This window comes from Chanos chanos, chromosome 5 (assembly GCF_902362185.1).
Source record: "Chanos chanos chromosome 5, fChaCha1.1, whole genome shotgun sequence".
Taxonomy (NCBI): Eukaryota; Metazoa; Chordata; class Actinopteri; order Gonorynchiformes; family Chanidae; genus Chanos; species Chanos chanos.
In genome coordinates this window covers 39,932,240-40,002,468 of record NC_044499.1, presented here as the reverse complement: position 1 = coordinate 40,002,468, position 70,229 = coordinate 39,932,240, and the positions used below count along the sequence as shown (strand labels likewise).

General features: G+C 40.0%; 7 protein-coding genes across 8 annotated transcripts; 3 read left to right on the top strand and 4 right to left on the bottom strand.

The window, feature by feature from the left end:
• The first annotated feature begins 25,716 nt into the window (after positions 1-25,716).
• Positions 25,717-29,052, top strand: emc9 (ER membrane protein complex subunit 9). Of its 2 annotated transcripts, none has more exons than XM_030773934.1 (6): positions 25,717-25,867; positions 26,620-26,816; positions 27,013-27,089; positions 27,321-27,390; positions 27,545-27,639; positions 28,074-29,052. In XM_030773934.1, exons 2-6 carry the CDS (start codon positions 26,622-26,624, stop codon positions 28,252-28,254), a joined length of 618 nt encoding a protein of 205 aa, XP_030629794.1. In that variant the 5' UTR covers positions 25,717-25,867; positions 26,620-26,621; the 3' UTR covers positions 28,255-29,052. The 2 variants fall into 2 exon arrangements, with proteins under 2 accessions (XP_030629794.1, XP_030629795.1); XM_030773935.1 differs by having other exon boundaries at positions 26,588-26,816.
• A 176-nt stretch (positions 29,053-29,228) lies between these two features.
• On the bottom strand, positions 29,229-34,212 carry irf9 (interferon regulatory factor 9). The gene is made up of 10 exons (XM_030773933.1): positions 34,155-34,212; positions 33,660-33,716; positions 33,147-33,269; positions 32,716-32,896; positions 31,944-32,092; positions 31,707-31,800; positions 31,497-31,559; positions 30,746-31,150; positions 30,261-30,376; positions 29,229-30,074 (listed from the first exon to the last, which is right to left on the bottom strand). The coding sequence occupies exons 2-10, from the start codon at positions 33,714-33,716 to the stop codon at positions 29,943-29,945; spliced, it is 1,320 nt and encodes a 439-aa protein (XP_030629793.1). The 5' UTR covers positions 34,155-34,212; the 3' UTR covers positions 29,229-29,942.
• Positions 34,213-35,053: 841 nt separating this feature from the next.
• On the bottom strand, positions 35,054-41,505 carry LOC115812077 (E3 ubiquitin-protein ligase RNF31-like). Its single transcript, XM_030774564.1, has 18 exons — positions 41,299-41,505; positions 41,046-41,205; positions 40,769-40,911; positions 40,459-40,610; positions 39,961-40,182; positions 39,486-39,773; positions 39,008-39,193; positions 38,479-38,685; positions 38,227-38,400; positions 38,011-38,109; positions 37,750-37,839; positions 37,412-37,526; positions 37,138-37,250; positions 36,809-36,925; positions 36,510-36,558; positions 35,933-36,029; positions 35,624-35,789; positions 35,054-35,106 (listed from the first exon to the last, which is right to left on the bottom strand). The coding sequence occupies exons 1-18, from the start codon at positions 41,501-41,503 to the stop codon at positions 35,059-35,061; spliced, it is 2,631 nt and encodes an 876-aa protein (XP_030630424.1). The 5' UTR covers positions 41,504-41,505; the 3' UTR covers positions 35,054-35,058.
• A 67-nt stretch (positions 41,506-41,572) lies between these two features.
• Positions 41,573-43,246, bottom strand: LOC115812514 (E3 ubiquitin-protein ligase RNF31-like; the record flags this gene model as incomplete). The annotated part of the gene is made up of 5 exons (XM_030774992.1): positions 42,999-43,246; positions 42,598-42,744; positions 41,947-42,102; positions 41,777-41,845; positions 41,573-41,650 (listed from the first exon to the last, which is right to left on the bottom strand). Coding segments are annotated over exons 1-5 (648 nt in total), but the record flags the coding sequence as incomplete, so codon positions are not given.
• Positions 43,247-44,621: 1,375 nt separating this feature from the next.
• Positions 44,622-48,161, top strand: psme2 (proteasome activator subunit 2). The gene is made up of 11 exons (XM_030773984.1): positions 44,622-44,769; positions 45,404-45,436; positions 45,953-46,015; positions 46,256-46,342; positions 46,556-46,604; positions 46,793-46,890; positions 47,085-47,153; positions 47,291-47,358; positions 47,463-47,517; positions 47,681-47,767; positions 47,881-48,161. Exons 1-11 carry the CDS (start codon positions 44,722-44,724, stop codon positions 47,959-47,961), a joined length of 738 nt encoding a protein of 245 aa, XP_030629844.1. The 5' UTR covers positions 44,622-44,721; the 3' UTR covers positions 47,962-48,161.
• Positions 48,162-48,366: 205 nt separating this feature from the next.
• Positions 48,367-49,784, bottom strand: lsm5 (LSM5 homolog, U6 small nuclear RNA and mRNA degradation associated). Its single transcript, XM_030775707.1, has 5 exons — positions 49,739-49,784; positions 49,116-49,211; positions 48,912-48,939; positions 48,752-48,824; positions 48,367-48,609 (listed from the first exon to the last, which is right to left on the bottom strand). The coding sequence occupies exons 1-5, from the start codon at positions 49,782-49,784 to the stop codon at positions 48,577-48,579; spliced, it is 276 nt and encodes a 91-aa protein (XP_030631567.1). The 3' UTR covers positions 48,367-48,576.
• A 480-nt stretch (positions 49,785-50,264) lies between these two features.
• avl9 (AVL9 homolog (S. cerevisiase)) lies at positions 50,265-65,806 on the top strand. Its single transcript, XM_030774175.1, has 16 exons — positions 50,265-50,416; positions 54,144-54,264; positions 55,565-55,650; positions 55,988-56,059; positions 56,953-57,042; positions 57,158-57,224; positions 58,423-58,463; positions 58,722-58,760; positions 58,854-58,923; positions 59,205-59,722; positions 60,117-60,251; positions 60,371-60,590; positions 60,741-60,858; positions 61,085-61,138; positions 64,615-64,703; positions 65,100-65,806. The coding sequence occupies exons 1-16, from the start codon at positions 50,333-50,335 to the stop codon at positions 65,225-65,227; spliced, it is 1,932 nt and encodes a 643-aa protein (XP_030630035.1). The 5' UTR covers positions 50,265-50,332; the 3' UTR covers positions 65,228-65,806.
• The last annotated feature ends 4,423 nt before the right edge of the window (positions 65,807-70,229 follow it).

Sequence of the window (70,229 nt, the reverse complement as noted above, 5' to 3'; positions counted from 1 at the left end):
ATATGCTTTTTTGTAAATATACAGGTATTCAATATGCTCAGTGTTACAAAAATACAACCGTACATTCAAATACTGTGCGTTTCAATTCAATGATCTCGGCTTACATATTATATACCGATAGAATATACTGTGATTTAGTTTTATAATCTGTTTAAGTGCAGATCTTTGTTGATATGTTTTAGCATAAGTTGACTGATGAATGGATGAGTGTACGATATGTTCATGTCTCCAGTTCTCTGTCTGTCTCTGTAGGTAACCAGTCGTGAGCCTGATGTGACATACAGCACTGTGGCTGGCCAGAGGGTAAGTGGACAAAAAGTAAAGTCTGAAACTTTATTGAATAATGTCCATTTAGACTAAGCTTTCCTTATGTTATACTAGTAATATGTTACAAATAAACATAAGTTACTGAACAATACATTAGCGTTAGCTGACAATATTTTTCAGCATTTTTTTAGCATTGTGTCATTTTTTTTTTTTGTTTTCGGGCTGGGGGTTGAGGGATTGCAAGAATATGTTTCAAAAGTACACATTATGGCTTTCTTAACAGGCTGCAAGCTCTGAGACTGATGTGATATACAGCACAGTCTTGACCAAAAGCAGAACCTTAAGAAAAGTAAGGCAACTTTGGGGATACAAAGATTGTGTAATTATAGTCTCATATCTCCTGTGGAGTTTACATATGTGTTCTCTTGCAGTCTCTTAGATACGCTGTGGACGGCGTCATTTACAGCACAGTGGCCGAAAAGAAAACAGGTAATGCCATATGAATTACACTGCATTCTTTTTACAATATCTGTCCTGATCAGAACTGATCCTAATCAGTGGCCACTGGGGGTCTAGATATTGTTTAAAAATGCACGCCGAGGTTTGTGTGGGTTTTCTATACTCGTAACAGGGCTACTGCCAGTTTTGCTGCTACTGCTTCTACTAATGCTGTTACAATGACTGCCACTACTCATGTTAATAATAATGACAAGAAAGCAAAAATACAACTATGCAATCCATACTGTCTAGACAGATAGCTAAACAGATAGACAGACAGACAGACAGACAGACAGATAGATAGATAGATAGATAGATAGATAGATAGATAGATAGATAGATAGATAGATAGATAGATAGATAGATAGATAGAATTGTGCGTCATCCTTAGTAAGGTTTGCATTTTCTCCCTAATCCTCTCATCTCTTGCTCTCTCTCCTTCTCCCTCTTTCACACACAAACACTCACACATCACAGAAGTTTCATGAGGAAGCTGGGGGAATCTCAACAATCTCAACACTCACTGCTTCACATAGCCCAATGTTTTGTTTACATGGTTCTGGGTTTCTTGCCTGGCAACACAGGCTCTGTGTGCGTGATACTAAGATCCTGACCTTTTTTCAGTGTTTTATCTTCAGAAGAGCAGGACAATACATGAGGAGACACTTAAGGACTTTGTTCACATGTCTCTTCTTTAATGCTCAGGGTCCTGAAGGTTGGTCTTCTGAGAAGACACAGAGAAGACAAGCAAGACATCAACAGAAATATGAATCATGATAATGTCAATTGTGTTGTTACTAATTCAACATGTCATATTTTAACTTAAGTAAATGAACTGTTAATCAACCATGGCAGAGGACTGAATATTTAGCTTTACAGCTAAATATATTTTTGTAACAAATGCATTACTGGTGATCAAATAAATCCAAGTATAGATGCATGTATATGCAGTATATTCACTTTTTTTAAAACTGTGAAGGGCCTCCTGTTTAGAGTTAGATTTAAAGTTTGGCATGAACCACTGAGTGATCAAAAATGCTTTTCTATTATTTGGTAAAAGAGATTTAAATGGAGGGTTTTCCAGTTCTGGCTTGTCATACTCATTTGTCATCGCAGGTGGGCTAGCTGACAAACAACGATTGTCTATGTTTGGACAAACTGGAATAATCCACTGGGATAGGAGTTTTCAAGCACCATTTGACATGTAGGTTACTGTCAAGTTAAAGGCATTTGGCGATTAGAGTGATGAATCAATATGAATAATGTTTGGTTGTTCATCTCTGTTAATGCCTAGCCCATGGGAAATGGCTGCATGTGTAGTGCATTTTTATACCGTTAGTCTCGCACCAGATGGTGTGGGGTGAGTACATGCACTGTTACATCTCTAATCAGTGTTGTGCATGAAGGCATATACACAACCAGTGGGAAGTGGCAATGACTGTGGGGGCTGGGGATGGGTAGGAGAAGGTTCTAGTGAAAAAGATAAGCTCAGTGCAGCTAATTTAAAACAAACAAACAAGCAAAAAAAAAAAAAAAAAAAAACAGAACAAATGAACTGGGACCGTGAACTTGTTCAAAATTCAAAGTTGTGAACTTGTGAACGTGAACTTGTTCATTTTAATCTGTGTGAACTGAACTTTGAGCTAGCTCTTGTGAAGTGTGAACTCGCACAACGCTGTCTCTAATGACACTAACTGACAGTGTAAAATGTGTTCCAGTTACAGTTACGAGTTGTTCACCCTCTCCATTTCCTATTCATTGTTTTCTTTTTCTTTTTTTGACTCAGCATTGGCACCGTTAAATTAACTGAGTCACAAAGACCGCTGATCTTTTCACTTAAGGCGAGTTTCATATGTAATTTGACTAAAATATTACTCCCTTTCAGACTTGAACAATCTCCTTCATTTGAGGAAAGAGTCGTCAACGCAGATTGACAGTGTTCTCTGTGAGTGACTTCTCTGTCATGTAGAAATAGGAAATTGGTGAGGAGAAAGAAATGGGGAACAGAACAGTCATATCTTTTCTGGTTTCACAAGATTACAAAATATATGTACTATAGAGTTCAGTTAGTTTTGACAGGTGTTGCATGTATAGACTAAAGTAACAATTCAGCATTACAAAAGAACTCTGAAGCAACTATTCAGTATTAGGGAAAAACTCTTAAAGGAAAAAAAATCTGTTTTTTGATACATTAGAATGAAGGAGGGGTGAAGAAGCCACTCAGTCTTTTGCTTTCAGTGAAAATGTTTGAAACTGATTCAGTGAAACAAAGTATGCTCCTGTCAGCGACTGACATTCATCAGCTTGAAAAGGAAAGGCCTAATAATTGCCCTCTGTGCACTGTAACACTTCAATGATCAAATAACAAGACTGGTCACTGAATGACTGGTGTGGAGCTTTCCACATCATGCTGCAGTTTACTAAAACACTGGTATAGCTCATATGCACTATTGTTCCAACAGTACAGGATTGTGTGTTAAGAAGAGTAACTCAACCTGAGGAGCAGCAGTGTGGGGTACCACTCAGGGATCTCTAACCGGATACCTGCATAGTGTTGCCAACGGTCCCGGACCGGACCGGACCGGACGTCAAAATCTAATCCTGGGTGCACTGCTTGGAATCACCACTAGGTGTACATTTCTATGAACGATAACATCAATGAAATTCTAAGTCAAATCCGTAGACTTCAAATACAGACTGTTCTAAAACTTGCAACTGATACGTAAAGTCGTAAAGTAGTTTCCAGTATAAATTAAATTAAAACACTAACATGCTGCTTGTGCTTACATGCACTTTTCGTATGGTTTTTCTTGTCCAATTCAACATGAGAACAAATGGTAATGTGGATGGGCCTGCCAAAACAACAAGTAGAAAAGTGATAAAAAAAAGAAAAAGGAAGAAAAAGTAGAAACAGAGAATCCAGATCCTTTAATTCTAAATCATTTGAAACGTGTTCACTGCTTTAAGTGTCAATCCAACAATAGCAAGACAGATACAGTACAGATACAGATCTGCACGGACAATGAGAGCACTATGGCAATTTGTTTATGTGTGTGTGTGTGTGTGTGTGAATTATGTAATATGTCATATGTGTTGTGTGTTTATGTACTTCTACACTACACAAGAGCCGGTGCCCTGCCCTCTGCCCCATAACTGAATGACAGATAGTTGGCAACCCTGTACCTGCAGCTCATAACAAGCAGGGAATGGTAGACAGTGAAGACCATACCTCTACCGTCTACCATCTGTACACCTTGAAGGGGTTGTTTGTCAGCTTCTACTTATTTTTTTAGCAGTTGAGGGTTTGACATCAAAGAACAATGTCAAGTCTCCACACCACGATGTGCAAAACCTGTTTACCTGAGAGGAACATTTACAGATACACACAGAAATATAACAGATATTACACTGGAATTACATTAGATTGCATTTATGATGAAAATGCATGAGGAATTATGATAGAATAATTATTTTGACATTAAAGACTGAGTGGATGGCTTTTTCTGTATGTTGTCCAGAAAAAAAACATTACATGTTGTGTTCATCGGTCCTGTGCACAGATATTTAAAGTTATACATTACAGAATGTAAAATGCATTAAAAAAAAAGGATAAGAATAACTGAGAGACAAATTTATGTGTCACATTAAAATTGTGCTAATTAAATTAGCACAATTTACTAACTGAATTTCAGTCAGGTCTAAATGTATCACAAGTAGTGGTATGATTACTAGTGATATCTAATGCAGGTCTTTTTTTTAGTATGTGTAATTAAAATGTATGAAATATTTACTGAAAAACATAAGAATAATTTTATACTGCAATGCAAAAGCAATTGCAAAACTGAAACAGTAGCACAGCATTTTCAAAGTTCTGTTTAGTTTTATTCTTTTATTCTGATGGTGAGGAGAGCACAACACATTTAATAACCACATGTAATTATCACAGGATATCTGAGACTGTACTGCTGTCACATGTATCTCAACCAATAGAATTATAAGAGATCCATAATGGTGATAACCCTTTGGTGGAAAGTATCTGAATGAGCAATATGATTACAGCTGTGTATCTCTCTGCAGCATCTCTGTATGTATGCATGGAAAGAATCATTTGGTGTGTACAAACATGCTACTTCTGACCTCACAGAACATCAGAATATTATAACATCTCTCTCTCTCTCTCTCTCTCTCTCTCTCTACTATCGTGTGTTTTTCCGAAATTGTTCATTTGGTGACTTTTATTTTGAAAGAAAACGATGTTCCTGCGACCATCTTGAAATTTCGGCATTGCTGCTGAGTTCACACATGGCTGAGGCAGTAAATTTATGCTCTATGATCGCAATAAGGGAGAAATAGAATAGCACACCAAGAACCGTTTGTTTTATGGTCTTTTACTCTCAAAATGAATTGAACGCCGCACTGCTGCCGTAGTATTTATTTTGATAATTTCATTTATTTCTCTGTTGTAGACCAAGTGAAGACAAGAGGTTCAGTAGTGCGTTCCTGCAGTATTTCATAATATATTCATCAGACATAAACCGCCGAAATGTCTAAAGTGGACCGGTTAAACGCTCGGGTGTCAAAATTGTTGACTGTGGCGATGCACGAAGTCCTGGAGGTGGTTCGAGAGACGGTCTTGGAGTACCAAGAGAAAACGGCCCGCACACAGAGAGAAAATGAGAGGCTTCGGAGGAGATTACAAGAGTTACAGGAGAAGGTTGACAAAGATTATTCAGGTAATTTTGGAATATGCTCTCATGTATAGTTATATCTTTGTTACGGATATACTACACAAAGGCATGTATCTACATATAAATATATTTTTATCTATACGTACATGTTGCATACAGGGAAAATTTTCTTACCAGAATATCAAATCAAAACTTTCCTTCAAATCATAAGAATTTAAGAGTCTGTTGAATGACATAGGCTATAGTTGAAATTTTGTAATGAACTTACTTTCTTTTGTGTGAATAGTCAAAAGCCAGATTTGTTTACAGGAGTTATTTGTTGTTGCTGCTTATCTCTGTTTCACATGTTGAAACAAACCCCTTCCTCCTGATTTCTCTCACTCTGTGACCCCTGTTTCCTTTCCTACAGTTACCCAGCTCTCAGTCCTCTCTCCCCCAGCCTCCTCTGAGCAGTCGTGCAGTCAGAGATTAGACCAAGTGTCTTTAGAAGCTGAGGACAAACCAGAGCTCAAGGAGGAACTGGATCAGGGTTCCCAAATGAAGGAAAACGCCGCGCTAGATTCAGCAATGGAGTACGACATCAGTGTGGAACTGATGTTACCGCAACATGCCCAAGCTGCATCCAAATATGGTTCAAAGACCACAACCCTATCACAAATGTGTGACATAGACCAAGAGGCTCCTGAAAAAACTACACCCCTCATTCAAAACAGTTTGCCTTCTGAAATCAAAACAGAACCAGAGAACTTGAAATGTTCTCCCCCACAACAACAGTCTGTCGCCCAGGACCGGTTCTATGAATGTGCCGAGTCAGACTATAGCATGCTACAGAATGAGATTCCTCCTGATATGCCAGTCGGAGATACTGACAGTCACGAAATGGTGAAGTATATCCACGCAGACACACTCAATGCCTTTGTTGAGACATTTCCTTACGAGGGAGAACAAGGTGTGGCCGTAACTGACCAGAGACCAGTGCAGAGAATCAGTCTTCAGGGCAGGGAGGAGAGCCTTAGATGCCTTGTGTGTGGTAAAACGTTCAGTCGGATTGGAAATCTCCGCATCCATCAGCGGTGCCATACTGGAGAGAAGCCCTACACGTGCCTCCACTGCGGCCGGCGCTTCAGCCATGCCGGAAACCTGCAGAAACACAAACGAGTGCACACGGGAGAGAGACCCTACCGCTGCCCACAGTGTGGCAAGAGCTTCAGTCAGTCCAGCCACCTGAAAAAACATCAGAGAATACACATCATCAGACATCTGAGTAACAGCTAAAGGGGTGTGGTCGACTAACCCCCGTATGAACTTGTATCTTCTGACAGTTAAATTTGTCACTTTGCTTTTCAGGTTTATCAACTGTTGTTTTTTTTTTTTCCATAACGTTTAGGTATAAAAGAAACTTTGCTGATCAGTGTTTAGTACTGATTGAAAGATGACTGTTTTTGCCTGGTTTTGTGTTGTATATTATTGTATATGTTGCCTAATCACTTATTAGGCTAAATGCTACCACATCATTAAAGTACATCATTAAAATCCATTACTGCCTCGCTAAATAGAGTGTTGTCACAGTACTTAAGTGACCATGATGCTGGTAAACCTGATGGTGATCCACTGAACATACTGTAATGGTTGAAACAGTGGGGTGCCAGTCAGGTCTAATCCTGAGAATATGTAGTTTTGGTTAGCCATTGTTTTAGTTTTGGTCAGTCAGCCATAGAAAGGAAGACTTTCACATGATCCCTTAACATTACCTAAGACGTTAATCAAGTCCTGCCTCAATTAAAAAAGCTGGGTCGTTCCGTGTCAATTCGGACAGAATCCAGGAAAGTGGTTGCAGCACCGTCTCAGACTTTTTTCCAAGTTTGTCTATATAATGTTTGGGTCCCAAAACCAAGGCCTGTAAAATGTTTTAGTTTAATTCCAATGTTTTTATATTTTTTTTTTTGGCCCTTGATATTTTTACATTTTTGCACTCTCAAAAACACCTTATCGGATAGGCCATGTTTTGGCATTATTATCTTGAAGGGTATTATTCCTAGCCTCACCAAACTTTGTAGGATGGAAGACAAACATGTTCTCAGTATGACTGAACCATTACAAGTCCGTACTGCATGCCAATTGATTTTCCATAAGGCTCTAGATTTGGAAAAAAAGTGCAAAATTCCTAAAGGAGAGTGATATTTAGGGTATTATAAACCCATTTTTTGCACCCATATGGTATCAATTATTATTTTTTCTTCAAATGCAATTATTGATTATTTTGCCAATATTTGAGGTCTCTACCACTAATGTACATGGAGTTATTAAGAATAAAACAAGGCGTGGTAGCATTTTTCGATCATTTTCAAGGACCAAAATGGTATGTGAGAACATGAAAATGTATATAGAGATAGCTTAATGTATGGTCATGTAATGTAATGTACAAAGTACCAGTGTCCTTCCATGATGCTTTCATAGATAAATACACATAGTTAAGGCATTGTTTTACCTCTAGGAAAAAAGATATTCATTATGAAGAAGCAGGGTCTTCCCTCATTATCTCTGCTTATGTGTGTCCTAGCCTCTGAAATATTGATTTGAGTAAAGAAATACATGCTTTCTGTAGGCTTATTTTACCATAGGTCATTAATGCAAGCTATATTCTTTACTATCAAGGCCTCATTACAGAAAAAGGCATGGCTGCTCACTGCTCCAGCTATATGTGGGCTCACTCGGATGGGTTAGATACAGAGTCCGAATTTCCCCTCAGGGATTAATACAGTATCTCAAACAAAAAAAAAGAAAAAAAAACCCTGATAGATGCTACGTTCAATGGAGTGGTTAAATTATATATCCCATATTTAAAATACAATACGATACTCAATACAAAATTCAAAGAACTGTTGAAAATGATGTGCAATGTAGCAAACTATGTACTAAAAATGACGTGATGAAAACTATTATCATTTAACCATATAACTTGAATAACAGGACTGAATTGGGTACATGCTCTGTTTTCATGATAAGTGGAATGCCTATGTTCCATTATTCACTGATTGGTGGCTAGGAAGTGCTCAATGGCCACTGCAATATCTTCACATGAGAGGACCATTTCGGATACCACTTATTCCTCCTTATACTAGAGGTTTTATAAAAATATTTCACTTATTTTCAATATCCAGGACCTTACCAGAGACACAGTTCCCATCTCAAATGCCCTCTATTCCAATGAACACACTGAAAACATGTTTATCCTTTATTTCCTACAATTCTTATGAGACAGAATTCAATTTCCATGGAGATACTGAGGCAAAAAAAATGTAACTCTGAAATGGACGTTTTTCTGCCATACGTAGGTTCTGCCATCTGTGTCCATCACGCCTTGTTTTATTCAGAATATCCTCATATCCATCGGTGATAGAGACCTCAAATATTGTCACAAAATCAATAAGATTTTATTTACAAAAAATTAATAAATAAAAAATGATTGATATCATTTTTGTGCAAAAATATGGGTTTGTAGTACCCTCAATATCACTCTTGTTTAGGAATTTTGCCATTTTTCCCAAATCTAAGGCCTTATAAAATAAAATGGCCCACAGTACAGACTTTTAATGGTTTTGGCATACAGAAAACATGCTTTGTCTTCCATCGTAAAAAGTTTGGTGAGGCTAGGAACAATACTTAACAAGATATTAATGCCCAAACATGGCTTCCCAGATAAGGCGTTTTAGAGGCTATAAAAATGATATAATGTCAAGGGAAAAAATATGAAAACATAGGATTTGAACGGGAATATTTGACAGGCCTTGGTTTTGGGACCCATTCATGATCTAGACAAGGTTTGAACAAAAACTGAGACAGTGCTGCAACAACCTGTCGTGCCAATGGTAAAGAGAAATTCTGGTTAGCCTAACTGTTCACTGTGGATATTAGACTTAACACTAATATTACTTAGCTGTAACCATAACCTTATTTCAGAACCTGAACCCAGTGAAATTAAAGCGCTCTGAACACTGAACCTAGAAATTATTCAAAATAATTCTTCAGCCTTAACATGTATTAAGTAAGTAAGGGATAATGTACAGCGCTGCACAGTATCCCGCTTATTACACGGCTACTTGATTTAAAAATAATTTTATTGCTTCTGCTAAAAAAATACTTCAATAGCAACGATCTGTTATACATAGCAGTGGTCTGCTATACAGAAATAACAGACCGTACAATGCCGTAATTGACCAATCAGAATCGAGTATTCAACGAAGCCATGTAATAATTGGTAATATAGTATGATTAGTTTCATTTTTCTTTTATTCTGCATAGTTTGTGCCCGATTGGAGCAATGCAGATGGGGTCTGTGGCATGGCGTGAATTCCATTCTTACAGGGATACTAACCTCCCAAGGTGATCTAATCTACCTAGAATTGATCGTTGTCAACTTTTAACCAAATGGCAACGGGGTTGCTGCCATCACGTTGAGGCTGGTGTTCGTTATCTGCACGTGATTTTTGCGTGTGCATTGGTCCTGAACGCGGAGAGGCTTCGGCCATAAAAAGGGTCAAAGGAAAAGAGGGGGAGGAAGAGAGGGTCAAACAGGGAGAGAGAGGGAAACAGGGAGACACGGGGAGAGTCTGTGCAATAATGTTAAATCTCAGAATCACAGAAACATTTATAAGCTCACGCATTGTAAGGTAAAAAAAACAAACAAACTAAAAAAACCCTCTCCTCCAGCTGCCACCCGTCAAACTTTATCTGATCTGACACGGAATGACCAAGCTATTGTATATGCAACACACAGCATAAAATGATTGCAGTATTCAGTCATAAAGCTCAAACAATTCATAAAGATTAATTTACACTATTTTTAACTGAAGATAAATAAAGTTCTCTCCAAAAAACATAATGATCTAGTTCAAATAATGTGAAAACAGTGACATAAACTCACACTTGAATGTGAGTTTTAAATTCTTTTTGATGCAGTGACGGGTTTTGACGGCTTCTGATGTAGGCTATTTGGCGGATTCCACACAGACGCTCAGCGTCAGTCAGACATAGGCAGACGTGCAGAGCTCCACGGTTGAGCAATGGGAGTGACACAGAGCGGTAACTGAAAGGCAGAGATGCGTGAAGCAGCGAGATCGCCACTGTGTGAAGTCTGTCGGCTGTACTTTTTCTATGCGATACATTAAAATGAGCAGCGCTTAAGTATTGTTCACACCCTTGATAAGGTGAAAAGAAATGACTGTATAACAGATTTAGAACGAATCTATGGTTATCTTCTGAAACATGGAAAATATGCTACATTATTGAGGATTCTGAGGAATCAACCAAAAGATTATTTATTTAGTACATAAAAAACATAAACACAGTTACAATGTAATATTGATATATAACTTGAGCTCATACTCATGCTTTGAAATCTACAGACTTTTCCTCTCCTGAGTGTTCTGTGAGATTTGAGATGTATATGAAATGATTGTTTTGACAATTTCATTCATCCAATACTGTGTCATATATCATGGGGTCCAAATATAGCTGGAGTCTTTTGTAATTTTGATATCTATCTTCCCAAGAAGGAAGAAAGGACTGTCTGGTGTCTGTCTTTATATCCATTATTCCCAGTTCACAACATTATGTGAGAAGTAGACTTGAAGACAGACAACTGGCTGTATCAGATATGGAAAAGCTCAGGACAAACTTTCTGTCACACAAATGAGTGAAAACATTTCTGATATACAACTTAAAATTTACAACCAAAATGGTCTAAAGTCTAAAGTCTAAACAGTTCAAATATTTCTATTTTGTCCTTTGCTCAATTTTGTGATGTTTATAGACTTTTCTACTTCTTACTTCCAAACAGTGAGGCAACAAGGAATAATATAGTATATGTGCTGGATTGGTTGGTGTACGTCAAAAATGAATAATTATGGTTAGATTTGTTAAATTTCCATATACTTCTGTGATTTTCCATCCGATAAACTTACAAACTGAGAAAATGGAAAGGTTTATTCAAATACATCATACACTGAAGATGATTCATATGAGGACATTCATATGTCATGACAGTTGAATGACTCATATCTAAAGAGAGAGAGAGAATTGAGGTTAAAGTTTAATTTGAAAACTGTCAGTAATTGCTCCACAATATTGATCAATTCACATGAAGTGTAAAAATGGAAATTAGATGCAGATAAGTAAGATTCTGAGAGCAGAACTCTCCGCAGAACAAAGCAGGATGAAATGTATATTCAGGTTGAATTTACATGAACATATGGCAGCGCTGAAGATTAGAGCCTTGCTCTTCATTTGCTGACAATGCTACATTTACACAGGAAGAAGGCGAATGTGTTATGTACTGCTGGGGAAGGCGTATATTTTCCCTACGCACTAGGCCGCTTGCATGCACCTTGATCTTTGTAATACACACGCACACACACACATATTACACACGTATATGGTCATAAATGGCTCTTAGTTATCATCTCTACCTTTTCTTCTCTACCTTCATCTTCATGAGCGACTCGGGTAAGATGAATTTCTGAGTACTAAGAGCAAGGCAAACTGAACTAAGATTTGTAAATGATTGTATTCTTATGAGTGGGCCAAATTAATCGTAAAAAAATATTCATAAAAATATTTTTACACAACCGTTACTTTAGTGTGAAAAACTTGCATGGTTAAAGTATTGTCTATCCACAACTGTCTCTGGTTTGTTTGGTTAATCAGTGTGAATCAGTGGGTTTGTCGCCATGTTAACTTTACACTCAACATGTGAAATAGCTTAACTTGCAAACTGAATAAATGTCCCATTCACTGACAGGTAAATGTTGACAGATAAACTGTTCTAACAACCTTCAAAATACGTTAAATGTTTTTTTGTTCTCACATCTGAATATTTTAGACAGCATGCCTCCTGAAAATAGCTTACAATATTTTGAGAATATGTTTGAGAATATGGATGTAAATTCTCTGCCTTAACATGTATTATATAACTGCACCACTTCTGAGATCTTTGGTCTAATATATCTATTAAAACAACTTTGTCCAAAAAAGATCTGTGTGCTATGTATTTAATAGATGAACAGTAGCTGCTCAGACATACAGGGATGCAAACCTTTAAACAACTCAAAAAGATGAACGCACAAATAGATCTGCTTTTGCTTTTACTTTTGTCCCTGTAGACACTCCTAGCATCACCACAGTGAGTAAGGTGTCTGTACAGAGAGGAAAGTCCATCATCATCCCATGTCTCTATGATGAGAGATATACAAATGATGTGAAGTACTGGTGTACTGGATATTTGTGGAACAACTGTAAGTTCTATCTACGGTCGGACAGCCGTAAGACTACACTTAGAGCTTCTATCTCAGATAACACCACCCAGAGAATCTTCACGGTGACTATGACTAATCTAATAGAAAAAGACTCTGATTATTATTGGTGTGGTGTGGAAATTGAAGATAAATCTGATGACGGAGAGAGATTGCAACTGTCGGTGACACCAGGTAAGACATAGCACCTTAAACCACTTTACTGAAATTGTTTAACCATTGAATGCTCATTTAGTATTTAGGTAGTTAACATGCAATCTACATATCTTCGAGATATTTTCTGTTATTTTGTCATTTTTCAGGTTTCACTGTTTAAAAATCACGTTTGATTTGTTCACTTTTAAAGCAGCTGCTGCTGTACTCTTTCTCTGTATCGTGTCTACTTTCCAGGTCCTTCTGAGCTCTCTGTTGACAATCAGGAGATTGTTGGATATGAGGGTGGGGAAATTACTGTGCAGTGTGAGTCTGAAGAGAGTACAGCTGAGTGGAACTGGTGCAGACTTGGTGGATCCTGTGTGAAGAATTCTGGGTCTTTAGGTGGAGCATCAGTGCAGATCAATAATGCTGTGAGAACAGTGTTCAGAGTGACACTGATGAGACTGGAAATGAAGCATTCGGGCTGGTATTACTGCTCTAAAGGACATCTACAGATGCCTGTTCATATCAGTGTCTACCACAGACCTCTAACAACACAGACAGCCACAAGAACCATAGGTACAATTGTGCCCAAAACCACAACTTCAACAGTCCTGACAATGTCTGAAGGTAAGACATGAATCCTGATTCTGTGAGAGAAGTTGCGGAAAACATAAGAATAGAGTAGAATGCCTTTTATTGTCATTGGACATTGTTGTACAGCAAAATTTGCTATGCAGCCCCTGAGACGGTACATTTAGCATTCCATACATGCACACACACACACAAACACACAAGATAATAAATATAATAAAAAGATAATAATAGATCGAGAAAAAGAAGTGGCATGTCAAAAGCTACTGTTGTACATTGTACCGAGGCTATTGCGGCATGTAAAAATATTATTGCACCGTGCCAAAATGTACCACTGTATCAATATTATTGCATTGTACCCAAGTATTATTGCATCATGTAAAACATTTTTGCAAATTACATACAGATCATTTACACATGTTATTGCACATACTGTCAATTTTATGGAAATAATATTCCAGTTGTTGCACCATATAAATATTATTGCAAGTTCGATACAGATAATTTACAGATGCTGTTGCACATTCTGTCATTGTATGGAAATACTATTCCAGTGTTAGTCCTGTGACGTGGAGTGTTATGATGATGTTGGGGGAGGGGGGGGCAGTGTTTTGTGGAGTTCAGTTTGGCGATGGCTCTGGGCTAAAGGCTGTTTTGGAGCCTGGAAGTGCGGGTCTTTAAGGTCCTGTAGCGCCTTCCAGATGGAAGCAGAGAAAAGGGATGATGACAGGGGTGAGTTGTGTCCTTCAGAATGTTGCTGGCTCTGCAGAGGCAGCGAGATCTGAAAGTGTCTCCCGCTGAAGGGCAGGGGGAGTCCAATTATTTTCTGGGCTGTGTTTATGACTCTCTGGAGTGCGCTCCTGTTTGCTTCTGTGCAGTTGGCATACCATGCTGTAACACAGTATGTCAATATACTCTCAGCAGAGCAGTGGTAGAAGGACACGAGCAGCTCCGCGGACAGGTTGGTTTTCTGAAGTGTCCTTAAAAAGCAGAGCGGCTGTTGAGCCTTTTTGACCAGAGCAGTAGAGTTGATTGTCCATGTGAGGTCCTCTGTGATGTGGGTTCCTAGAAACTTGAAGCTTTAAGTAAAACTTTAAGTAAAGTCTACAGAAACTTACATTACAGTTTCTTACAGCCGTGTTGGAAACTGCCGGTGCAGTTTTTTTCCAAAAACATGTCACGCATTAGACAGGAAAAGGCGTAGAAACAGTAAATGCGTGTCAGTTGAACAGAATTTTCCAGTTCAGAAAATCTGTCTTGCAAAGCAGCACAAATTATCAACCAGAACCATCACTGAAACAGTGATTTGATGTATCAGACGAAACAACATGCACATAGCATTGTTCAGATTAGACTGCTCATGGGAACTGCATAGAAACTAACAATACAAGTAAATAAAGGACATGCATTGAGAAATACAAAGCATATTGAAAGCGTGTGTCCACGGAGGTGTGGATCCTGAGACAGTCAAGCAGTAGATGTCCCACCAAGCTTATGGCCATATAGGAAGAATGGGAGGCAGGCCCAGGTGTTTGTTATTTTGATTAGCTAGAAGTAGAGATTTTCTCAGTGATTTTCATACATCGTGATTATTAGCAAACTTGTGGCGGGAACAAAAGTGATGAAGATTGTTTAGCTTACTGATGCTTCATGAAGAATACTGTCAGGAGTTGGTCTCTTCTAGGATGATCATGCCTCAATCAGTGGGAAACAAGTGGCCAGTGACTGAGACAAACATCAGTTTGTATCAGTACTTACTTTTTTACAGGACAGATAGTGCTGTTATGACTTCAGTGATGTTTTATTTTAACTAGGGGAAAATGAGATATGAGAGACATGAGAGAAATTTTGTGGCCATCTTGTGGCCTGTTTTGGACATTGCATTCCAGCAATCAAAATGCATTCAGTGTTTTTAAGAACTTGTATCTTTCCAAGTTAGCAACTGACTTCACTGTGGTGAGAATATGCATGCACACTGTTTTGATTCAAATCATTTGAGAAAAAAAAACTGCAGAAGTAGATTTCATGGTATATTTGTGGTTCTCCATCACAGCATGCCATGGTCTCTAATCATATGCAGCCAGCTGTAATCATAATTGGTAACTCGCCTAAACTGTCATTATGAATGACAAATGAATGTAAATGTTCTGTTTTATATGCAGCTCTATTGTTAGTTGAAAATACAGTATGGATATTATGACTCTTATGTAAAAACGCTGGTGCTCATCCAACATACTAATGCATTTCATATATACAGACTACTTGCCAGATGGGAAGATGAATAATGGAGAAATAACACAGAGGTAACTTATTTTTCCTTAGAGATGGTTTGCGTTCGTAAAGACGTTTTATTTATTTCCTGTTTTGCTTTCAACATAACATTTCAGTTCATTGATCTCTGACTGTTTTGACCGTTCTAGTCCTGTAGATGTGAAACAGCTACTGGTCCTTTTGGGAATGTTGCTCCTTGTACTTACCTGTGGAGGTGGTGCAGTCATGATACTGATAAAACGTAGTAAGTGCACGATAAAACCGTATTGTCTGTGTAGCGTAAACGAACTCATGAATCAACATTAATTATCATTTTCAGCGACGATGTGAGTAAGATTTACAGCTCAGCACAAATTAATCTCTCGATAATTCGACATTACAGAGTTCAGAGGAGTCCCAGAGCAAGCACGTGTGGACAGACAGGCTAGTCTTGAGGTAGGTTACATTCAGAGCATTCTAAAGTCACGCCGTTTGAGCGATTGTGTTGTAGCATAGGCCTTCAATACGCATAAAATCAGATATCAGCCGGGACACGATAGGGAAAAACCCTATTCATCATTTGGTTTGTGCCGTGGTTTTTGGGCCACGGTTTGTGCCTTGGTGTCTGGGGTTTTTTCTCTCTTGATAATTTAAGCATATACAAAAGAACAAGTTTAATACAATCAACAACAAAAGCTCTTCAAAATAACAATAAAATAACTACAATTTTCAAAAACTTTAATTTATTCTTTTAGAAAATGAGTATAAGAATAGTAAATGCAATCTACAATGCCAATGAGTTCAACAAATCAATTTAATAGATAAACATCGGTGCATTTTACTTTAAGGTTCTTCTTTGAGAATGTGACAAAGAGATTTTTTTTTTTATCACGAGTTATTTAAAGACCGTTATCTAGACAATCAGCATAAGGTAACACTCCTGATCACACTTGGTCGCTCAAACATGCCAGTTCATCAGAAAAACACACACGGTATGACAGCTAAATGATGACAGACTGCCCTGAATCCTGACCAGTGTGAAGCTACTTTAAATATAAGAAAAACAAGTTGCCGAAATGAGTATTTGATGCACCAGTAGCCTTTTATGACAGTTTGTCTGAGAGTGAAAGGCTAATGTCTGAGTAATGTTAATGTGTGACTGCTTTGCAGCAAAGGTGAGAGTTTTGACACTAGGAGGGTGCACAGCTGAGAGGAAACTGTGAATACTGTTTCATTTAAGATATTCTTCTGGTTTTTGGTTCCCACAGACTGGTGATCTTGATAACACTCTTATATATGCTGACATTATGATCAAGAGAGAAGCGCAACCACATGTAAGGGTAAGTGTTTTTCATCCGTTTAATTTGGACAAGTATTAAAATGACTCTTTGCGTATCTTCTTTATTGTAGCACTCCTGTGTGCTACATATCAGCTACACATCAAGTCCATGCTAAAGTCTGAAGTGAGTTTAAAAAGTGCAAATAAATGGACAAATATTTAGTCTATGCACAGAATTTCAGTATCGCATTTCTCTCAGAAATTAACCCCCATATTCCGCATTGTTCATTCCAAATGAAAATCATATAAACATTTTTACTTCCCCGGTTTCGGTTTCCTTTTCCAGCCGAGTGCTCTGCAAGAGGATGACGTAACCTATAGTGCAGTGGTGAATCACATTAAATAAGGTTTGATTTTTACATTTCTACATGGATCAGCACATGGAAAGGATTTTCCAGCAGCACCAGAACCACTCGTCAACTCTCTCTCTCTCTGAAGAGAGGAAGGCTGTTTAATTATGTTGGGGAGACAGAAGAAAGTATTTGATTTTCTTAACTTGCTCCCCCTAGTGGTAGAGATATGATAATTCACTGATTTGAAAAGTTTGAGAGCCTTAGTCCTTGTATGTAAGCAGTAGGGAGCAGCACTGAACTGCTAATATGACAGAAGACTGTCCCTGTTTGGTCCCAGATATAGGACTTTTGTTGACAGTGGTATGTTTTGTTTAATTTGATCTGTTTCACATTCATCTGGGTGACTTTCTTATAGAGTACATCTCTGGTGAGCACTTCACAGAGCATTAACACAAACCTAAGACAATAAGCAATGCTGTATTACCATCTCTTTAATAAATACATTTCTGTATTTTTCCCCTTCTGAAAGTTCAATACACATTTGAGGACATTCAGACAATTCTGAATAATGAGAACAGCACATCTGAAGTAAAACTGTTAGTTCTAAATGAATAAAAAGTCGTTTGTGCACTTTAATAAGTGCATGTTTAAGAAATAATAAAAAAAATCCCAAGTATTTGAAAAATTATCATTAAAGAAATTCTAGAAGTTAAACCAGGAATATATAATTTTCCTTATATCTTGCATGGCTGTCCTTGCTTTGCAACTCTATGCAACTCTGTTTGCATAGATATGATCCTCATCAATGTCTTGGAATTGGTCGTTCTTGGCAGGAAACTCCATTCGATATGACGTTTGCACATTATTGTATATAGCATCATCATCTATGGATTTGGCAGCATTTCTTGACTGAGTGCGTGAAGTGTGCAGTTTTCCCGCAGTGACATTTGCATATACCACTGATGGACCCTGTAATGCAACACAGATAATATATACATATTATATACAAATACATAAATATCTATCTATCTATCTGTCTATCTATCTATCTATATATATATACACACACACACACACACACACACACACACACACACATATCTATATACATATATCTGTATATGCATGCGCACAGACAAACACACACGTATATGTATATGTATATGTATATGTATATGTACACATATGCATGATATGAATATAATCTGTGGTAGGTTTCTGCATGATGTGAAGCCAGTAGATATGTTTCCATTCGACCCTGAGGTCGCTTTGAGTCTGAGGTTATTTGCAACTAAGATAAAAATAATATTATTTCTGATCACTCATGCAAAATACACCACATTTAAATCCTCTTTTTCAAATCTCACTGTTGTCTCATCACGTGACGAATGCATTTGAGGTGTTCTACCTTGTTTGTGCTTGGCGGCGTTTGAGATGGCTTAGGCCTGAAGAGAGAAAATTATAATTTAGTGATAGATTTATAAGAATGCCTTGGATAAGATGGGAGAGAGATATACACACTACACATTAAAAAATCCAGAAATATAAAACATGAAATCCAGAGTTTGTCTGTAAAACACAAAGGAGACTATAACTAAGCAGAGATAGTTATCCACGTTACCTCTTTAAACAAATGACCAAGGCAAACATGATGACCATAGCTCCCAATATTCCTCCACACACCATCACCCAGGAGTTTAGAGGAGAACCTACAAATTCATCACCAGTAGTACTTGTTGTCATCCCTTCCCATTGTTTAGTATCTTCATTGAATCAGAGATATTTTCAACAATAATGTATACAATGTATACAACCAACGAGTGTGTTCTTTTTCAATCCTGTGTCACTGTTAGAAATCGTTATAATATACTCTCGGAGTACATTTGACAGCAATATTAAATGATTGTTTTTCACACTTTCCGGTGTTTTTATAAATCCGCTAGGACTAGAGTAACCACTTTACTACCACTGAAGTAAAACTGATATCCTTCATTGACCCTTCATTAGGCCAGAATAGAGAATTTACGGTTTTATTAAGTAACACTGTGAGAGATTTTGAAATCAATATAGAAAACTAAGACTAAATACAGCTATATGTGTAAAGCCAAAACTTTTGCTGAATAATGAAAGTAATGATTTATAGCAGTGTTCCCATGTTTATCAAGTTACAGGCTGTAGCACAAACACCAGAACACTTACTAATTGTGTTTTAAGTTACCTAGATTTTACATTATCATAGTATTGTGTATGGTTCCCGTATAATGTCTCCAATATATCTAAGTCAAAACCCATCATAAATTTTCAGTCTCAATTAAACTGACCTGTATTGGGTATTCTAAGGGGGACATCAGTAGAGTTTTCTCCTCCAATTATATTGTGAGCCTCACAGACATACAGACCCATGTTGTCCATGGTTACAGTGAGACTTAAATTCTGGGATGAAGCATTCATTGCCATAAAATGACTTCTGTTCTTTGTAAACCATCTGAAATCTTGCACAGGTGGATTGGCTTCGCTGGAGCAGGACAAGGTGACATTATCACCCAGACTCAGTGGCCCGGAGGGAGTTACCAACACTGAAGTATTTTTTGGGGCATCTAAAAAGAACAGAGAAAGATAAACAGATGTGGGGGGAAGCGAGAGAAAAAGAGAGAGAGAGAGAGAGAGAGAGGGAGAGAGAGAGAGAGAGAGAGAGAGAGGAAAATGTAGTGTGAGAAAAAAAAGCTTACGGTGTAATTCTTAATTCAGTAGCAACAAATAAAAGAGAAGTGAACCAAAGAACTGAAACCAAGCAGATGTGTGTTTGCACAACAGGGAGAATAAAAGAAACTTAAAGAAATGAAAGTGATGGCGCCTATGTCGTACACAGCACAGTGATGGAGACCATATCCTCGGTGGAGTTATGGCCCATATCTCTCTGCAGGGGATACTCCGCAACACAGCTCACTTTCAGCCTGTGCTGAACTGATGATGGAACGAAGGTCACCATGGAGATCAGACTGTATTTTCTGTTTTCATCCATTTTCATAATGTTCACACTGTGTCCCAGATGAGGTATCCATTTAAGCTTTGGAGGGTGAGGATGGCAGTGTACAGGGATGGTACAGCTCAAATTTACAGCTGTACCCTCCCTCATCTCCACAGAGGTCACTTTAGGTTTGGGGAGAACATCTGGTAGACAAGGGAATAAGAGCTATTTTAATGCATTCAAACAGCTCTGATGTTGACAACACACATAGAGTAGACAGTACAGGTTCCAGCAACACGCAACATGGCCAAACTATGGTCCCTGACATGGAATGAACCTCCACATCAAAAGTTACGGTAAAGATTCATTCAAAGTCTTTGTGCCAACATTGCAGAGATCCCTTTCATATTAATATGACGGATATATCCTATGGTATGTGTCCCACCTGAAATCTTTAAATCGACGTGGTTTCCAAATGTATATTTGAAACCAGTTTCGACACGGAAGAAATACTTGTCGCTGTGCTCTTTGCTCATGTTGTACAAGACAGATGTGCAATTCTTTTTTGTCAAATCTCCGAGGATTTCTCCGTGAACCTTGTTGTCACGACGAGAGGAATTGAAGACGTCAGTGCTGTCTGTAAACCATACTGAACTCTTCCTCCACACCCCTGTCACTGGCCTCTTGAGCTTATTTTCCTGGTCTTGGGGGATGTTGAAAGAACAGGGGATCACCACACAGGTCCCGCTGATGACCTCCAAGACCTCAGGCATTTGAATGGTAAAATCAGACTGAACACCCGCTGTTAAAGATATCCAACAACCATTCATTAACCGAGAGAAATAAGAGGTTTTTTTTTAATTCTCTTTGTCGGATTGTATTCTCATTCTCCAAAAATGTGAAACCCCACTTTTTTTTTTGTGAATTACGTTTCTGTGAATTAAGTTTTTTTTTTTTCAAAATGAAAGTTCCATAACACCACCAGATTCACTGTAACCTTGTAAAGCAGGACTGGACTGGATATTCAGGATATTTTGCTGTTGTTATTTATAATAATATATAGCAGTATTTTCTCAAATTAATTAATTATTTTCTACATTATTTATTGTTGTTGTAGATGATGATGATGATGATGATGATGATGATGGTAATACTCTTTTGTCATTTTGTTCAAGCTTTACCAACCAATTCTGGTGAATTCTCTCAGATGCATAGTCTCTCAGATGCAAGAAGCATTTTCTTACCTGAGAGTAAACAGAGGATGAGAAGACCATTTAGCCAGATGGCCACCGTCCTTAACATGGTTCCGCCTTAAGCAATGAGAGAGCTTCATCACAAATCGCCTCCTTTTTTTTTAATCTTCATATTCAGTGAGTGATCGTACATAGTTTCCAAAGTGTACAACACTGTCTTAACTTTAGCATAAAGGAAAACAAAAACGTTTTGACTCGTCATTTTACATAGTTTTGACAGGACAAAACCTGTCCTGTCAAAACTATTCAAAAAAACCTGTCCTGTCACCGTACTATTCAAAGTCCTATGACTTGTGTAAAGCAAGTATCACTCTGTTAAATATTATAAATTAAAAATATAAATATTAAGTGCTCTGTAATAAGTATTGTTACCATAAAACCAACAGAACCTCACTAACTTACTTATCCTGTCCATTGGGATGCCGTCATCTCACACAACAGAGGTCTAGTATTTAAAAGAAATTGAACATGAACAGGAAACATTAAGACCTCCTCTTCCTGCCACCAGAAAGATATAACCCTCTCTAAGGCAGCTGGCAAGATCAGGATGTCAGAATAGCAAGTCTGCCATTTATGTGATGTTTCTGTGCACTTGGTTTTACAAAACAGTTTGACTGTTCTACAGTAAAACGCAGAGCAGAGGTACACTTAAGGTCACACTTAACACCCTTGTTTTAGTTTAATGTACCAATCCTCAAAGCAGTGATTCCACATTCTCCATCATATGGCACAAAGTAATCTTTCCGTGCAATTTTCATGGCACTGAGCATGGAATTCTGGACTGAATAATCCAGCACCATTTTGTCTGGACAAAGACTCTGACCCTGTTTCCGCCACATGAAACATATGTAGAGGACTAATTTGGAGACCACGTATGAATAAACAGTGTCACTGTCTAGAATCCATTTGCTCTCTAACTTTTGTGATAAGGAAAACTACTTTTCATGCTGGACACCATCTAAGGTCTATGTAAAATCACTACAAGCAAACTGAGAAGACATTTGAAAGAACTGGAGGTTAACTTCCCATGGAATAAAAGTACTGCAGTATTCTGAGGTTTTCAAATACAGGAACTGGCTGACTGCTGTGTTTCCACGTGAGGCGAGGCAGTGACGTGCTCAGACATTTGGAGGGGCAGTGGCTCTAAGAAAGGGGGCCACTGTTTACATGTTCATACTGATTAGTAAAAGCTTTAAGATACAGCTTAGTAAATGATCAATTCGCACTCCTGTGACACAAAATTTACTGGTACTTGCAGGCATGCCAACTTATTGTCTTTTCAGTTCAATAGTCTAGGGCCTTTACAACTTCCGATTTGAAAATTTAACTGTTCTTCTAATTTTACTGAAATCGTATTATAGGCCCACAATTTTTTTTAACCACACAAGGTAGTTTGGCGATTCTAAATCAGACATGAAGCTACTTTAGCTGAATATTAGTATTTTGTCAGCATTATTGTTGAACTAACCTTATATAAATTTGGTCTACATTACAACAGTTGCAGTAATCTATATCATGTATTTGCCTTAAATATTATTAAAACATTGCCAAATGACAATTAGCCCATTAAAATTTGTCTGCAGAAAAAGCTATGTAGGGTACTTGAAATTGGGCCGCTGACAGTTACGGTCTGGTGAGGTTTACTGTTGTAATGCTACTCTCACCAAGCAGTCTTACCCACTAAAGCATGCCCAGTGTGGCATTGTTTTCTTTGTTGTTGCCTGTCCTTGTGAAAAATGTAGAAATAGTAAATGCTAAAGACCATCGTCTCTGTGTGAATTGATAATTTTGTAATCTGTTGAGTATTAAACATTTGCATGAGTATGAGTATTCAAATAAATAAGTATGTAAGTAAGTAAAGGATGTGCAACTGGATGTAACTTTATTTTTTTATGAATAATTATGTGAGGGCTGCCCCTTTTTTTTCACTTGAGCACCTGCCCCCCAAAATGTCGGTGCACCGCCCTGCGAGTGGCAGATGCTAATTTTAGGCCCTGGTTAAATCTATGGAAATAAACAAAAATGCACACCTTTTTTTTTCTAGAACACACAACTGTAGATGTTAAACTACTACTACAATACAATACACCATACATATGAAGCAGCAAAACTTAAAAAAAAAAAAAAAAATCTGCATCGGGATATCTCTCTCGGTCGACAATAAAAGGAGGTCTTCTCCTGACCACACTGATTTCTCAGTTTATTTTTGACCAGTTTCAGCTTTGAACATGATCTCTCGACAGCTGAAACAGGCAGAGTGGCATATGTATTCATGAGCTGATACAGTGGAGAGGTGTGGTTAACACTCTTTTTCTGTGAATGCAGTTCTAAATATGGCAACTGTAAACATGTATAACAAATATACATATGTAACACAATATAAAACAACATAAATGTGAAACATATAAAACACATCTGTGAAATATGAAACATCTGCCACAAAATCCACTCTGGTTTCCATGGTTTCTCTTGGGAATGTGATAGTTAAAATGACTTAGTCTCTCAGTGTAAAGTGGTCTGATTACATCTAACTTTGTGTCCCATTGAAACCTCTAATCATAAGATAAGTAGGCCTAGTAATGTCTAATAGAATATATACCATTCTTACATGAGGCTGACAATTAAAATGAAAATGTCATGTTAATGCTATTTAAAATGTCATATTAGTGTCATATTAATGTTGCATTTTCAGGTGAAATACTGAAACTTGAAAATACGAATTAGTAGAGCACAGGCTGATGGTCTGTAGTCAGTGGTAGAGTTTTTAACGCTCCAAAATGAGTGCAAGGAGTATGTCCTGCTGTTCCTTCCGGAATGTCAACAGGTTGAGCAGCGTTCATCACTGAAGCTCCTACCATACAGTCCTCAACATCCACTTCTCTTTTATTGCTGGAGATATAACGGGAGTTATGATAATGGTCAGATTAATGACACACAGACAAGGAGGAGTGAGTGTCCTCTCTCGATTTATTCTGTAGAATATCCACAGAGGACAGATGATACAGCGTGTTTTGGACATAAGTACAATAGCAATCTGTTTATGTCTGCAGTGAAGGAAATTAGTTTTTTTCTTCTCTTTTGTGCACAATAATGACAATGAGCACAGCAATAACAAAACACAATGCATAACTGCATAAGACTCTGTTTTAAACAATATATATTTTACATTCTAATCGAGACCCAGACATATCTACAGTGATGACTTCCAATTCTTTGACGGAGTCTAAACGTAGTCAGTACTAGAGGCAGATTGTGTTGTTACACAGTTCGACCAGCAGGTGTCTATCTGAATAGCCAAAATCAACTACGGCACAATACAACTCATATCACAGAGCATATACAAACCCTGTTGTATGAACTTAAGCATCACGTCATGTTAATATCTCGAGCTGCACATACATGGAAGTAGCAGGTCTCAAAATACTTTGTAACCTTCAATCAGTTAAGGTAACCTTTGACTGTTCAACAGGCCAGACTGGCACGCAAATTTTATTACATATTCTGTCCCCTACAATTCTGTGGAATAACGGATGTATCATCCTCAAAACTGTACGTAACAACTGACTTTATAATCTTCAAGTCTACAGCTAAATATATTAAAAATATGTTTCATGCAAACTGGAAAGTTGTCCGGTGTGGCTAATTCGTCTGGAATATTTACCCACATCTAAAATAAAGTAAGGGGGCTTCATCTAAAGATATTGCTCTATACGTGTCCATCCAATCAATTTCTTTCAGGCTTAATAAAGATTGATGTCAGGTGTGCTTTTTGTAAACATTATCATAATGTACTATTTAGCCATGTGTACACTACTAAGCTGAATATGAATAATTACATCTCCAGTTCATTAGCATCAACTGCAAAAAACAAAAATTATTAATTTTCATCATAATATCATCCATTTCTCTTCAGTTTATATGTAGACCTCATGATCATCCTTGGTTAATTTTACATCCTTAGATCTGTTAGATCTAGGAACTCTGCAGGTCTGCTCAATAGCTTTTAACGGGAGATTTAACGGAACACAATGCACCTTCTTAGGTCGTGGAACAGGAAGTAATTTACATCGCGTTGAACCCGGAAGTGTGAAAGGGTTCATTTCGTAGCAGTAGGGAGCTGCCTGACACAAGGGGCTAGACCGCTAAAAAGTGCTTTAGCTTGCCTCATGACATTTCCCAGAGGCTTTTCCTGAAATGTTACGTTGAGAAATTATTTCAAGTGTGTATCGTTCTCTGTTTTTGCCATTCCAAACAAGCTGCATCAGTCTTACGGTAGGCTTGGATTGTTGGTATGTTTTTAAGCCTGTACGTTAAGCTATCTGGCATAGCAAAATGATTGTCTGATCTCTTAAAACGCTACCATTGTGTAAATAGGCATAGCTCAAAAATATTTTAAGTTACGAAGGGCAACGACCTCTCAAAATTGAAAAATAGGGATGCGAACTGCCTTTTATTACCAGGAGAACAATTAATGTTACGTATGTCCGTTGGTTTGTCTGAGAAGTGCTTTTGGACAGACAGTTGTGTGCAGACAGTGCTTACCTAGGATAAACCGAATGCTTGTGGCTGTGATGCTGACGTTCGGTAAATACAGAACCGTGGATGTACTTAATGGGGGATGAAAACTGGGCTTCTATAAATCAGGTATTGGAGGAATCGTTCTTATTTAAAATGAGGATGGTCAGCTACCCGTAGAAAACGTCGTTCTATTGCTAGCGTCAGCGATGTTCTGCTTTCGAAACTCGTGGATTTTCAAGAGAGTCCGTGTAGTGCTCAGCCGCCGTTGAACGGAATTGTTCGCCCGTGTCTGCAGTCCGTTATCTCTTAGAAAATTCATTGTCTTGTATTACTTTTAAAGTACATCTTAAGTACAGTTTGTCCTGACAAGCTTTGAGTGGCTTGTAAGTTGCTCAAGATTCATAGATTCTTAAATTAGCCTACTTTTTTTAATGGTCTAAATCATTTTAGTGGCTTTTTTTCATGTCTCTGCAGGTTTTTCAAAACATTTCCCTGTTCTCACGCAGAAATGGGTGAAGTGGAGTTGTCCTGTCTGGCCTACGTGAAGATGTATCTGCATTCCTGCCTGTTCCCTCGCTGCAGTGTGAATGGGTTGCTGTTGTCATCCAGTCCTGCTGGAGGAGCTGTGTGTGTCACAGACTGTGTGCCTCTGCTACATTCTCATCTCCCTCTGGCTCCCATCACACAGCTGGCCATTACTCAGGTAGGCTTACAGCCACTCAGTTTTAGTGATGCCTGTTTAGGAGTAATGTAGATTTCAAATGAATAATCAATTTTTAAAGGAATAATTTTCTTTGACAGAATGTTATGGTTTTTGGGTATACACACTGGTTATTCCAATGAAACTGTGTCATAATTGTCATGTTTTGATTGATGTAAAACTGGTTTCTTTGGACTAGGTGGATGTCTGGTGTTCCCAAACACAACAGAGGATTGTGGGATACTATCAGGCAAATGCCTGTGTGTCTGACAGCAGGTATCTTTTTCTATCCATCGCTCTGACTGTAAACATTTCTTTGTTTTCCCTCTTACATTGTGCCTGTCTCCTGTCTAAGACTTTCTGCTTTGCTAACTTTTCTCCTACTTAACAGCTGTTACTTAATAATTGTGCATATGATTTGTACACAGTACACAATATTTCTTCGCCAGATTCTAAATTTTTCACAACATTGCAAACCTCATCTGTTTCTTGTGTACACCTGGATAGCCCAACACCATGTGCACTGAAGATTGCTGACAAGATTGCAGAACAGTGCAGTAATGCTGTCCTGTTGATGGTAATTTTTTTTTTTCTTGTTTTGAAGCTAGAATCTTCATTTTGCTTGTCAACTCTTAATAAGTGTAACGTAAATCAAAGAATTGTCATTAAATGTGGCAAAACTCTCATTTTTTTTTGTTGTAATTTTTAATGGCTGTTCGTGTATTTTACAGATTGATGGGTCAAAATTGTGTCCAGGTTACAGAGTGCCACCTATAGTGATGTATGAACGGAAAGACTCCCGCTGGATTCTAAAAGATAAAGACACGTAAGTAAATTATTAAAAATGAATTTAAAAAAGGGAGTCCTGTACTTCGGATAGCCTCACCAATGTAGTTTGAGCTTATAAAGCGTCAGGTGTAGGTATGTAAGACTGGATAGGTTTCCATGCTATATTCAGCATCTGCGCATTTCATACTACGCTTGTGATATATTTGCAGATTGCACATCCTACCATTTCTGTAAACATCAACACCATGTGATTAAAAACTTACTGATTGTAAACACAGTGGTGTCTAATTATGTTTATTCTGTTGGAATGTTTGAGAAACTGACCATAATTACTTGAGTTTCACTCATTCATGCTAATGAACATAGGACTGTGTTGGGCTCTGTGCAACATCATCTGTTTTTCATGTTTAGTATCTCAACATATGAGCTGTTTATCTTCATACCTATGTGCAAATATCCTTTCTTGCTCAGGATAATGCTACGGCAGTGGGAAGAGATTCGTTCAATAGCCAGTCAGCTACTAGAGTCTGGAGATCACAACATGTTAGTGGATTTTGACACCCATTTGGATGACATAACAAAGGACTGGACCAATCAGAAGCTTAATGCGAAGATAGCTGAACTGGTCTCTCCTGCCAATGGCAACGTGTAGAGTCCTGTTTCTCAGCCTGTCCCTCTTGGCCTTCTTAGCCTAACCCCTTTGAACCGTGCACTGATGCGATTCAACTCAACTGTTCTTCAAGTGCTTGACTAGGTGTGTCAGATGTTCCTAGACTGAGCTAAGAACAAACAAAAGTGTCAAAGGTCTAGGAGTATGTAGAACCAGAGAGGAAACACTGGTTTTTATCAGTTTTAGTACATAGCTAATGTAAAATGATCTGTTACTTAATTTATGACGTTTTTAAGCTTTCACGTTTTGTATATCTAACACTATTTGTTTCACCAAATGCATCAAAAGCCATAAAGCACACCACATTGAAGAATTATTGGTATGAATGAAATTTATTGGAAATGTTCTGTTCTCTACAAACATAGTGAGGGGACATGTAACAAGACCCTTGAGCATAAATATAATCCGTGTTTATAAATACACTTTTTTGTTTTTCTTTTAGACTTCCATTTCTTTTCTGTGTTCTGTGTGGTACATCCTCTTTCCTGTTCCTCAACAGTGATGACTCAGTCACCATGGCATGTTGTTTAGAACTGGGATATTCAATGGCCAGCATTGAAATGACTGTACTAAATCTCTCAGGTTTGTCATCTGTTTTTTTTAATCACCTCGTAATGCTTTCATAGAACTATCACAGAAATGTACGTGCTGGGTTGATCAGTGAGTGACACAACAGTACAGAAACTTCAAATGTAGCTGAGAACAGTCCATCTAATGCAATATTAAACAGCTATAACTGTTGCTGAATGCACCACATCGTTGACTAGTTGGATATGGACACGGGAGGGGGGTGGGGGTGGGGGGGGGAGTAAATACAATAGTAGAAGGGTTTGTTCTAGAGCGAAAAGTCAACACAACATTTAATCACATTACTATGACTGAGCTGAAATAATATGCTTACATGGACAACAATATTCTTTGTGAAATATAAAGAATATTTAATAAATCATGCCATGTATTACTGTTTATTTAACTGCATCTACTGATAAGGTTTATCACATTGATTAAGTGTATTTTTATAGGTATGACACCTATTCTCTACTTAGTATTCAAATATGTTCACTACAAGACAAACGAAAACTAAATTATATACAGATATATTGCATCAAAAGATAATTTGGGGAGCCACTCTCTACACATTGGTGGCAGTGAAAATCATATCTGCCACTGTGAGGGAATTGCAGCCTGCCCTGTGCCAGTCTCAAGTGACAATGCATTAAGTGGTGTTCACTGTTGTCCTGTATAGGGTAGTGTTTTTTTTTTTTAACACTTGTAGATGGAATCTAATTCTTTTAGTCATCCTATTCCCAAACCATACAGAAAAGATACTGTAAAAATAGCACATTATCAGCACAGATTACATGTAAAGGCCCCCAGTACAGTCTGTTATGTCCACTGCTGACTTCCTGTCGCTATGGTGACTGCACTTTGAACTTCAAGTAATAAAAAAAAAATGCACACTGTGACATTATCACAGGACACTAGTGGATTCCAGGCAGTTTAAAGTTTGTGATGAATCCAAAGGTCTTAACGTGGTGCTTGTACTATGGTCTGTTGGCCCCTCCTTGACTTGGTCAGGACCATGCTAGGTTTAGGCGATGGTTAATTTTGAGAGTTTTGATTTGATTTCAGGATAACATGTTCCAAAGTCCATTTGGAATGCAGAGAATTCAGGGCACTGGGACAAGGTTGAGAGTGACCTCTCCATTTGGTGAGCTGCTGGCCAGGTTATGGAGTAAATTTATGGAGTTTCTGAAGACTTGTGCATCTTCTGTCTGCTTTTCAGCCCAGGGAAGAGAGATCTGAGGAGATGGAAAGAGCAAGTCAAGTTAGATACTGGACGAGAGGGTTGAATGATAGGTGAACCCATGGCTGAAGTCCCACTGGGTCCCTCAGTGAAAAACATTTGATTATTTTCTTCAATTTACACTTCACAGTAATGCATTAAATTCCACCCATTAAAAGGAAAGATGATTCCTCCACTATACCTTTATTATGATGTGCTTATCAGAAGGGTCATCTGTGTCGTGAAGCTCCTCTCCAAAACACATAGTAAAGCTAGACTGAGGTGGTGCAATTCCAGTGGTACGGAAACTCTCCAGCTCTAAGAAATCAAACACCGGCAGATGATGTGAAACCTTGGAAATGTTCCATTGTAACTCATCTAATATATTTTGTGCCATGCTTATTTTAACTGACGGACAAAAACTCTCAACTCTTTACCATTAAGATGTTCATCAAAGACAATTATCCACATATTTTGTGGCTGTTTGCAAAAGGTTTTGTGATACCCACACCATACTATTTTGTTTTTTTTTATTATATGGAGTTATAATTAATCACTATATGTATAACTTATTACCTTTGTAAATATTGACATCAGGTACACGTCTGATAATTGTCTGTGTGAGTCTGTGTAGATCTGCGTGTCTGTGTCACAATGAACCTTTGCTCAACGTATGCTATCACACACCTTGTTTGAAGGTTTCTCTGTTAAAGAGCATTGTGGGTTCCCCAGCTCTCTCTAACTTGTGTGGCCCGGCTTTGGTGGTGTGTGGACCCCTCCAGAACACCCTTCCCTGGCAGAAGCGTTTGGCATAGATTCCTGATCCTGTGGAAGTTAGGGCCACTCCTTTTTCCATGAATGGCAGGAGTGTGGAGATGGCCTGCAGACGAGGGCCCAGGTCTGGGTTTGACGTCATCTCAGCAGGGGGTTCGGGAAGAGGTATCCGGTGGAATACGGTCCCATTAAGTGAAGGCGGAGACGGTGGCAACGGGGAGCATGGCTGAAAGGCTATTCTGAAGTCACTACCCACAATCTCCCGTCGCAAAACCTCCTGCCCCACATAGTGTACTGTGACAAGGAAAGAGTGAAGCTCTGAAAGAGCGAGAGATAAAAGATTACTTCATTTTCATATCAACGACTCTACATCTTTCTTTATAATACTAAATGGAACACTGTCAACTTTGAAAATGCAGACTTTGTAAGGTCAAGTTGTGGTAGCTCACGTTCTTTTGAGCAAAAATCTGACTGTTCTGAACTCTGGTTCAGATTGCAAGGGCAGCTACAGTTATCAGATAGCAAGCATTTAGGTCACAGCTCACCACACTGGTTTCGGATTCAGAAAAAATAAACTAGAGCTTAGTGTTAACAGGATGTCAGTGACAAACAACAGCATACAAAGACAAAAAGGACAAACGTTCTTCATCCAGCTACTAATCACCTCTAGTAGCTGCAGAGGGAGGGATGGTCTCAATCGTGAAGTTCAACTGGATCTCATTGATAACTAGAGAGAAAGAACACACTCTTTTATGAGCATGTCAGTCACCCACTTGCCCCTATTTTCAAATTGACCTTTTCCTGAGAGTAAACTGTAAGGAAATGTAACATATCTCCGAGGCTTAATGGTAGACAAGTGAGAAACCAAACTCACCCCCATCGCTCTTTAAGGTGACTATGGAGTCTGTCAGCTCTTCAGGATGTAAACTGATCTCATTTGCAGTGTTGGTGTCAACTTCCTGTACAGACTGACAAACAATTCACATGACTATTAATTGAAAACAGGTTCAAGTGTTTTAAACAACAAGACACTGAGATATAAGTAATCCTGCCCTTCCTTTAAAAAAGCTCCTTAGTGAGGATTGCCTGCGTCACTGGCATGTATGTTTACCATAGTGATTGGCTGAACGGCAGTAATTTCCTCTTTGATCTGCTTTGCAGGGACATCTTCCTCACTTTCTGATTCACTGCTGTACCTCTTCATCCTCTTTTTGTTTTTCACGGTTCTCTCTCTGCCCTGTCTCTTCATTTCAGCCACACCTTTAAAAGGAAAGATTAATCTGTTCATTTGAATTCTTTGCCTTTCTCGTGCTGTGTTTTGCCTTGGGCACTAATTGTACAGTTTGCACAATTATATTATATATGTGCCTGGTTTACAGCATAGACTGGAAAAATGGATGCAAAATCAGCATAGAGGATATAAATCAACATGTTATAACTGCCATAAACTATGTTACATGTTTAATGTGTTGATTGCTTTGATTTGTTACCTAGCAAACCTTACAGGCCACAAGCTATGACATACATTCTGTTCTTCAATATGTTATAGATAAGTATTGAAAAAATGAGATGTAAGGCATATACTGTATAACAATTTTGAAAGAGGTAGAAAGAGAGAGAGAGACAGACAGACAGACATAATTTCATAGTGAGATGAAAAAAAACCCATCTGACATAATGTTAGAAGGTAAATCAATGATACATCAGCATAAGGGGAGGAGTGCCATTAACACAGATAAATGTTCTTAGCACATCATTTGGGAATTTCTGGTGAATCCTTCATTCTTTAATAGATGCAGTTTACCTAAGATATTTGTTTGATTTTATTACTTCAAAAGACCATAGAACAACACTTTTAAAATTTGAGAAATCTTATTGCTTACCCTGTTCTGCCATTGGTACAAGCCTGTACACTTTATATGGTTCGGATATATCCAACTGTGACCTCTCTGTGACCTCACTGAATTCAGGGCTCTTGTTCAGTGCACAGCGGAGACGGGTCTTCCAGGAGGCGGGATCAGAACGCCCATCCTCTGACAGCTTCCCTTTAAACTCTGCCCAGGCCTGTTGGGGGAAGCAATTATAGCATTATAGTCATTATATCACACGTTAAATTACACAATCCCCTTCCTCACTCGTGTTCTGAGATGAAATGAGTAATGCCTCTCTTTACTGAATTTAACAGATTCTTAATCACTGTTGCAAACCTATGAAATTCCTTGTCGATGGAAAAAAAAAGCTGTGAAGAAAGAGAAACAAAGCACAGAGTAATAATTTAAAAAAAAAAGAAAAGGTGCAAGACACATTCTGTTACCTTGAATATTGCAGCATCCTCTTCACTGCGAAAGTCTTGTTTGCCAGCATGTTTCCAGGGAATGCGAAACATAGTCTTCTCTGTATTATCCCATATTAAACCAGGATACTTTCCACTGTTCACCTGACGCAAAATAATGTTGAATCATTTAACATTAGTCTTCACAGTGCTGTTGCTGTCACTTACATCCACATGGAAACACTATTATTCAGAGACATTCCCAAAGATGTATCCTGTATTCATATACAGTGAGTAAATTAGTGACGCATATTAACAAATTATGAGTTAGAATTATTGACAAACATAAACATACAATCTTCAACCACTACTGACTCGAACAGCTGACCAGATGTCAGGTACGCAAACCACAGAAAGGCGCTACTAATGGCTTGGAAGGGTTTGGACTATCGGTACGACCTTAGGAAAACAGACTGATTGCCTTGTCGTAAATGCAAACTGCTTCCTCTTTTGTAGAATAAACATACTGACACATAAAAAACCCCAACCCATTACCTGTTCCACCATCCAGGCCCGCAGTCGGCGCGTGGATCGAATTTTGCCAGATGCCATCTGCGACAAGAGAGAAGTTATTTGCCTCTCAGAATAATCATTATACCATAGAGAAAGAAGAGTAGATAAAAACCCTTAGAAAATATACAGTTTACCAATGAGCAGAGTTATCAAGGCTATGTCTATGTCCTGTTTGCCCCTAAATTACTAGGCTGTTAAATTAACATATGGACAAACAAGATCAAATTCATAAAATATGACCAGCTACCACATGCTTTCAAAACAAACTGTTTCTAACGCATGACATGTGATAATTAGCCCCAGAATCCTTAAATTTGACGTCGGAATTTCTTAAGTCTTCTGCTGTGCACTACACTTTGTCTGGCGATAAATCGAATATTATTTAAATACTGGCCATAACTTGCCACTAGCAATCAAAAATGTGCACATAACCGCGCTCCATATAATCATGGAAAATTTGACTTAAGTTTCGATTACCTTCCTCACTTGCGTTTCCTAATTCCAAATAAGCGTCGATCAACTTATCACACAAAAGTTCCAATACTGCACAGAGGTCTACGCTAGAGCGAAGCCTAATGCAACGGCAAATAAGATCGTCGCTCCCTTTCCCAGAAATCACGTGACATTTCAGAACGTATTTACGCGCCTTTAGACTCAGAGGCCTCTAGAGGGCGCTGAGCTATCAACTGTTTCTGCCAAGAATCCTTACAACTGTATGCAATGTATCATTAGATAAATTCAAGAGTATCTGTAAATCTGTATGCTTCAACTTGAATATCATTTAAATATTTAGTTCTGCTAATGCAACATAATGTTACAAAGAACTGATATTTAAGACACGTTTTCAGTTTAAAACACCTTTGTGTTTATTGTATTATGCAGTAAATCACATGGCATAGACCACATCCCTCTGACACAATGAGACCAAGCAATGATATGCCTTTAGTTATCACTGACAAATAAAAATGAGCATTTGTTGACAGAGAACTTGCTTTGTCTGTTTATATTTGCACTAGGACAAAGTACAACTGACAACACTGACAGTGAAAACTTGGTCTGGGCAATTTACCTATGACAAACAAAGAATCAATAATACACAGCATTATCAGATCACAGTACAAGCACTGTGTAATTGTGAGAAAATATCATGAAGCAGTTACAATGTAATTAACATCTCATCACTTGCAATGACTAAATGTAGAAGTGCAGTCAATCAAGTCCAAAGTATACCCTAACCCTAACATTTAACGATTCCTGGAAACATTTTCCATGTTTTAGTTGACTGATTTTTTTATTGCTTGAATTTATATATCTCTTATAATGAAAAGCTAACACTAGCATATAACACTCTTTCTCAAGGCTGCCCTCTTCCTTTCTCTTCTCACTTTTTCCGAGGAATCTTTTCTCCAAGCGGAAGCTCCATCAGTTTCTGTCCCAGAAAGAGAAGCAGAATACACAAAATCCTTTTGCTTCATTCTTAAAATGACCAAAACAATTCTTAAGGACTTAATGGTGTTTTACCACATCATTACACTTCATATTGACCAGTAGGCGATTTGTAAGGGGATGAGGGGGGGATGCCATAACCCTCGTTAGCAAAATGACCAAAATGCATCCCCCTTGTTGACCTGCCATTCCCCTATACTCTATAGAGTAGTGTGATTGACCACTGAGCCACCTCCCCTATTGGCCATTGGGCCATCCCCCCTGTTAAAAAATAACAAATCGCCTACTGATATTGACATAAATTACTATATTGATATAGTTCATACCAATTAAATTAAGGAAAACGTTGTAATGTTAACACACACACACACACACACACACACACACACCAAAAACATCAAAACACAACACCAACAACAACAACAACAACACCACAAAACACAGTCATTGTTTGGACAAAGTCACAAGTGAACTGTATGAGAGCTGCATCTCTGACCGACCTGCAACAGTCTGTTGTGATATGTGACATCATCCTCATTGTCTTCCTGTGTATGATCTATGTAATATCTCTTGCAGGCAGTCACTAATTCATCTTTATCAAAGAGTGGGGCGGGATCGAGGGCATGCTCATTGATGAGGCTGACCAGATACTCTCTGTAGTGTTTACTGAATAAAAAATAAAACAAAAACAAAACAATAACTTATTACTTAAACAAATGCAAACATAAACAATAGCTACAGAAATATTGAAAAGTTTTGCTTCTGGGTATAAAATCAGTGATTGTTTTGGTGCATCTCTAAAAACACACTCGCAAAGTCCAGCGTGCCCAAGGGCAACCTCATGTCCACATGGAGAGTCAACATGTTGTCCAGCCTCATCCTTCTGCTCCATTACTCCACACTCTCCTGACAGTGAGAAATATAAAGAGGAGAAAGGAGAGAGAAGGAAAGAGAGAGGGAGAGAGAGGGAGAGAGAGATTTTGACTTCTGATCTTGGCCTTCATATTACATTGCGCCGACACTGCAAATGGAGATGAATGTGCATGCAAACTACTAATAGAATTTACTGAGATTCTGGAAATGGACAAGATGGAATTAGATCAGAGATAATAAATATAACACGAAACAGATATTTAGATTAAACAGACAGTGGCATCATGGAAGAAGTGTTTTGAAATCTCAGCAATGTCTGAATGACTTTCACAGATGTAAGTCACTGAAAAAGTGTCCAACCTAGTGGACAGATATACAACTGACAATGGAAAAGAAAAGGAAAAGATTTCCCTTGTAATAGGCCGAAGTTAAAGTCATGACTTGAATGTAAGACTTGTCAAAAGAGACAGAGAATGAGGAAAATAGAACTCATACCAGTCGCACTTGTCCTACCTGTCTGAATTCCATTGGGTGGTTCAGTATTGAATTCAACACCACTTTTCTGTAAACAGGACCATTAATACACATGAATACACTGTGCAGTACTGTTGACAATCCACAGAAGCTAAGTCTGATCTAAACAGTGCCTCTTCCTTGACTCTCTCTTTTCAACATAAAAGCAGTATCTTGCTTTTTTTTCCCCATATGTCCTCACAAACCCCCATTTATCCATCTGTTGCTTTCAGAACTGTCCTTCACTAGTTTCCGATGACATGTCACCTTCGTATTTAGCATTCTCTTTCTCTGAGTACCTGTAGTAAGGCTTGAAGTCTTGGTGGTTCCCAGTCACGTAAGTAAAAGAGGCAGTCACGGGGGTGGTGTGCGTGCAGCCCATTTTGCATGGTGCACTCTCTCACAGGGCATCCTGTCTGAAAAAGAGAGAAAGTATGAAAGATAAGCATTGGGACCTAAACAAAGCGGCGAGTAAAAGATCGTGTTGACATGGTTAAAGCAGGAGTAAGTGGATGTAATAGGTAAGAGGAAAAAAGATTTTTGAGAGCTAAATACAAATAGTTAAATTAGTATTGCTCTGGGCAGAGACACAAAAACGTGCAAGAATAATGAAAATAAAAGTGGTTACTTTGTGATATGGGCCGTTACAGCCACTGCAGAACTCATGCCTGCACTGTGAACAGGTAAAATGCATGCAGCCTCCTTTTGCCAAAGCATACTGAAATCCACAGCCTGGACATTCTATGAGAGATAAGAGAGAAATACCCTTCATGTCAATATACTACCGATATCCGATTAAAGATACCCTAATTATTTCAATTCCAGTATAAGTTCCAGTACATAACCTTGCAATTACGTAGTAGTATTTATTTATGATAGCTTGACATCATAGTTGAACTCACTGATGCCATTGTCTCGTATGTAACCAGCTAGACCCTGTCTCTGATATTCTGGATCATTCTCTCTTTTCCAGGTCTGAAACTGCTCACAAGTGACATTCTCATGCTGATCCTCCCACTGAAAAATACAGAGATATAAAGAAGGAAAGAAAGAAAAGAAGGAGAGAGAAAGAGAAAGAGAGAGTGAGAGAGAGAGAGAGAGAGAGAGAGAGAACGATAGAGAGAGAGAGAGAGAGAGAGAGAGAGAGAGAGAGAGAGAGAGAGAGAGAGAGAGAGAGAGAATTATTGACAAACATCTTAGAGAAAATGGCTGCTTTTCCTTCATGTCCTTGTTTACTCACTGGTTTCTTGCACTTTGAACAGAAGCTCTTATGGCAAGCCTGGCAGGTCACTTTGAGCTGCGTTCCATCATAGATGAAGCCATTAGTGCACTTTGGGAGAAACACACAGAGAGAATGTAATAAGACAGGGATAAGAACAGTAACCAAAGAATGACAAAGAAAGAGAGAAATTGGACAAAGAATTTAAGCTAATTTCACTGAGGTCATCAAAAGCACCATCTGACACCTCCTTTCAAAGGCACCGTGAAAGCAGTAACTTACATGGGAACACCAGAGGAACTTTGGGTCCTGCATAAGCGTGTATTCTGCAAGCTTCTTCATGAAGAGCTCATGCACGTCACGCTTAAGACAGTTCTTCAGCTAAAATATATGTAAAAGCACATTAACTCTGCACTTCACAGTAAAAATTAAGCTCTTTGTCAGCAAACTCTCTCTCTCTCTCTCTCTCTCTCTCTCTCTCTCTCTCTGAGTCTCTACCTGTGAATCCAGGATAGAGAAGTAATTGTAAAGGGCTTCAGGGTCGTTGATGTCTGGTTCCCCACAGGCTGGACACACCATGTCTCTGATGTGTTTGTCTTTCACAGCGACAGTGAAGTGTTCTTGAAAACATTCATTGCATATGGAGCACTGACATGATATCAAAGATGCCATCTGCGAGTGAAAGACAGACAGGTCATAGGCTTGTTCACATAAATATACACACCCACACTTTGACAGAAGCACGCATACCTTACTAAACGGAAAGTTGCAATAGCAAATTGCACAATCCTGAACAAGCATGCGGCGGACGAAGTCGCGGTCGTGGTGTTGTTTGACCGCTTGGACGACATCGTCTAACGTGTACTCAGCCCCAGGTTCCTGAAGTAGAGACCATGCTAACTCACAGCGACCCCAGCTCGGCAGGTCGTACAGCGCAAGCAGTCTCCGACACGTCTTCTACAGAAAAGAGAGACCGACAGAAAGAGAGGGAAAGAGTGAGAGCAAGCAAGAGGACTTCAACTGTAAAGTTATTTTCATCTTTCATATACTTAAAAGTTATATTTGATATCAGTCTATGTGGCTGATGGGGATCATAAAATTTACTAGTTTTGTCACACTGTGCAAACGCCTCAACATTTTTCAGTATTACGTACGAAGGTGCCCTGTTATCCAAGTAAGCAGTAACTGAATGGAGAGAAATGTTTACAGTATTAATTACAGCAAATGTTATGCAGTAATGGAGATTTGACTTATTATGCACACAGATAGTGCCACAAACCTCTTTATCAGGGTCTTTAGGATCTATGATGATTTCTGTCTGTTCACTCCAGATGCGCTGACGTAATGGTTCCAGTAGGGGGTGTTGTAAGTGAGTCAAAGCCCCATTCAAGTCCCCTCCACTCACTCTCAGTGCTTCCTCACATTTCACCCGGTCTGTGAAGCCTAAAGACTGCAGTTCACGTGTCTGCTCACACACACACACAACACACACATAGACACACACACAAACACACACACATACACACACGCACACACACACACACACACACACACACACACACACACACACACACACACACACAGATACAAAGCTTATATGTACACAGAAACAAGTTCATATAAAGCTCATACAAACACACTACACGTATTTTTTTAAGCAGGTGATTTCAAGCAGATCCAGGGGCTGAGAATCCCACATTGAAATTACCATGTCATTACCAGTCTGCCTTAATTAACCTCATTCACATATTGCTCACCTTTGCCTGTCTGCTTTTCAGTAACTTTTGGACAGCTTTCTCAGTATTGCCCCCTGCGTCAAGCCAGGCTTGTTTGGCCTCTGCTCTTGATAACAATACTTCCCCGCTTTGTGGCTGACCGTCCTTGGCAGTTTTATTGTCCTGAATGGAAGCGACCACGGCACAGATTTCATCTAGCAGATGCGGTAACTCAGACTGCAGCCAGTCAAAAGGGTCCACGTTACTGCCTCCCGAAACGTTAAGGGCAGCATACACCTCCTCGGGACTAATCCCCCTCTTTTCTCCATCCTTATTTAGCAAGAAAAAGAGAGAACGAGAGAGAACAGGTCTCATGTTCAGTCAGATTTTTTCATATACAACTGCAGAAAAATGAATATTAATACTGTTGAGAGATATTGATAAGTCAGATACCCAGTTATTTGGAGAGCCGATATGAAAATGTATAGATTAAAAAAAAAAAAAAGTCGTCACCCACTCTGATATAACGGATGAGTGTAAGTCCTTCATTCCGCATGCTCTCCTGCCTCTTCAGGTCCACCTGCCTTGGCGGGACTTGGGGCTTTTCAAAGTGCTGCATAGTGTTTTCAAGTGGTGGACTTTTGTTTGTTTTCACAACTGGTTCATTGCGTGACAGGTTACACATTTCACACACAGCACTGGGCGAAGAGTTGACGAAGGTGCAATGCTTGCACGTCCACTTTGAGAGAGAGAGGCAAAGAAATTTAAATGAGATGAGAAGAGATGAGGTCAAGAAAGGGAAATTAACCAGATAAACTAGACCGACAGCATGACATTAGAAAACAAACTCGTCTGAAAGGCAGTCAGAAACTTCTGGAAGCCTAATAGTCATGTCTACGCAGTTCGCGAGAAAATATTTTACTGTCGCACACTCAGGTCACATGCTTTCTGGAAAAACTGCAACAATGTTCCTGTGGAAAGTTTCACAGGCACAGCAGAAAGATACTGAACAAACCTCTGCCTCTGTATCCACTGGTGGATTGGGTTTGGGAGGAAAGAGTTGCTCAGGTGTTATCGGAGGCCGTGTTGCTAGACGTGGACGCTCGCACACCTCACAGAGAACGCTGGTACCTGAGTTCACCATTGTGCAACTCTTACATTCCCACTCTGGGAGGGAGGCGGGAAGGGAGTAGAGTTAGGTTTCTGTTGATAGTTCTGATCCTATGGAAAAAGACTGTAACGAACGCTGACCTCTCTCTGTTTCAGATGACAATCAACGCACTACATCACATTCCGCAAAAGAAATATAGGTACCAGTCATGTACCTGATGGAGTAGAGGGGGATGAGGCCTCTTGTCCAGCAGGGGAAGCGTTACCCAGAGGTGGTCGTCCACAACTCCTACACGTGACTGCCCGAGCGTGGTTTACAGTGGAGCACTGTGTACATTCCCACGATGAGAAAGACAGCCTGAGAAAATCCACATGGTGTGTGAAATATGCTGAAAGACCCAAAAGTACATTGCTAGGTTTTTCTACTATGATTGACAGACACATTAAAGGTACCACACGGGACCACTTCTGCCTTTAAGTCTTGCATCTAACCGTAAAGATTCTGGAGCTTTGGTTATGTTCACAGGCATTCTTCTGTGACCCTTCCGGTCGGGGTGAGAGTGACGCAGTTTGTCACATTCTGTGCACAGCCTCTGGGCACAGGTTGGGCAGTTAGCAGCAACAGGAGCCAAACCACAGATAGCGCAGTTCTCTGTAAGAGGAGAAACAGATTACATTTAAACGCTTTATATCCTGCAAGACAGTCAGATCACAACATATGAGGAAAAAAAAAAACTCATTTTACCTTTCTGAGAGGGTGATATGTGATCTCTCTTATGAGCGACTTTTTCAGGGTGACGATGGACAACAGCGTCACATCTTTCACAGTAAGGGAGGGAGCCACAGTTGGAGCAGATGAAGGAGGGTGCTTCTCCGCACATGTCACATGCTGTAGGAGTAGACGGTGAGCAGGGTGTGGCAGGAGGTTCGGTTTGCTTTGGTCTGAGCATTTGGCGTGGAGCAGGGACTGGAGGGGGTGTGCGGACCGGTACAAATTTAACTTTAGGTTTGGGTGGGGGGGCAGGAGGCTCAGACTTCGTCTCCTCAGTTTTAGTGGAAGGAAATATAACAGCATCTGATGTGATCCCTGCCCCCTCCTACAGAGGGATACAGAGAGAGAGTGAGAAAGACAGTAGAATCACGATAATGATGATGACGACAATGATCATAATCGTGATGATGATGATGATAATGAGGATGACATTAGTCATGCTTAAACTGACCGTCTCATGTTTTTGTTGTCCAAGAAAAGGCAAAATACTTTCAAAGAACCGTGAATGTGGGTGTGATCCCTAGATAAAACAGGTTAAGTATTATTGTGAGTTCATACAAATCACAGAAAAGTTCACAGCTAACAAGTCAGACAAATTTGATCCAAATTTAAACCTTTCACCTTGACAAGCAAGTCCAGCTCTGCCCGAAACACCATGACCTCTATGGCTACTGCAGCAACTCTTCGAATATCTGGCTCCGTGACCTCATCTGGATAGCTGAGGCCATCCGGAAGCTGAGTGGTGTAACCATAGAGATGCAACACATCCCTTCCACGCTGAGGAACAAGCAAGGTTAAAGGTTACCTGAACCATCTATCAGTTAAAGGCATCCATTTTTGTAGCATCTCATTTTGGATTTTGCATTGATCCTGAGATAGACAGATGACCACTCCACTCAGACAGTGTTTAAACTGTGATATGAAATGGGTTTAGGTTAAATGCCTCTTATATTATACTTCGTAATGCTTACTTATCATGTCAAATGTTATGGCTTGAGCTACATTAGCTTGGAAGCCTTTAATCAGTATTGTTGAAAAAACTGGGCACCAAACCGACAAGATTTATATAATTAATATGGATATGAAAACACAGTCCCTAGTTCAGACAGTTCAGTCCCCTAGTCGCAGTTCAGTCCCCCATTCTCAGCCTAAAGGTAAGAGAAATGGTGGAGAATGGATTGCTGAAAAGTCTACTGAAGAATACTAAGAACTATTTCTGTTGAGACTGAAAGTGAATGAAATGAAAGGGAGGTATAACGTGGAGATCTTTACCTTCATGGCGTCCACTGTGCTCCTGAAGATGGGGTTGTTATGCTTTACAATGCGCCAGTACTTGGGCCTGGTGGGATTGGTTAAATTACAGCCGTATTTCTCTAGAACATTAAGTGCCTTCACCATCTTACCCAAGGAGTCCAAAGCCTAAGAGAAAGATAAAGAATAGGAAGGGGGTTAGGAGAGAGACGAATGGGTAAGAGATAGTACAAAGTAGAAAAAGAGATATGGGAAGAGGTTGCGAAAGACAGAGAGACCAGAAACCAAGTCAGCAAAAGTACAAGATGGTGGATGACGAGGAACCATAAAGTACATCAGACCAGGGACCAATACCAAATAGATTCAATCTCTTCAAACCTCCTCCTCCCACAATATGTCTAAAGCTCAAGCCCTGTCTTCACCTCTTCTCTGTTCTGTCCAGCAGTATTTTCCAACAGCAGGGTTTTGGTGTCAATGTGCTGATATTTGGTAGTCAGAGGAAGAGCCGTCTCAGCCAGCATCATAACATAAGCCTTCACTTCCTGGGCCGAGCCAGTGGACACAAGGTGAGACTCCGCCTTTTGTCTTAGCTCCTCAAACTCAGTTGAAGGAGAGCCCATTTTCCAGGATGAAAAGGAATTTCCTGGTGAGAGGAATTGGGGTGGAGAGACTGATTGAATTTCATATATACTGAATTGGAAATATGAAAATCATTCAGACTGTCCTTAAAGGAATACGTGCAGATACAACAGAGAGAGAGAGAGAGAGAAAGGGAGAGAGAGAGAGACTTTGCAGTTTTGCAGTACCTGTAGATAGTCACATGGCATTTACAGTTCCTACACTGTACCTTCACCTCTATTTATCACACCTGTAGGTAGCCTTGACCATATGGGTGAGTCATATTTTACCTGTATATTTCATATTCGTTAGTCCGTTAGTCGTTAAAAGTTTATCGTTCAGACATGGGAATACACCCAGCGTTCGATAAATTACATAAAATCATGTAAAACGACTAACACAGTTGACATTACTTTGTTGTGGGGTAGTAATACTGCTATGACTGACATTTGAAAAAAAAAAAACCCTCCAGTTGAACACTTTACAAATACATTCAGAACCATGTGCGCTTAAAAACATACGACATATATTATACTCCTGAATTAAATGTAGTTAGGAAGAGTTAACTGGACATTATTAACAAGGTAGGACGAAACAGAAAGTTTCATTTAAAAAGACACTAGTAGTAACATGAGCCTAATCATCGGTATGGCTGTTATTACCTGAAGACGTCCGTATTTTTTGAGAAAGAATGGTAAATTGTTTGAGTGTTCTCCTGATCTGTGGACTACTGCTGCGCCATCGACCCAGTCAGTTTAGTGTGGACCTCCAGGCGGAAGAAACCTTACACTGGTTTCGGTTTGGAAAACCCTCTCCTCTGGATTTAAAGTCGTATAACTACACAGCATTCGCGCAGACGTCATAAGACTGCGAACTGAAACGAATCGCGACAATTACCAGCTCCCACCACATCGGGTCATGAAACTATTCAATGTTTTAGTTGTTTCATCTGGAGTGATTTGCGCTGTTAAAAACATAATTTCCTCTCATCAGAATAATTGTTAGGTCCCTTTAACACCACAGCTGAATCACGTTTTGGAGCACGTTTTAGAAGCAAATAAATGCAATTTGCTTACAAAATACCTCAAAATGTGTCTCAAGAAATACCTAATCTACTACAACATCTCACGCACAGGATGTATGTTTACACGGTAATTTGAAATGGTTTGAAAATGTCAATTGAAAATCCATCGCTACGGATCCACCTTCGTTTGCTTAAGCGATCGCCCAGGTTTATTCAGTCCTCTAATGTGCCCCCTGTTTCTATACAGTTTATTTTGATTCCGTGTCAGATATTATGACATGTTTTGCACATAAATGGGAGGCGCCAATTTGATCAGGTGCCTGACGCTGAGCAACGGAATGAAACCGAAAGCTGTTCGTTTGAAAAAGCGAAGAGACCTAAATCCAGGAAGAAGAGGTAGAGGTCGATTCACAGACACATTTGTTAGGCCCTGTGTGCGCATTTGCTACTGTATGTATATTTTGTATTGTTCACTGATCTAGATAACTGTCTCAACGCTCATAATGCCAAAAACTGCAGTACTCAAGATAAGCGCAGAAAATGCGGTGAAGGTAAGAACTTTTCCGTGTTGCAGTTCTGTTTCACTCGCCATCCCCCCCCCCATGCACTTACTCGTAAACTGTCGTTGTAATTTTCGCACTTTCTTTTGCACTCGTTGTGCTATTTGATTCTCGTCCCCAAGTGAAAGCTATGTAAGATCCAAGTTATGCATACTGTAAATCGTGCCAGAGTCAGTATACTGACCATGCACGAGAGCATATCTTTGTCTTTTTCTACGACAAGTGAAATGTTATTAACAACCTGTGCTGAATAACTGATGTGTCTTTCACGATGTATTATATATGTATCGGTCAGTAGTCGAAGTCAGTTTGCATTTGTGAACTTATTCATACTTCCATCAAAAGTCCTTAGTCACTCTGCCCCATAACGGCTAAAATCGAAAGCAACAAATAGGATTAAGATACTGGTATTTCCCCACCCACACTCACATATCCAGTTTGCCATAGGCAAGCATCTCCAGAGAGGTTGGCACATAGACATGAATGACTTTTCTTTGATTTCACCAAAGACACTCCTTTTCCTTGAAGCACACGAGGGAGGTTGATTTTAAAGTTAAAGAAGTTGAATTGGATTGAATCGCTGATCTATAAACAATATGGTCTTTTTCTTTTCTTTTAACTACAGGTGGAAAACTTCCGTCAGTCACTGTATCGACAGGTATGTTCACTGTTAACGTGTTTGTTATACTTGTGAAGAGATGTTTGTTATGAGGTAAGTTTTCTGAAACTTCAGTCACAGCCTGGTCCCATCCTCAGTTTATGCAAAATTCAAGCACTTGACATCCTCATAAAACTGAAAGATTTAAAAAGGCATTAGTCCTACTTAGGCTCTTTAGACTAAATAATTGCTAAATACTTCTGAGGAAACAAAGAGAAGAGCCTCAGGGATTGTTGACCTTGCCAGAGCTTGTAAAATAAAGACAAACACGCCAGGGCTGCTTGTCTGCCTTGTGTTTTTGACTATGTCCTTTCAATTAGTTTTGATCACATTTTGTAATTGCATCTTTTAGTGTCTTGTTGAGCAACCGGCCAGTTGTTCCTGCAGCTAGGTCTTTGTGATTTGAAATGGTTAACTTGTTTTTACATGTTTTATTATATTTGTTTTATCATTGGCAGTATGTTCTTATGTAATAAGATATGTTAATAATTTGCCCAACCTTTGTCACTTATGCAGGCTGAAGATCTCTTCTCTAATCATATTCCCAGGAAAATCTCTAAACTGGACAATTTACTTCAGGTACACTTCACTACTACATTTTTCATACTAAAGCGAGTGAATGAGTGATAGAGTGAGCGAGTGAGTGAGTGAGTGAGTGAATGAGGGAGTGAGTGAGGGAGTGAGTGAGGGAAGGAGGCAGGGTGGATGGAAGGGAGGGAAGGAGCAGTTCTGGGAATTTGAATTAGAATTTCTCGGAATTTGAAATTGATATTTTAAAGAAGTGAGTTACCTCTATATTCTTTTCTCCTGTTTCTCTAGGAAGAAGAACTCAATGTCACTGACCTCTCCTCCCTCCATGCACCCCTAGAAATCCCCATTCCTGATCCCCCCACCCCTGAGGATGAGGTCAGTTCTGGGATCACAGTGTAAATTATTTAGAGGACAAAGCCGAATAAACACGGTATCTTTAATGTATATCTCTGTATCTCCTTAATATACAAATAGGATAACGGTATTGTTTCTCTAAGACACATTACATTTCAGACATATTACATGTAAACTCTATACATGACTAGCAATAGTGTTTGTTTATCGGACCACTTACATGTATCTTCACAGGAAATGGAGACAGACAAGAATGAAGAGGAGGAGAAAAAGAAGAAAAAACGTAATATATGTTATTCTTTCTTCTTCGTGTCCTCATTTGTTTCATATCAGTATTCCATACTGATTTTGCTGTTCCAAACAGTTATTGCTGTTTTTCTCTAGTTCTAACACGCACACACACACACACACACACACATACACACACGCACAAATAACATTCTGACTTTCTCCTCCTTTTGCTGGATACAGCCCCCAAGTGTGGTTTCATCAAAGGTAATGAGAGGATTGTGAAGCTGCTGGATATAGTGAAGCCAGAGATTGTTGCACTGAAGGAGACCTGCATCACAGTAAGTATCAAACTGTGAGGAAGTCAACATGACTTTTAATCTCACCCCTGAATTTAAACAGTCAAAATGACAAGAATCGTGATTTATAACCTGCCAACATGGAGTTCAACAAATTATTGTGGAATGGTTGTAATGTCAGAGATTGTGAAACTTTCGTGTATTTTACTGCAGCTCTGCTCATTTCTGTCTCGTAGGTTTCCTGTTGGATTGCACACCTCATTCCTAAAATAGAGGACGGCAATGATTTTGGTGTTGCAATCCAGGTAAATCATTTTTTCATATGAAGCATTTGTGGTTGTTTGCCCCCATCAACATTATATAATGACGGTTTGAGTCGTTTAGATGCTTCAGCGATGCACTGAACCGATTTTAAAAACACATTAAATGCTGTGTTTTACAGGAGAAGATCATTGAGAGAATAGCTGCTGTGAAGACTAAAGTGGAGGGATTTCAAACCAACATAAATAAGTATGACATTTTCTTTTCTGTGTCAAGACACTGATGTCAGGAAGTAGCGTCGTGTCCCGCCCCACCTGCCATTTTAAGATGAATCAATGTTTTTTTTTTTCTAGGTACTTCTCAGAGAGGGGTGATGCAGTAGCCAAAGCCTCCAAAGACACTCATGTGGTGAGACTGATCTCTTTACCTTTTTTCTCATTATAGTCCTCTTTTTATGTTTCATCGGTTTATCGCCCTAAAGTTAAGTGTAGACCAGATTGGATTTTTTTTTTACTCTCTTTCTTTTGGTGTTTATTCTTTTTTCCCTCCTCCACATTTGAACCATTCTTAGATGGACTACCGTGCCCTAGTCCATGAGAAAGATGAGGCTGCGTTCTCTGAGATCAGGGTTATTGTGCTGGACATCCGCGGATTCTACGTAAGTGGTGAACACTTAAGCATGTGTGTCATTCATGTAACTGCACATTTCTCTACGTAAAGTTTAGCTTCCTCTCGTGCTCATGTCATGTGCCATGTCTTGCTACATTTCAGGCTGAGCTCTATGACATCATCAGTAAGAACTTGGAGAAAGTGACTAATCCAAAGGGAGAGGAGAAGCCTTCCATGTACTAAGAGTGTTTCATGTGGTTGGGGCCAAGAAGATAAACAGAGGGGAGAGCGATAGTCAGAAACACACCTTTCCATTCAGGATAACCTTTTTTTTTTCAGTGAAACATACAATCAGTCATTTTGTACTCTTCAGATAGTAGTGTCTCAAATCAATAAACAAAGTCTTGATACAGCAGAATTGTAGCAGCTCATAACTTTGGCCATTTCAGGAAGACTGTTCTACTTATTGCAACGGTAGTGCTAGTGGTGCATAGAGGGATGATTTCCCAAGATTCTGCTTGTGTAACTCGAACGGGTGTTCTATCTTCATCAAAGCAAGACAATTTTCATCTCTTAAAAAAAGAAATTTAAAGCAGAAGCATTCAGTTGTGATTTGTTTTATTTAAAAAAAAGTTTTGCAGCACTGAGCTGTGATTATTTTTTTTTTTTTTTACAACCCACATAGGGGTTAAGATGGTACACGGTACAGAACTGAAATTAGCAAAACAAAATGAATGTTACATTTTTAATTTCCTCAAGAAAAGCAAAAAAAAAAAAACTGTTGCAAAGACACAGATCTTCTGGAGGAAGGAACAAATAACATAAAAAGAAATGCTGAGTGAGATGATCCATCCAAACTCATACTTCTGGACCTTCTCCTCCAGGAATTAACTGGAAACAGAGGAGAAAAAATATTAAGTACAATAGGGAAAATGTTCCATAACATTGTTGCGATATGTACTACAGATGTAAATTATATAGTATATATTTCAAAAACATTAGAAGTACAGCCTTTATAACAGAGATTACTAACCATTGTGATGTTGTTGCCATTGAGTAGAATTTGATCCAGTTTGGTTATTCTTCTCCCTTCTGGTGTGATCTCACTGCACAGAGATTTGAAACAGTTTTAACATCAGGAAAACATTACAGTGGTCAATAAGTGGGGCAAAACAACACGTATTTATACTTACAATTCTGTCACGTCCTCCAGCACCATGTCTGATTAGACGGGTCAAGGAAAGACTCTGGGTTAATGCTAGTCGTATCAACGAAGCCCGATTTAACGGGCACAAAATGTCAATGTTGCCCCAAGAGTTGCAATCACACTTGTAACCCAAAACTTAATGGCGTGAAAAGTCTTGAAACAGCGAAGCTTACATATCGGTAAAGGATACTGACAAAGTCATCGAAACCCAATAAGGTGCCGACAATCTCCTTATCATTTTTCATGACGATGTGGATTCTGGAGCCAATGCATTTGTCCACTAACTCTGCAAGAGGAGAAAGCTACGTTTTGAGAAAATGGCACTGACACGACATAAACATATGTAAAAGAGCATCCAAACGATAGGTTTGGTGTGCACACTCCAAACAGCATAGGTTATGTCTTAAGCAAGCTATCCAGACTCAAACAAACATTTGTGTATATATGAATGCAAGGGAGAATGGAATTTCTGGTCTGAGCACATTTCGATACGTAAATGCAACGTCTACAGATAGGTTAGTCTCCGAGTGCTGGTCTAACTGCTTTTCTAATTGTCATCAATTTCTGACAAACTAGGTTTTCCACCCTGTTTTAGGATAGTTACTCAACAGCGCTTGATAGCTAGAGCTAACTAGCATGGTAGCTAACGTTAACTCAGCAGCATGGACATTCTTTGTCAGATATACCAAACTGCCATAGGCATGATTCCAGATTTCGGTGAATTTTATACAAATAACCACAGAAGCGCTTAACATTCCAAATCATGCACGAAATAAGTTACATCAAATCTGCTTAATTAAAATTTATACATACCAAGTGGTAGCAACTGAGATGGATTTGTAGCCGGTGTTGCCGCCATGTTGACACTTAACAGACACGAGTAATCAATCGATTCAAATAGATGGTCTAGACTAGACTCATACAATCGAGTACAGACAACAATGATAGATCATATTGATAGAATAAAAAAATAGAAAATGTAGATCAAATTAATAGGATAAAATAAAGATGAAACCATTTTTCTCGGTTGTCAGTTTCCGACATTTATAATTTTTGAAATATTTGTAAGAAACATAACGGACTTACTGTTTAATAAAGATTTTAAACTCTAGAAAGAAATAAGATGAAAGATGCTGCAACTGCGATGTCAAATTCAAGCAGAAGTCTAACTGAGCGCGTGTGTCTCTCATTTGCTGTCAGGTGGTGGCGCTACTGGAACAACGGTGTCAGTCAATGACGTCAGTCCTAATCCATTCAGTTGCGCGAGGCGGAAGTGCCGTCCCGTGGATTGTGATTTCGGGCTCATCGCAGCCATCGATTCATGGAACAGAGGGACTGGTGTTGATTACTTGTAGTACTGGACCCTCTGCTCAATAACAACTCACACCGGGTTACATAATTGGCGCCATGGAATCGCATGGCAAAGAAGAAAATAAAGGACCCGTACTACATATCGTAGTGGTTGGATTTCACCATAAGAAAGGCTGTCAGGTATGCGTCACATTAAACTAATGCGGCATGTTGCTGTTAGCTTTTCAGTTTGTCGGCTTTTCAACCTTGGTTTTTCGCAGTCATCTCTTCCTGAAATTATTTGAATCTATTTCTAGAGATTCTCGAGTATTTTTCTCATGCTAATTTACCATTTAGAAGTGAGCTAAACCCAGCACAAGCTCATCAGGCTGCTAGCTCGCTAAGTTTACAACATCGTCTCAGTTTCAACGTAATACACTTGCTGCAAGCCTATCTGAGTGGACTTGACGCCAAGGTAATCGATTAGCATTATTAGTGAGGCAACTGGCCTTGCTCGTGTCTTCTGCAAAATCAGGTCTGTAAACACAAAGAAAGTTTTTGTTGTGTGAAAATTTGTCTAGTGCATAGATCACTCTTGTTTGGAGATGCTCATATAAACATCAAATGAGTGAATCTGCATATTCAGTTGTGCATTAAGTAGTTTGCCGCCGACTCAAAAGCGTATTTAGATGACAAGCAATTATATGCTTTAATGTACAAATGGTTTTGAGGAGCTACCATGCAAGAGAATGGACAGCTGTACTCCTGACTGTGCTGTAGCCGAGCAGTAGCAGACCACCACAAAGCCCCTGATCAACTTAGTGGGCTGTGACAGTGCTGGTCCAACCAGTAATGCTTATGATATAGGGTTTTGAACAAACTGAAAAGCAGCAGTGATCAGCTGTGTTTCCCTAGTCCTGTCTTGGACAATACAGTTGCTTATTACTCTTAACAAAGACATCTGATTCAATTGATAAACGCATCTTAATATATTGTTAAAATGCTGAATCTGCAAGGTAAAAAAAGTGCTTTTTTACTGTATTCTTAAGTGTAGGAGATTAGAAGCCATATTATAGAGTGCATTTCAATTGGTATTATTTTCTGTTACGTAGAATGTGCATATCTCAGCTCTCTCTTTCCCTCATCTTTTTTTTTTCCCCCCCAGGGTATAGTTGTGCTCGTATGAGTTATGTAACCGAGCGAGTATTACTTATACACCATTCATTTCACATCAATGTCATGCATGATAAATCCAGTGCAAAAACTACTGGGGAAAAAAAAAACACGGCGCAAAAACGGCTGATTTCCAAAGAACACAAGTCTTCTGTTTACGTAAGGATAGAGTATAAGCGGAGTCAGTATCTCAGCTGACAACTGTGTTTCTCAGTCCCAAATCCTGCTGACCTACTTATCAGTGTATTTCTGTTTTTGGCGGATATTTGTGTTTTTTGGTTGTTTGGCATCTAATTAAAATAATCAAAGAGTATATAGATCAGCACTAGTTCGGGAATATGCCAACTAGTTTGTTTAAGGACACTGCTATACATGATTATCTACTGGTACAGTATGTAAGATTGTTAACAGTATTCATTGCAATCAGATAGTATGTTTTTTTCTTTTTATTATGTGTTGTGGTTTTCTGTTACTTGCCCTCGTAGACTCACTGTATCACACTGTTCCCACGGTTACTCTTGGTATAGTATGGTATTGTGTAGACCAGGGCACTGACAGAGGTGAAGACTGACTATGATGGGAAATCCTGACTGACAAGGCAGACTAAGCAGTTTTGAAAATAGCCCACATCATGAGGTCAAGCAATATACTTACATAAAAAGCAGAAGTCTCTGTATATTTGTGAATGTGTGCACATGAACGATATGTATGATTGTGTGTGTTTGCTCAATATTAAAGGGTTGGAATAATGGCAGAATCAGGGGAACAGTGTCGATTCTTCAAAGAAGGATGGAGTCTTTGTAGTAGCTCTTGTGTAATCATTGTTCTATGATCCTGTATATCTGCAGTGTTTATTTAGAGCATATGAATGCAGGACTAAGTTTTGTAAATTCACTAGCGCTCTGAAGGAGTTGAGTTGAATTTGGATACCAGGCTAACAGTTGAGACTACCAGTTATCTGCATTACTTCCCTGTCTTTTTTCCTCCAGAGCAAACAGTAGTTTAACTGCAGGTGACTGTGAGAGACTTACATTAATCAAATATATAACAGCCACCAACCCACTCCCCGTTAGCATACAGCTAGTCATCTGTTAATTCAAACCAAAGAGAAATAGTGTTCTCTCTTGTTCCTCTCTTGTTCCTTTCGTATTGTCCACTTGGTGGACCCTGTCACATCTATTTCACTCTTGATATAAATCCCTGTCACAACTGTTTCACTCTTGATATCAGCAAATGATTATCTTAGCCCTTTTGTCCATAGAGGCAATTTGGCTTGTATATTAAAAACGAGAGGAAAATGAAGCAAACTGATGATTCGACCAGACGAATGTTTCATTTGATACAACAGAGGTGCCTCTGCTTTGCAATACGTCTTCATTGTAGTTTGTGCCATCTCCCAACTGTTTGTATTGTGTGTGTGAAAGAAAGCACGAGAGGATATGCTAACTGAGGCACAGCTGTTCACCACGTCGAGTGAAGAAAGTGGGTTGTGAGACAAACCCACCACAGATAGAGCCCTTTTGAGGTGCAGAATAGCGAATGCATCGGGGGAAGAGTGGATTGTTTCAGTTAATCATGTCTCAGTGACACTCTGGCCTGGAGGCTAACCTAATCTCCTGATATCTAGAGGCAGACCAGCGGACTGTATCGGATGGCGGTTAATGTCCGTAATGTGTCTCCCTCCGTCCATCTGTCCGACTTGAAGTGTCGTGTTGTGGTGAGTGACGGCATATGCTCTCCCACCCCTAGGGCCTCAGGATGGGAGGCTGGTGATGGGCTCTTACCTGTCATGTACCTGTGGAATAATTCCATATGTTAATAGATGCCTCTGATAACTAACAGGCAAAAGGGGTTTTGTTGGCGTTGTCTCTTGTTCAATAGCTACTTTTCTCCTTTGAGAATTTCAGTCCCTTCTTCCACCAACCAGTTCTATTATCTTTAATATTGTCTTAATTATGTAGAGTAAAGCTAACTGCATGGGTTGTAGATTCTAGTCTAATGGGCAGTTTGTGTTCTCCTTGCAGTGTGTGTGTGTGTGTGTGTGTGGTGTGTGTGTGGTGGACACACATCCATAAAGAGAGACTGACCTGGATAGAGAAATGACCATAAAATCAAACAGCCTCTCCCTGTTCTCATATCAAATGTTATTTGCCAAGTTGCTGTTGTCTTTCTTTCCTGCCTTTTTTCTTCATTCATGTTGATATGTTAACTGCCATTGCACTGTCTTTGACCAATGAAAGCACCAGTTACTATTTGTAAACACTTGTTGTATCTATTTGTAGTGCACTGAAAATAGACCTAAGACAGTACTGTGGGTTTGATGGGGAGGAATACACTACACTTATAAGGCCCCGCTGGGTTTACATGGTTTACAAAAGAACAGCATATGTAAAAGATTTTGTGGATGTAGATTTTCCTTCACGTAAAAGATGACAGTAAAACAGGAAGCTAGACACGAGCTGGGACCCTCCACCATGGCTCACCAACATATGACTACTCTGCAGAGAGACAGAGAGATAACAGCGAAGGACACCCCCCCCCCTCCTCCTCCCTCCTCTCTGTCCCCCGACTGAGAATGAAATATCCCGTTCCATTTATTTGTATGACGAGCGTCAGGCTTTGTTTGTCTTTCCTTCGCTCTACTTCTATCCATCTGTGGCAGGACACACAGTAAAGCCATCAGCTAATTGAATTTCCCATCCCTTCATTCATGAGCTTTGGCACTGACTGCTTCTCTGCTTGTACCTACTGACAGGTGGAGTTCTCATATCCTCCAATCATTCCCAGTGAAGGCCATGACAGTAATACCCTCCCCGAAGAGTGGAAGTACCTTCCCTTCTTGGCGCTGCCCGACGGCGCCCACAACTATCAGGAAGGTAGGCCCGACTCTGTGCTTTTCTCAAACACGTCTTTTATCCCACACAGCGGCTCCAGTGCCTTATTTTCTGATGCTGTGATGCTTACTGTCGCTAACCGTTTCAGTGCCTTTTTGAGTTGAATGAATTTGATACGGCGGTTTGATGCGAGTTTTCATTGTACGGTTGTTAATTTGCGTATTGTGTAGAGAGCCCTGTGGAGAATGCCCAGCAGTGTGTGTGTGGTGGCATTTTGCCTTTGTCTGCATTTTCTATGACTGAAGCCTTTGCCACTGTCATATGATATGCCTCTGTGGTCCAGCAGCTCTCCCTGGCATGCTGTGAACTCACACGCGGTTTAGAAACAGGCCCCGCGCTCCGTCGACGTGATAGTCCTTTGCGTAATTATTTTTTTGTCGTGCTTTATACGCTTATCCACCGCAAGTTTTCTATTTTAGTCTGCCTTGTTTCACCGCTGCCATTTCTCCTTAGTTTGGCTTTTATCTGTGCGCGACTTTAAAAGGATAGGACATGGAATCTGTTTTTTTTTTTTTTTTTTCCCTGTGTATTTCTCTCTGGTAGAAAGCTTTTTGCTTGTGTATTGTAATCCTCGTCGACCCATGAGATGAGACAGTCATTTTGTCATTATGACTAGCTTTAAGATGAGCCACATCGGTGATGGCGCCTCTGGCCCCTCTCTGACCCCCACAACGTCGTCTTAAAGCCCTCCACTGATTCAGTTAGGACAGAAAAGACTAGAGTCTCTTATCTCCGCTCAGGGCGTAGGTTCATGCGTCCACATGGCGAAATAAAAAAAAAAAAACCTCCATCATTTCCTCCTCCTTTTGTTCTCTTCTTACACTCTGGAGAGAAGTGACAGAAGTTCTTTTAATTACTCAACAACAAGCGCTTGTCACATCGTTCTTTTTTGTCTTTTCTTTTATTTTTCCCCTCCTGTTTCATCGTGATCCCTGCAGCCCGCCCTTGAGGCAGTGACGTCTTTATGAAGAACAGTGTCGCTGTTATTGATTGTGTTGAAGAGCCAGGTGCTGGGCCGTGAGTGTACGTAATCCCCACGACTGCTGGGGGGTGCAGAGCCCTAATTTGATTTGCTTTGATTTTGACATTACAAGTACATTCTGGCAGGAACTGCTGTCTGGCAACACAGCTGAGTTCTTGGATAAAAAAAAACCCCAAAACAAACAAAAAAAAAACCTCTAGTGTTTCTCACAGTCTACTCAGAACAGGGCTCCTGTTTTCATTGCTGGAGTTCAATGTGAAAGAGCGTGTTACTGAGAGAGACGTTTCTCTTGTGTTTCAGACACTGTTTTTTTTCACTTGCCTCCTCTGAGTGGGGATACAAAATGTGTGTATGGGGTTTCCTGCTACAGACAGATAGAAGCCAAGGTTTGTGCCACTTTTCTTTTATAGCACTTATGTTACTGGTCAACCCAGTCAACCTTTGGACCATTTACTTGTGTAGCAGTGTTGTGAATAATATTTACTGCATGTGGCTTCTGCCTGTGTTTCAAATCATGTAACGTCATGTGAAGTAGGTCTTGTTCTTGCCACCCATAAACAAATAAGTGTTCAGTTTTCATTTTTAGGTCAGTTGTGGTGTGGAAAAAAAAAAGAACAGCACATTTTAGTCAGTGTTTGGTTTATTCACCATGTTCAGTAATCATTCACAAAACACTGAGGAGATGTTCACAGTACGTTGACCTAATGTTCACCAATGTTCCAGGCCCTGAAGGTGCGGCAGGCTGATGTTACAAGGGAGACGGTGCAGAAGAGTGTGTGTGTTCTTAGTCGAGTGGTGAGTCATATGTCATACTGGAGGAATATTTGTTTTCTGTGGGATTTTTGAGTGAGACTACAGCAGGGCAGAGACTGGAATGTTTTCCCTGTGCTTGTTTGTGTGTGTGTGTGTGTGTGTGTGTGTGTGTGTGTGTGTGTGTGTGTGTGTGAGAGAGAGAGAGAGAAAAAAAAAGAGAGAGAGAGAGATAATGAAGGTCGTCTTCGTAGCTATCAGTTTTGCAAATCATTACTGTATTCCCAGTTTTATATCATATAACCTTTTATAGTTGTATATCATAACCAGATAATCATTTGGTACTCTGTCTCAAACCTTTGTGATCTCATAGTGCTCATCTGAGTACTTTAGAAGGTAAGAATCTCAGTAATATAAAAGCCATGATTGACAGTTCTCAGGACAGTAGGAGTACAGCGCAGTGATGTTGTGCTGTTATTCTTACAGCACCTAACAGGCTTGTTTATACGAGGAAAAAAAATCCCTCTGTCATTGTGTGACCCACTTGGGTGCTGTAGATCAGCTGACAGCATGTGGTCTTGGGTATGACAGGACATTGCTTATCTTTATAGGATCCTGTACCTTTATGGGATGCCTGTCCATGCATGCACACATACCAACATATCAGTACAGTTCTTCTGATAACTGTTTCTGCTTGACTCTCTCTCTCTCCCTGTGTGTGTGTGTGTGTGTGTGTGTGTGTGTGTGTGTGTATGTGTGAGAAAGAGAGAGAGTGTATGCATGTGTGCAGCATCTGCTATGTGGCCATCGTAACGTATAGGAGAGCAAAGAAACCTGAGTGGTATTACTTGCAGATATAGTTGGGATCTTAGCACAGTTCTGTGGGTGTCAGTACTGATATGTATATGTGTGTGTGTGTGTGTGTGTGTTCTCCCCAGCCTCTTTACGGTCTGCTGCAGGCCAAACTTCAGCTTATCACGCATGCCTACTTTGAGGAGAAAGACTTTTCTCAAATCTCCATTTTAAAGGTAAGCCGTCGTCCTTGTCCGTGTGAAACTTCCCTCATTCTCACACAGTTCATATTAAGTGTGACTTTTATTTTGTAACCCACTCTTCCCCTTTCCTGCCGTGTTCTCTCTGCAGGAACTGTATGAGCATATGAATGGATCTTTAAAGGGATCAACCCTGGAAGGCTCGCAGATGTATCTAGGTAAATATTTCTCAAACGCTTCTTTTCATTTAAAAGTCAAATATTCATTTTGTACGAGATATGAAACGGAACTGATAATCCCGCCAAATTCGTTTTGTGCAGTTACGACACACATTTCTTATTAACCCACATTGGCTGAGTGGCGCTCTTACCAAATTAGACCCCAGCGGATGTCTCGGTTGAAAACCACGTAATCAAATGTCGGGTGAGCGAGAAGCTGATCTTGTCATTAGATACGCTCTGACTGTATCTAGAAAGCTGCTTATTCTTCACGGGGCGGGCGGCGATGCAGAGAGATGAGATTAGTGTAGCTTTATGAAGGTGTTTGTGTTTATGAAGAGCTGTTGCGGTCAGATTGATTCATGTGAAAATAAACTGCCCCTGTAATTGCAGACTCTGTTTAGATTCCCATACCATATTCAGATAAAAGTGATTATACTATTCTCTGTAATATATGATGGACTCATGAAGAAGCGCTGGGTTGATTTTTAAGGATCGCCTCAAATGTGAAGCTGTTTGACCTCACCTGTAAACCTGTTTCTAATTCTTCATAGTCATGATTGTTCACTGTGAGTCAGCAGTGTGTAGGAGCAATAGCTTTGTAACTGAAGGCCAAGAAAAGCATTATGTAGGTGGTATTAAACTATGGTGTTTGAATGCGTTGTGTTGTGCAGTGCTGTAATGACAGGTCTGTTTGTCCATCAGAGGGTTTAAATGTGGGGGCGAGAGACGATTTCATGGTGTTCTGGTGATAGTTTGTTGAACACCTGTTTAACTTGCGGAGCTAGAATGACAAACTTTCCCGTAGGTACTCTGAGTGGGAATGTCTCTTTCTCACTGTTGTGTGTGTCTCTCTCTCTCTCTCTCTCAGGTTATGAAGCGAAATGCATAAAACATTTTCTCTCAGTGCCTTAGTGTTTATCCTATCATCTTAATCTCTTGTCATTTTTATCATCATATTATGGTCCAGTGGTTATTGAAACTTTTGGGGTCGTCTTCACCTTTTGGATGATCTTATGTTTGAAGCAAATAATCGTGGCAGAGTAAACATATGAGTTTCAGTTGAATCGTGAAAACATATGCTTTGGCCTTCATGGTGTTTACAGCATTGATTATTTGGCCCAAGGGAAGGATTATTTTGCTCAGGGACAAATCTCATTCTTTAAATTCCCTTCTCTCTCTCTATCTCTCTCTGTAGGCCTGTCTCCAAGAGACCTAATATTGCACTTTCGACACAAGGTAATATTAAACGCAAATCATACATTTAAAAATCATAAAAAAATCATATATTTATTTTATCACATGCTAATGTAATTAGGACACATGGTGACAGGTGCAGGTTCTTTTTATTGATGTAGCTGAATTGCTCAAGATGATGGCCTGCACTGTAAGGTTATCATGTGTCATTCTCTATCCTCAAGTTTCCCAGAGTAATAAACATGCAACATGGATTTCTCTCTCTCTATCTCTCTCTCTCTCGCTCCTCTTCTGCCACAGGTTCTCATTCTTTTCAAACTCATTCTTCTGGAGAAGAAGGTAAAGTGTCGTTACTTCATTTTGTGATGTAAGTCTGCTGCGTTTGGCCACTCCCTGTCCTTCTTAACTGACTCCGCCCCTCCCTCTCTCCAGGTCCTGTTTTATGTGTCTCCTGTAAACAGACTAGTCGGTGCACTCATGACTGTCCTTTCTCTGTTCCCTGGTGAGTTAAACGGAAATCAAACTCAAAGTACACAGAATGACCACCTCTGACCCTCAAGCCTCAGTTTGTATCTGAAATTCAATTGTATGGTGGTAAACTAAGGAGTTTAGCACAAGTAAGGGGGAAGTTTGCATGTACTACGTTTATTAAAGTATTTGCCTCAACCTGGCTTGTGTACTTTTCCCTTTTCTCTCTTTCACTCTGGATTTGTGTGTGCGCGTGCGTGTGCGTGTGTGCGTGTGCGTGTGCGTGTGTGTGTGTGTGTGCATGCGCGTGTGCAGGTATGATTGAGCATGGTCTGGCAGATTCCTCTCACTATCGGCCCAGGAGTAGCGTGTCAGAGGAGCTTAGTACGGTGGAGGGTGTCCCCGGCGCGGAGGAGTTTGTGTCCGTCTCCGTTACGGACATCGCCAACGCCACGAGGGAGCTGGAGGGACAGTTGACAGAAGAGCGCAAAGAGGAAGCCACTAAATCAACCACCAGCCCCACTCAGACACCCACAACTCCCCAGCCCACCACGTCAGACCCTCACCATCTGAAGCCCCCCTCCCGCACCTCTCCGGAGTCCTCCGAGAGTGACTGGGAGACCCTGGACCCCAGTGTTCTGGAGGAAGGAGGTAGCGACAGCGCCCCTAAGGACGAAGAAGCCGTCGAGCACCCCGAAACGTTTGAGTCCGAGTCCGGCCTGCCCATTACGGTCCAGCCGCAGTCAGTGACCGGCCAGAGTGTCCTAACACAGGGACTTGTGTCTGGACTGGAAGAGGACCAATATGGAATGCCTCTGCCTATCTTCACCAAGGTGCTTCACCAAGACAGGCATAAATGAATGCAGAGAAACAAGTGGCCCAGCTTGTGTTTGAAACTTTTAGGGCAATTCACATGAGAACAAACTTTAAATATGCCCATTCACTCGCATGCATTTGTTCACATTGCTTGAAATATCTCACAGTCATTCACATATGTTGGGAGTAACGCGTGTGGGAGGAATGCTTTTAATTTTAGCCTTGTAGTTTTACTTGGCTGTGGTGACATACAATTCCAGCAGATGGCGTTGTAGAGCTACTTTAGTGTTCACTCTATTGACTGCTTGTGACTGCTACTACCTACTATTGCTATACAGTTTCCCTGAATGCACTCTGTAATCTCATACATACGTACATACATGAAGTGACTTTTTGACCTTGTGTTGCCAGGGTTACTTGTGTCTACCGTATATGGCTTTGCAGCAGCATCACCTGCTATCAGATGTGACTGTGCGAGGCTTTGTTGCCGGAGCAACCAACATCCTCTTTCGTCAGCAGAGACATCTGAGCGACGCCATCGTCGAAGTGAGTCCTGGTCAAACTCACGCTTTTGAATGCCCTTTGACAGCCCGCAGTTTAATATACTGTATTTTAATTTCTGTGCATGTGGTCTTGTCTGCCTTTGACCCGTTGGTGTGTAACAGGTAGAGGAAGGTCGTGTTCAGATCCAGGACCCAGAGTTGCGCAGAATCCTGAGTCTGAGCACGGCTGACCTGCGTTTTGCCGACTACCTGGTCAAACACGTGACCGAGAACCGAGAGGACGTGTTTTTGGACGGAACCGGCTGGGAGGGCGGTGACGAGTGGATAAGGGCCCAGTTCAGCCTGTACTTACACTCCCTTCTCTCCTCCACGCTACAGCAAGGTACACACACACACACACGCGCGCAAGTCCACTCTCGTACCGTCGGCTCCTACAGCAGGAGTTCAGGCCGGTTCGGGTTTCACGTAATTGGCTGAAGTTGTTAAATAATTTTGCGTTTAATAAGGCCTGTCCTCGCTTTTGTCTGAACAGATAATGAGAAGCTGTTGGCTGATTACGGGGCTCCGTTTATCGGCGCTTGGAAGATTACACACAATTACAGGGTGTGGTTCAGCAACAAGCACCCGGCTATGAAAGAGATCACACCAGGGTAGGTAATCTCCCCAGACAGAGCATCACGCGCACCCCTCTGCAGCTCCACCGCGGACCGGGGTCCTGAAAAGACCACCTCTGATGGCCTCTGTTATGACATTTAATATGTTAAATGTAATAATAGTTTTTTCCCTCTTCTGATTTCTGAGATCAGTTTTAGTTGATTTTTGATTGGTGTAAAATATTGCATCTTATTTACAAAGATTTTGTTTGTCTTCCCATAGACACCCATTCCAAGGCCAGTATAGTGTGGCAGATGTGAAGTTGCGCCTCTCACAGTGAGTATAATAGTTGTAATAAATCATTCACAGGTCAGCTGTTAAGTTATTATACAGTGTCTAGTCATATTGATCTTCAGTGAATGTACACTGTATTGAATTGTGACTGATCTCAGATCAGGTTTCTCGTCATTAGTTTTTTAATCCTGTCATTGTGTGCACTAAAAGACAGAAGTTTCTGATTAGCCAGTAAGGGATTTCATCCTGACATCTGGAATAACACTTTGCAGATGCAAGTGCAGGTGCAAGTCATTATTGAGGAAGATCCCGGGGAAAAAGAAAGAAAAACATAGTTTGTTGCCATCTTGTGGTGACTAGAGGAAGTGTCTGAAATCTTTATGTGAGAGACATGATCTTCTAAGATCTATGAATTTCTAAGATTCTTTTGTTGTGTACTATATAAATCTATAAAAAATCAGGGACTTGAAATAGGTTTACATTAACACTTACCATCATTAAACTAATCATAAAAGATGATTTTTGGGGCTTGTGATCACCCTACATTTATCATTTGAAATGAATCTCATAACTGTCGCTGGATGACACTGTGTGGACTCTTCACACGGATAAGTATTAGTAACTGATCTAATGAGAGTCTATTAATGCCTCATTGGCTGAGTTTGAATTTCTGATGGTGGCACTTACTTTGCCGATACCTGCTGTGAGTCCAGGGTCTCCAGTGACACTCTGCGTTTAGTGAAACTTTCAGCACTATTGAGACTTGTGTATTCATAGCTTTACACGGCCATCAGTTATGATGTGCAGAGAAACTGGAGCCAAGACTGTCTCACATTCATGAGAGCCCATTAATAATGAGAGCGCTTCATTCTGAAAAAAAAAAGAAAGAAAGAAAGAACGAAACAGACACAGGGCTGGCGTCTTGGTTGGTGTGTGTGCGCGCACTCAGGCATACGTGTATGTGTGTGTGATCACGTCTGTTTGTGTGTCTGGTTTCGTTCCAGGAAGTAAGGGTAGGGAAGGTGATCTGGGATGGTGTTAACTTTCCTCGGTGCCCCATCCTTAAAATGAAAGCCTATTATGTTACACAGGGCATATCTGGACCCCTTCTGCTGTGTGTGCTTGTGCATGCATGCGCGCGCGCGTGTGTCTTAATGAGAATGTATCTATTGATAGCGATATGGTGAGAACATGAGAATGAAGCTGCTTGCTGCTGATATATGGGCCCCTTGTTTGACCTGTGCTATTGGTTGTCAGGGACCCTATGAACTTTGGAGTAATGCAGTAGTAAACAAACAAACAAACAAACAAACAAGCTTATGTATCCTCAGTCAAAATCCCTCCCATATTCTCACTTACTCAACAGCCAGCTCTGCCCTGAAAACCTCACTTTATCTGTATTTTTTCACTGTTTCTCTCTTTCTGTCTTTCTCTCTATTCCTTGTCTCTCTCTTCCTCCCACTTCCTACACATTAATAAACTAATGAGCCTTAAAATGAATACCTCTCCTTCACTTTGACCGTTTGTTTGTTTGTATTAATGAATTAGCTATTGTCTGGCTCATCTGACCTCACTTATCCCTGTGTTTTGATGAGTAGACATAGGAAGATTGTTTCATTCGCCTGTTTCCTAGACAGAGCGGGTCCTAGCAACCAGACAGCGGGAGATGAATGGGAAGTCTCACAGTAGCAGCATTAGGAAGATAAATGTGAAATTTCTGAGAAGTGAGGTTATCAGCCTGGAGATGTTTTTTCTTTCTCTCTCTTCAGTTTTGCTCACACCATCTTCACTATATTTTCTTAACACATATTACTGTTGGCTTGGACCACATACAGATTTTGTGTGTATGGGAAAACATATGATATACATTATGAATTTACCCCTTTGTAATGCCTATGTCTTAAATCCCGGGTTGGAATTTGGCCCAGTTCACCTCATTCTTCACTTATAAAAATCAGTGTTACAGACAGTCTGTTACCATGGAAAGTAATCATGGGGGGGGGGGGGGGGGGGATATTACAGAGACGTAAGGCAATGTTTCCTAAACTCTGCCTGAAATTCTGCTTTCTAATGAAGCTCTTATTCACCAAGATAGCAAAAGTATGTCTACTGTAGTTTTTCATCCATTGCTTTGTTAAGGATCACAGAAGACTGGTCTAAAGCAAAACAACACGTTTGTATTGTGAGTTTTATCAAATGGTCTTTGAGTATATGATAAATCTGACTGAAAGTATGCTTAAAAAACATGCTTAAAGGAGCTGCTGATCCTGATGAGATGGATTTTTTATTCATTCTGTTTTCTCCTGTATTTCAAATTATTAGGTGGATCTTTTGGCCATATTTTGCTGTGGGTCATAAGAAAAAAAAAATATATATATATATATATATGTGTGTGTGTGTGTGTGTGTGTGATTTGAGTGAGACTGACTGTCCCACGCTCTTGCTGTGCTCCTGTTACTTTCTGATAGGAGGGCTCAGTGAGATCCTAGACCAGTATATCTCAATAAATAATGAATACCTTAACACATGCGCTTTGTGCATCCCTTCTACCTCAGGGCAGTTTTTGGAAGGGCACAGTAAGTTCTCTTCTTGGTCAGTATGTGTCTTACTGAGAGACACTGGTATCATCATGTATATTGGGAGATGCATGAAGAAGCTCTGCGAGTGCCCGCTGATAGTATAAATATCAGATAATCGAGTCATATGAGACGGTCCTTTAGGCAGGATGGGCGTAATGATGGTTACAGGTTTGTGGTTTGGCCTTGGGCCATGGGAATCTACATGGAAAGGTTATAGGGTGGTTGCCATGTTAGTGTGGTGTAAAGCGTGACAGATGAGAGCTGGGTGATTTGGAGCAGAGCAACTGCGATGGCTCTATATTAAAATGTAAATGTTCCTCCTCTCAGTGGACACAGTGTGCTTAACGCTACAGGAAGTATGACGTAAGGTCAGGACTTACTGGCGGCTAATAGGTCAGTGCTTTCAGGAGGTCATGTATAGTTTAAGGATACTGTCAGTTTCGAAAATATGGAAACAAGTACACATCTGAGCGATTCGTGGTACGAACTGAAAATCATAAATCAGAAATGGTTTAACCGCTTTCAGTGTTTTGCACTTAAACCTAATTATTTTCCACAGCGTGGACAAATATGAACAGATATCAAAGTTTAAGGCGTAGGATTAGGTTGTGAAGCATAGCCTGTCTTGATAGTATATGGTCTTGTTGGTAACTGCTGAGCTAAAGTCGCTCCCAGTTCATTGGCTATTTGGCGAGCTAACGACAAGGGTCCCCACGGCGCCTAATCTATACGTCCACTGTGCTTATGTAATACAGCACCTCACTGCTGACATACAGAGTGATGGATGAGATGCTTTTCCTTTCCAGGAAGGGAGGCAGAGGTATGTGTCAGACAGAGAGTGAGAGTGTGAGTGTGGGAGAGAGAGAGAGAGAGAGAGAGAGTGTTTTAAGGACACGTCAAGTGATCTACTCACATTTATTTTTTCCTGTGGTATTCTAGTTCCGTGCAGAACAGCGAGCGTGGGAAGAAGTTTGGGAATGCCGTAATGACCACCAGCCGAAGCGTCGTACAGACAGGGAAGGCAGTAGGTGAGTGTAATGAGAAAATGCTGTGTTTCTCAACCATGTTGAACCCAGCTTGAGAAATATGGAAACTCTTTTTGAGATACATAGCACTGACTTAAAAAAAAAAACAAAACAAAACACACAGACCAACTACATGAACCTAGAGAATAAGACTCGAAAAGAAAAGACTTTCAAAAATCACTCTGTAAGTCAAGTGTTGGTGTAATCCATCATTTTTGGGCAAAATGAAAGATTTTGTGGTCAGTATGTTCATTCCTGAATACTGAAGTATGTAAGCATCTGTCTAGAGATGTCTTGAGATGGTTAATGTGACCATGACATACTGGCGACCAGATCATCTCGATTCTGTGGTTTAGCCTCCGTGCTTTTCAGCAGATGGATTGTGTTTTACCTCCACAGGTCAATCAGTGGGTGGAGCCCTGACCAGTGCGAAGTCAGCCATGTCATCCTGGTTCTCCACGCTCGCTCAGCCAGCTGTGGTGGCAAATCCAGTCTCCACTTCAGAGCCCTCAACAGCCAAGGAGTGAATCACTGGCCCTCAATCTCTCACTCTAAATACACTGTTTAAAACGACTATCACCCAACACTAACCAGCAGCCCAGACCACACCATGCTGAGCTTCATTGTCCCGACGCTCATCTCACGCTCTACTAACCATGCCCATTTCCCAAAACCAGTCTTACTCAGTGCCTCCAAAAAACGCATTTCTAACCACCATTCAACCTCCTAGTTTGCACCTATTCTCTCATCATCACTCTAGCCCAAAGGATTGATTCATCTAGTATCACCGTCCCCCGCCCACTCTTATCCATTCTTTTACCAGTAATATCTCCTTAACTCTGCTGGTCTTTACCAGCCGGCACATCCACTCCTGAGCTCCGCGCCTCCGATCTGTAACCTTAACCTTGACCTTGACTTTAATCATTCAAATTCTCCCTTTTGCCCTCCTACACTAAACAACGGACACAAACACTACGTAGTGCTGTCCTGTAACACACATACACAGGAAGATGGACTCTGTGTATGCTGGATAGTAGGGTAGCAGAGAGATGGACTCTGTGTATGCTGGATAGTAGGGTAGCGGAGATATGGAGTGTGTGTGTGTATGCTGTGGATAGGAGGATAGCGGAGAGATGGAGTGTGTGTATGCTGTGGATAGGAGGGTAGTGGAGAGATGGAGTGTGTGTGTATGCTGTGGATAGGAGGGTAGCGGAGAGATGGAGTGTGTGTATGCTGGATAGAGGTATTGTTATAAATCCTGTTGTAGAACACTGTGCTGTATACTCATTGTAACGGGTCCCCTGTCCCTTTTTTTTCTCTCGTGTCCCTGGTGAAAGCTGCAAAATAGCAGGTGGCACATGTCATCTAGCTTTACTAATGTATCCGTGCACATGTAGAAGAAGCACTGGTATGTGTGTTTTCTTTTTTTCCCCTGCTGTACACAATGGCAAATCACTCGCATGGTGTTTCTGTCCGTATGCATAACTGGAGTGGAGCTGAGGTGATGGATCAGGGATGCTGGGAGTCTATGGTCTGTATGAGAAGTTGCTGAAGAGCCATGGAGCACCACACATATTTCTGTATTGTACTTTTACAGAGTCCCAGCTCTGTTGAACTCAGAACCCATTTTCAATGCTGCTATCATCAGTTTTTCCATTTAAACCAAACGCTCAAGATGTCGCTGTCTAAAAATAAACATTATTTGATGAAGGAGTGAGTTTAATGGGTAAAGAATTGCCTAGGTTGAATGTCATTTTAAAGTGGTCCGTGTGGCAGAATATATTTATCTAGAGTAAAGAGAGTAAAGAGTGAACTAGAGTAACTGAAAGATGACCAAAAGAAAAGAGCCCCTAATGGGCTCAATCAGTCACTTCTCCTCCTCCTCTTCACACATTCAGAGCTTAAATGTGTCTCACTCTTCAGGAATTCCTAGAATGTTCTCTGCTAGAATATTTATACGGGTTATGTGCATGACATAACATGCCAGCGGATAATCAGGTTATGCTTAAAATGAGGTTATCGATTTCAATTAAATATTGCATTAGTACCTAAATGCCTTCCCAGCCCAGGCTCTCAACACGTCTCACCCTGCTCTTTCTCAAACACAAACGCTCTCTGAAATGAAGAAACAACATTATCTGAAGAGGAATTAACTTATGAAACTATTTTGTATTTTTTTTTTTTCCATTTGCTTTTTTAAAATCTGCCCTAATCCTAGTTGCAGCAGCAACAATTTGTCGACAGCTTTTGGATCTTTGTCTAGCACATGACGTTGCAGATTACATGGAGTCAGTGAAAGGCTTAATAATTATGCCTGAGAAGGGTAAACTTTCTAATTTATTTGTATATTGGGTTTTTTTTCCCTTGTCATGAGTCTGTACAGAATTGCTGGAATTTCCATATTTGTTATAGTAATATATGACCAGATCTTAAAATGGACTGCTTAAGCTGTGTGAGGGTACATGGCAAATATGACTGCATTTCTTTGTCTTTAGGTTTATATTTGCCACAGAATCATTTCTCATAAGAACTAAAAAGACATAATGTTTGAAGTCAGTGTATGAAAGGTTCAGATTTGAATTTGGATTTCCATTGGTGAGTATGCTGGCATGTGGCTTTTACCATCTTAGACTATTCTGTATGTTTTACCTTTTTGTGTGGTTTGTTGTATGTACAGGTCCATTTGTTGCTGTTAATTGTGTTTGACTTCATCAGTATAAAGATATCAGTAATGAGAACTGTAACTTTTTTTAACTGTTAATACTATATGTACCATGTAAATAAAAAGATGAGAATGGAATACCCACTTGAGTGCAATGACTTACCACAGCAGTAAACAACAACAAAACAAGACCAATTTTAAGGCACGACACGACGCCATCATTAAACGAGTGACTCTGTCATGTCGTTTTAAGTGAACTCTCTTTGAAATGAAAGTTTGCTGTACGAGTGCGAATGTGTGTGTCTGCAGGGTGGAAATTGTTAAAGCTTTTTAAAAATCAAAGCATGTTTACTTCATCTAATGTGAGGAAAAAGGAGTAATTCCCCCCTCCCCCCCACCAGCCTCTGTTTTCTCTGGGATTGGTTAAAATGGTGTGCCTCAGCGGACAAATGTAGGTCAGACAGACAAAAGCCGGGATGGGGGGATGGGGGGGTAGGAAAATTCGCTGTGGCACATGGCTAGTTAAAAACATCACACCCACATGTCAGTCAGCAACAATGCAGCAGCAGCAGCATCAGCACAGATGAACCCAGTGACCGTGTGGATGACTTTCAGATGACTGCTGTGGGGGTAGGCAGCCTGGGGTGACCGTTGGTTTGAGGGAGGTGTGTTGTTTTGGCTTCTGCCATACACAGCATTCCTGGGTGTTGGTCAGTGACTTGTTTTTTGGACAGCTGCTTTGGTGCCCTGGTGATCAGATGCGACAGCTCTATGAAACATTACATGAGCCCTGTTTCCTCTTCCACGGGGATGTCTTATTTTCTGTGCTTTTGTTTCCTTTGATAATTAGCCTATATTTGCTCCCTCTGCGGGCCCCATTCACTGTTATATGAATGTGTTGTTGAAAAGACAGGTCATTTCCATTCAAATTTCCATCCTACACAAGTGGAAATTGTACTGAAACTCGTTTTTTTTTTTTTTCAGCTTTAATATGAACAGAATTTGCCCAGCTGACAGACCAAGCAAGAAATTCATATTTTCCTTCATCTGCTGTGAATTACACAAATCTGAATAAACGTGATGATTTTGCATCAGGGGAAAAAAAAAAGTCTGCCTGACTGCAAGCTTTTGCATATTTTTTAATAAATTAATGTTCATTCAAAGTACAGTGCCAAAGGAACAGGATGCAGCTGAACATGCTAGTAAGGTATTTGTCATGTAGCACCTGTGCTCATGTTTGTAAGGTAGGAAGGAAGAATCCCTCCCCGCCCCTCCCATACCCACCCTCTCCCGTTACTGCTAGTGGTTGCTGGGACGATCTCCGTAGCAACAGCCTTGGGCCTGCCCTCTCCTCACAGACCCAATCAGCAGCATGATTCCTCAATATTTCACTCCAAAAAAAAATTGATAGGAAAAAAAAATGGATATCTAAACACAATCACACTACAGTAATGTTTGATATTAAATAATAAAAAAAGACACTAATACAAAATAGACCTGGTTATTTTCCCCCACACTGAAACAGTTTTCAATTTAACATATGAAAAATATATATTTTTTTTATATTTAGATATATTTCAGCAGCTTGGAAATAATATGCATGAGCCCAAATTTACTGTTGTACTGAAAGTAGAGACGTGCGTGCGTGCGTTTGTGTGTGTGTGTGTGTGTGTGCCTGTGTGAGAGAAAAAGAGAGAGAAAGACAGTGTGTGTGTGTGTGTGTATGTATATGTGTGTGTGTGTAAATACATGAATGTATGTGGCAGAGACCCGCACTTCTGAGAGGAAAATAAGAGAAGAAGCCAGAAAAAAAAAAAAAAAAAAAAAATCCTATAGAAATTCCAGCAACCCATCAGAGAGGGCCAGAGACAGAGGGCAGGACTCAATGAGAGTGCCGACTGTGAGGGGGAGCCCTGCGGCTACAGAGCTACGAGCTACGAGAGAAAGAGGTGGGGAAAGAAAGGGTTCTGTGGTGGAGTAGAGGTGTCGAGCAGCGAGGATTGAGAAGACATGGACAGCTGAGACCGGACCAGCGGTCGTCGCCAATTATCCCAGAGCCTCCCACAAACCCTCATAAGCCCCATCCTAGGCACACGTATACCCCCTTTTTCCTATACATGGTCGCCTTTACAAAGATGGATTTACACTTTTCAGTGGTGAGTAGGGGAAGAGAGAGAGAGAGAGAGAGAGAGAGAGAGAGAGAGAGAGAGAGAGAGAGAAGGGTTACAGTTGCCATCATCATTCAGAGGAGTTTTGCTATTAAGTGCATCATTGTTGTCATCGTCATCATCATTAGCATTATCTATTTTTACAACATCACATTGTTGAAACAGTATACCAGACCTGTAATAATACTTAATAGAAGTAGCAACCGACCAAAAAAAAACAAAACAAAAACAACAACAAAAAAACCCCTTATCAACAGAAAACAGCCCAAATAAAAAAAACCAAACTGTTACTCTTTTCTTTCATTGACTAGGTACTTTGAAGGACTATTTCATTTGTTTTTCTCTAAGTTGTTTTGAGGCATATAGTTTGGTAAGGTTTGAGAAAAAGAGTGGCGTGAGACTGGGAGGGACACCAGCGCTTTGGGTTGGGAAGAGTTTTGATTGGTGCGGGACTTGCACAGGACAAAAAGTGTCCCAATTCCATTCAGATTACATCAAGTATCTAGATCCTTATGTAACACCCTGGTTATCGGTAGAACTGATTGCCTGCATTTCCCCTTCAATAGTCCGTCCATCTGTCCATCCATCCATCCTTCTCGCCCTCCACCCCCACCTCAAGTGATGCAAAAGAACTCAGTTTTTAGAGCCGGAGGGGACCGGGGTGGGGTAGAAACGGAGTTTTTTTTTTTTTTTTTTTTT

Coding starts and splice junctions, on each gene's coding strand:
- avl9 (XM_030774175.1), top strand. CDS start 50,333: ATGGAATCGCATGGCAAAGAAGAAAATAAAGGACCCGTACTACATATC. Junction 55,651..55,987: donor ACAGACAGATAGAAGCCAAG/GTTTGTGCCACT, acceptor CCAATGTTCCAG/GCCCTGAAGGTGCGGCAGGC. Junction 59,723..60,116: donor CTCTGCCTATCTTCACCAAG/GTGCTTCACCAA, acceptor TTGTGTTGCCAG/GGTTACTTGTGTCTACCGTA.
- irf9 (XM_030773933.1), bottom strand. CDS start 33,716: ATGGCATCTGGCAAAATTCGATCCACGCGCCGACTGCGGGCCTGGATG. Junction 32,897..33,146: donor AGGATGCTGCAATATTCAAG/GTAACAGAATGT, acceptor TTCCCCCAACAG/GCCTGGGCAGAGTTTAAAGG. Junction 31,560..31,706: donor CACCTTAAAGAGCGATGGGG/GTGAGTTTGGTT, acceptor CTTTCTCTCTAG/TTATCAATGAGATCCAGTTG.
- LOC115812077 (XM_030774564.1), bottom strand. CDS start 41,503: ATGCTCAGACCAAAGCAAACCGAACCTCCTGCCACACCCTGCTCACCG. Junction 38,401..38,478: donor GCAACTTTCCGTTTAGTAAG/GTATGCGTGCTT, acceptor TTTCACTCGCAG/ATGGCATCTTTGATATCATG. Junction 36,559..36,808: donor GACTTCAAGCCTTACTACAG/GTACTCAGAGAA, acceptor TCCTGTTTACAG/AAAAGTGGTGTTGAATTCAA.
- emc9 (XM_030773934.1), top strand. CDS start 26,622: ATGGGTGAAGTGGAGTTGTCCTGTCTGGCCTACGTGAAGATGTATCTG. Junction 27,391..27,544: donor GTAATGCTGTCCTGTTGATG/GTAATTTTTTTT, acceptor TGTATTTTACAG/ATTGATGGGTCAAAATTGTG. Junction 27,640..28,073: donor ATTCTAAAAGATAAAGACAC/GTAAGTAAATTA, acceptor TTTCTTGCTCAG/GATAATGCTACGGCAGTGGG.
- lsm5 (XM_030775707.1), bottom strand. CDS start 49,784: ATGGCGGCAACACCGGCTACAAATCCATCTCAGTTGCTACCACTTG. Junction 49,212..49,738: donor ATCTCAGTTGCTACCACTTG/GTATGTATAAAT, acceptor CTCCTCTTGCAG/AGTTAGTGGACAAATGCATT. Junction 48,610..48,751: donor ATGGCAACAACATCACAATG/GTTAGTAATCTC, acceptor CTCTGTTTCCAG/TTAATTCCTGGAGGAGAAGG.
- psme2 (XM_030773984.1), top strand. CDS start 44,722: ATGCCAAAAACTGCAGTACTCAAGATAAGCGCAGAAAATGCGGTGAAG. Junction 47,518..47,680: donor CCTCCAAAGACACTCATGTG/GTGAGACTGATC, acceptor AACCATTCTTAG/ATGGACTACCGTGCCCTAGT. Junction 47,768..47,880: donor TGGACATCCGCGGATTCTAC/GTAAGTGGTGAA, acceptor GCTACATTTCAG/GCTGAGCTCTATGACATCAT.